We start from the raw sequence: 69,083 nt of genomic DNA, 5'->3' as shown, positions 1-69,083 counted from the left end.
GAAGGCTCTAGGTGTTATTTCAGCGCAACACCTAGAAGGGAGTGTTGGTGTATAGGTGTAGCTGCTGTGATGGAATTAGAATAAGAAGGTTCTATTCTTGTTAGAAAGGCTGCCCTGGATCATAGTCCAAGTGTACAGCAGGAATGTAATAGCATTCTGCCACTTGTCATTATCTTATAGGGTTATGATTGATTGGTTAGATTGTGTGTTGTTATAGGGAATATATTCTTTGTAACGGTTTTGGTCAGCAAGAGAATATATGCATGTTTTTGGTGCTGAGCTGAGACAGCTAGCATTCTTCTTCAAGCTCTCTCTCTCTCACACACAAATCTGACCTTTCTCTACTCTAAAGCTCTCTGCATTTTCATTAAGATTGATTACATGCTTTGAATGAATCTATATGCATGATAATGTTCTGCATATGCTAACAGAGCAAGCACCCAATGTTTCTGAACCAGCAATAGTTCAAGCAGTTCCCACACCTTCCCTAGAGCCTCGAAGCATGTCAACAAGACCCATTTGGGAAGCTCCCCTACACACAAAGAAAATGCCAGCCTTGAAGAAATTTAGACTGAGCAAAGAACTGGTTCAGGAAAGAGTGAAGGATAACGTCATTATTGTGACCTTTGGGAACTATGCATTCATGGATTTTATCCTGACTTGGGTTAAACACTTGACTGATCTGGGGCTTTCTAACCTTCTCATTGGTAAGCTACCCCCCATTCTGGATTGTGCACTTTTATGTCTTTTTGGCCTTTCCAATTTCTTTACATATCTATTCCATTTCCTTGTAAGGAAACATATGTTTTTGTATTTCTATTTATGTCTGCACTTATGAGTTTGAAATTGATGGCTTAGGTGCAATGGACACCAAACTGTTGGAGGCTTTGTACTGGAAAGGTGTTCCAGTATTTGATATGGGCAGCCATATGAGCACAATAGATGTTGGATGGGGATCACCAACATTCCACAAGATGGGGAGAGAAAAAGTTATACTGATAGACTCAATCCTCCCTTATGGCTATGAGCTCTTGATGTGCGATACCGACATGGTTTGGTTAAAGGTAGTTTTTCAGCTAGTACTTTAATTCTTAATATTTTTTTGTCAAGAATGCTTACTTGTTTGGTTTTTTCGTCTGACGATTATGAGTTATCATATATCTTTTTTCGTGGAACAGGACCCACTTCCATATCTTGCTCGCTATCCTGAAGCAGATGTCTTGACTTCCAGTGATCAAGTTGTACCAACAGTCACTGATGACAGGTTGGACATTTGGCAACAAGGTGAAGATTTTGTGTAAAAATACTTCTTTTTTCATCTCCACTATCCTATACGTGCATAAAATGTTTGCAGCTATTCCATGTGCTGGATCTCTGTATCTGGTGACATGAATTTGTGTCCAGCCACAAATTATAACTATGCTAATACTTTGGGAGGGGTCTACCCCTTGGGGATACTAATATAGGATCCGTAACTTTCCCTGTTTCTGTGGATACCTTCATTATGTTAAAGTTATTGCTTTGGTTATTTTGCTGATTTCTTCCCTCTAGCAGTTGGTGCTGCCTACAATATTGGAATTTTCCAGTGGCGGCCAACAGATGCTGCTAAAAGATTGGCCAAGGAATGGAAAGATATGCTTCTAGCTGATGAAAAGATATGGGATCAGAATGGGTTTAATGATCTCGTAAGGAAACAGTTAGGACCACCTGTTGATGGAGAGAGTGGACTTGTGTATGCTTTTGATGGAAATCTGAAGCTGGGAGTTTTGCCTGCAAGCATATTTTGTAGCGGGCATACATATTTTGCCACGTCATTTGAATTTCAATCCAAAGAATTTAAGGTTGACACATCACTTTTAAAACCAGAACTCAAATTTTCCATAATTAAAAAAACAAAATAGATTTCCTAATTAAACCATCAAATTTGTGTAAATATTGTCAGAGATAAAAACTACATTTGTCACATAGTGGCATGTAACGAAGAAATTGACTTGGAATGTAACAAATTTAATATTTCCAAAAAGGTTAAAAAATGGAAACATTTTAAAGATTGAGACTTAGCTCAAATAGGATCCATAATCTATCATAAATGTTTTTTCATGAGTTGATTTTATTATCTTCTTACCAATCAGACCAAATAAGGGTTAAATTTTTGAAAGTTCTTTAATGCCCCTGAGAAATAAATGTACTAAATCAGATGATTCTTTAATATACAAGGGCAAAATGGTAAACACAAAATAATAAAATAAAACTTGAAGGAAAATTTTTTTATTTTCGTTGTCCTTTATTCTTGTGGAGTCGCAATTGCCCAAAGCCATGAAATTTCCTCAAAACCATTTAACGTTCCAGTGCGTACCCAATAAGAGAAAAAAACAACCCAAAGCAAAAGAGGCTGAAGCAGCCAAATCAACGGAGTTCAAATATTAGAATTAAACATGTAAATCAAGAAAAATCAAACTCGAATGGATAAGAAAATGGAGAAAAAGAAGCTACCTTGCAACAGCAGACAGATAGGGGAGTTGAAACCATGATGGAGAAAGCAAATAAGAGAGAGAGAGAGAGAGAGAGAGAGAGATTCATAAAAGGGAAGCTTGCTCAAACTAGAGACGAAAGCAAAGGAGGCTGAGGGAGAGAAAAGCCCACGTCGAAGACAGCCCACCAAACAGGCCTTAAGGGATTGAGAATGGGAGTAGGAAACTAAGCATGGGCACATGATTTTTGGCATGATTCCCTGAAAATGGGTGCTGAATAGATGATATGACCCTTGTTTCTTTAATTCTTAATCTCAGGTGCAACCAAACCGTGTGTAAACTTTATGTTCCCATGATGGGTCACAGATCCTTTTTCTTTTGTTTTGAAAATAGTAGTGATAGGCAAAGAAGATGATATTAAAAGCAGAAAATAATTAGTTTGTTACAACTGTATTTGACAGCGCATTGTTGTATTTTAATGTAAGAGAAATGCTAGCAATTTTTTCTTTAATCTTCTCTGTTGGACCTTCTCCCTTCTCTTCATGACAAGTGTCATTTTCCTTACATTTAAAACAATGTCATTAATGCATCACACAAGTTAGTTTTTGTTTTCTAAGTTTACCCTTATAGAAAATATTCTTACTTTGTTGGTTTGTAGCAGGGAAGAAACTTCGTTGCATCCAATCCCGGAGTATTATGCACCTGCAAATATACCATTTCTCGATAATTAGGAGGTAGAGGTACCAATTTAAATACGATTTGAAGTAAATGATTTCCAAAACATTCATACATATATATACATACCTAACCTAATTGGGAATTACCTAATCAAATTGGGGGTTACTTGATCCCCAATTTAATTAGGGATTTGGTTAATCAATAATTCCTAAATGCACCAACCCCACCAACCACATCAACTCCACCAACCACACCAACCTCACCAACCACACCAACTCCACCAACCTCTGAAACCCTAGCCTCCGAGACCTCTATAAAAGCATAGCCACACACAATGGTTGAGGTACGTCAGAATTCCTACTCAAACTCTGCATAAGTTATTTCTTAAAACCCCTAGCAACCTCCTCTCTTTCTCTCTCTCACACAAGGCTCCGGCCACCACACACGGCTCCGGCCACTCGGTTTTCCTTGAATTACCCTACCTAACTTAGGCATCGGAGGGCCTTTGGCCAACACCCCCCGGGTGTGGTCTTTTACTCCGATCTGTTTTGCAGGGAGAAAGAGAGGCAGAGAAGACGAAGGAATCTTTGGCCGATATTCTTTTGGGGGAAATTTACTCCCACAAATTGGTGCTTTCATTGAGAGTGCGAGATATATTCAAAGCGTGCTCCAAATCCATCTTTCACACATTTTTTTCAAACAACCATGGTTGATACAAGACGTACGACAAGTAACGCCACCACGATGGGCCCATCTCATGGTTTCGTGGTGGAAACCTCAATGCAACAGCACGGAATCGTAGCTGCCAACGCCTTGCAGTCATCCTCTAGTGCTTTGCAGCCGCCCTCAGCTGCCGGAATTGCAGAACAGCCGCCACATGACCCTGGGACCTCCACAGCCTTGCAGTTGCCAGCGCCGATTACCGGAGCTGCTCTGCCTCGCTTTCCTGCCATCGGAGCACCGCAGCAGCCACACCATTCAACTACTGGATTTGCTGCGCAGCCCCATGGCTACTCCGACGTCGTCCCAGTCTTGGAGCAGATCCATTCTCTCCCTCCTCTGCGATCACACTTGGCATATGCACCTGTGTACGCCTCTAATGGAGCCCTAGCCCATATGCCGTTGGGCCCGATGCACAACACTCTACTTGACCCGCGCAGTCAGGTGGACCTTAACTCACGGGTCGATCAACTCACACAGAAGGACGATGATCAGAACAACCTGATCGGCCAGCTACTCAGGCAGATCAACTTGAATCAAGGCCCAAACCTTGGACCCAGGGACGAGGAGAGAAGGGCACACCAGCACGCCGGCGAGCAGTTCGAGAGGTCCCAGGCTGGTCAGACAAGAGCAAACCGGCAGAGGAGAGATCGAGATCGAGCAGGTGAGATGCAGACAGCCGCGAGCCGTACTCTGAGCCGTTCGGGGCTCGGACCAAGGACCAATGTTCTCGAGAGGCTAGGCCGACGGTCTAATGTCCACGCCCGCTTGGGCCCACAAGGAGCTCGAGTTCGTGAGCAGTCGCGCGACGAGAGCAACGACCGACGCCCACCGACCCGCTCGAGGGCCAACGCACGCTGGCAAGCTGTAGAAGAATCCTCACAAGCTCAATCTCCTAACCTGCCCCATGGGCAGGGCACCCAAGGGGATCGACCCTTGGGAACCGAGGAAGGAGTTAGCCAGTCACGCTCGAGACACCAAAGACGTCGACCTGAGCGACCCTCCTTGCAGGCAGAAGATGATGATCGACGCCCACCAACCCGCTCGAGGACCAACACGAGGCGCCAAGATGTAGAGGAATCCTCACAAGCTCAATCTCCTAATCTACCCCACGGGCGGAACACCCAAGGGGATCGACCCTTGGGAACCGAGGAAGAAGTCAGCCAGTCACGCTCGAGACGCCGAAGACGTCAGCCCGAGACTCCAGTCCTGCGAGCAGAGGACGTCGAGAAGCTAGTGAATGACCGACTCCAAGCTCTCCAACTTAAAGGAAGCACGGAAGAAGCCCTGCACAAGGAAATTGATCGAGTTGACTGCTCTCCTTTTACCGACAAAGTGGAACGAGCTCCTCCGCCGAAGCGGTTCACAACGCCATCCATCACTCCATTCAAGGGAGACTCTGACCCTGAGAGCCATTTGAGGCACTTCAAGAGCGCCATGATCCTGTACAAGGCAGACGATACCCTGATGTGCAAAGTGTTCGCGATGACCCTGCGAGGAGCAGCTCAAGATTGGTTCCACACTCTACCGTCCGCGTCGATAGGAAACTTCAAGGAGTTGGCCCTCATCTTCACAAAGGAGTACACCTCCTACAAGACGGTCAGAAAGCATGCGGACCATCTATTCAACCTGCGCAAGAAGCTAGATGAGTCTCTACAAGACTACCTAAGACGGTTTAAGGCTGAAAAGGCTAACATCATAGGATGCAATGACCAAGTTGCATCCTCAGCTTTCAAGAAGGGCTTGCCAACCGAGCACGAGTTATACCGGGAGCTGGCCATAACACCAAGTCAAACCTTGGTAGAAGTGTTCGCGACGGCAGAACGCTACGCACTTTGGGACGATGATCGAATCGCCGCAAAGAAAGCCAGCAAGCAAGTTGATCACCCGACGAAGCAGGCAAGCCAAAAGAGCAACCAGTTCGAGCAAAGAGCCCGAGATAAGCGCAGATCGCGGCCCCGAGAGGGAAGCTCAGAAATAGGGACCTTCACTGAGTTCGCTATCCCAATTCATCAGATCCTGGCTCAAGTGAAGGACAAGCCGTGGGTGAGGAGACCGCCACCCATGAAGGGAGACCCCTCTAAGAGGGACACCAGTAAATACTGTGCATTCCACGGGGAGCACGGACATTACACCAACAACTGCAATGCTTGGAAAAGGCATCTTGAGGAGCTGGTCAGAGAAGGTCATTGCACAGAATTCGTCGCAAAGAAGGCCATTCAGCAGATCGAGGATCGTGATGCGGCTGCCAAGGATCCTCCCCAAAAGGTCATTCGAATCAACACCATTCTAGCTGACTCCCGGGAGTCCGGGCTGACTACCAAGGAGCGCAAGAGGAAGATCGCGCAGGCAACTTATGTCTCCCAAGTCACAACAGGAGTTCCAGTCATTGTGGATACACCCATCATTGGTTTCCAGAAGAAGGACTTGATCGGGCTTGACCTACCGCATAATGACGCGCTAGTCATCTGCATTCAGATTGAACAAGCTGAGATCGAGCGAATTCATGTGGATGAGGGCAGCGCAACTAACATCCTGCAACTATCTGTCATCCAACAGATGGGATTGGAGCCCAAGATTAGCAAACTTGCCAGGTCGCTTACCGGCTTCAATGGGGCCACATCAATCACTGTCGGAACGATCGACCTTGACGTCCACTCACCCCCAGTGCTCTGCTCGCAAACCTTCATGGTCATCAACGAGATCTCCCCATACAATGGAATCTTGGGCCGACCGTGGATCAGCAAGATCGAGGCCATCACATCTGCTCTACACCAGAAGATTCGATATCCCATCCCTGGAGGCGGAATCGGGCAGATCAATAGTGACCAAGCCATGGCAAGAAGATGCACAGCCCAAGGGCTCAAGAAGAGCAAGCAGTTGCAGTTCACACCAGTAATGCAAGCTGCTAACAAAGCACGGAGCGTTCCCAGCAAACAAGCAAGCTCGAGCGAGAAGGGAGCTGTTACCCCACAATAGCAATTAATGAGCCAGGATCAAGGCGAGGGAATCCGCCCGGAAGACTTCCCTGAAAAGGGTTGGAAGCCTGAGGATGACGTCGAGTTAGTACCCCCTGATCTTGGCCAAGAAGCGCAGATCGGCTCGTGCCAGAATCCAAACAAGAAGGATCGAGAAGAGGGAATCCGCCCGGAAGGCTCCCTTGAAGAAGGTTGGAAGCCTGAGGAAGACGTTGAGTTAGTACCCCTCGATCTTAACCAGCCAGACAAGAAAGCGAGGATCGGCTCGCGCCTAAGCCCAGACGAGAAGGTGGAGTTGACCATCTTCCTCCAAAACAACAAAGACATGTTCGCGTGGTCACCATCTGACATGCCCGGCATCGATCCAGACATCATCTGCCACCGCCTCCATGTCAACCCCACTAGCAAGCCCGTGGTGCAGAAGAGATGCAACTTCGCTCCCGAGCGAGTCACGATCATTGAAGCCGAGATCGACAAGCTTCTAGCCGCCGGATTTATTGAAGAAGTCTCCTACTCAGAATGGCTGGCCAACGTCGTTTTGGTGGCAAAACAAGAAAAGGGCAAATGGAGAGTGTGCGTCGATTATACCGACCTCAACAAGGCATGCCCTAAAGACAACTTCCCATTGCCAAGAATCGACCAGCTCGTGGATTCAACTTCCGGCAACCAGCTGCTCAGCTTCATGGATGCCTACTCCGACTATAATCAAATTATGATGTACGACGATGACAAGGCGAAGACCTCTTTCATCATCGAGAGAGGGACCTACTGCTACAAGGTCATGCCCTTTGGGTTGAAGAACGCTGGAGCAACGTACCAAAGGCTCGTGAATAAGATTTTCAAGGAGCAGATCGGCAGAACCATGGAAGTCTACGTGGATGATATGCTGGTCAAAGCCCCCAAGCGTGGAGACCACCTCAAAAACCTCACCGAGGCATTCAGCCTGCTCCGCCAATACCGCATGAAGCTGAATCCAAGTAAATGCACGTTCGGTGTATCATCCAGCCGATTCCTGGGGTACTTAGTCACACAACGAGGTATCGAGGCACACCCACGCCAAATTAAAGCCATCCTCGAGATGAAGTCACCTTCCACAGTGAAAGAAATACAAAGTCTGACGGGCAGAGCAGCAGCTCTCAACCGATTCCTCTCGAAGTCTACCGACAAGTGCAGACCATTCTTCAAAGCTTTGAAGAAGGGGCAAAAAGACAAGTGGGACGAGGAGAGCGAAGTAGCTTTCCAGAGTCTAAAGACCTACCTTACTTCACCTCCCCTGCTCTCGAAACCAGTTCCTGGTAAAGGCTTGTTCGTGTACCTGGCAGTGTCCAACTCGGCCACCAGCTCAGCTCTCATCCGAGAAGAACTTGGGGCCCAACATCCGATATTCTATACGTCAAAAGCTCTCCTCGATGCAGAGACTCGATACCCAAAATTGGAGAAGCTCATTTTGGCCCTTGTCGTTTTCGCGAGAAAGCTGCGGCCTTATTACCAAGCTCACTGAGTCATCGTTATGACTGACTTTCCTTTGAGATCAATCCTCCACAGCCCTGATGCTTCTCAGCGGCTCATGAAGTGGGCAATAGAACTAAGCCAATACGACCTCCTTTACTGGGCAAAAACGGCAATAAAAGCCTAGGCCTTCGTAGACTTTGTTGCAGAGTTCACACCATCAGCCGAAGAAGAGAAGCTGGTCAGCAAAAAGAAGGAAAGTCCAAGAGCAGACAAGACCTCCGCGGAACCTGGCCAACCCAAAGACATGTGGCAGCTACGCGTAGATGGAGTGTCGAACCAGAAAGGAGCTGAAGCAGGCGTCGTCATCGTCACCCCGGATGGAACCCTGTTAAAGCAAGCTATCACACTTAGCTTCCCAGCTTCAAATAACGAGGTAGAGTACGAGGCATTGCTCGCTGCCTTGCGCTTGGCAAGAGAGCTATCAATCAAGAAGCTGGCCATCTACTCGGATTCCTAGCTGATCACAAGTCAAGCCTCAGGAGAATACATGGCGAAGCACCCAAGGATGATCTTGTACCTTGACAAAGTCCAAGAGTTGTTGAAGGCGTATCCCACCTTCACCATCCAGCAGGGGCCCCGAGCAGAGAACGCACACGCAGATGCACTGGCAAGCTTAGGATCAGCACTGGATACCCAATTCAGACGCTCCATCCCGGTCGAACACCTTGACCAGCCTAGCATAAAAGAGGTAGAACAACTGGACCTGATGCAGATCGACGAGGATCCTAGCTGGCAAGAACCTATCATTGACTACCGAGTGAATGAAAACTTGCCTCAGGACAAGTCCGAGGCCAGGAAAATCGAGCAGAAGGCTACAAGATATTACATGAAAGGCGACACGCTTATCCGCAGATCATACTACGGGCCTCATCACACTTGCATCAAGTACAGACAAACGCTTGAGGTTCTCTGCAAAATACACGACGACGAATGTGGAAATCACGTTAGAGGCAAGTCGCTTGCTCAGAAGGCTCTCAGTATCGGCTATTTCTGGCCTACCATGCGTAAAGACTTCACGGAGTCTGCTTGAAGATGTGATCGATGCCAACGGTACAAGCCGATCCCTGCCTTGCTAGCTGAGGAATACCATCCGCAGATCAGTCCATGGCCGTTCATGCAGTGGGCCATTGACTTTGTGGGACCTATGCCGACAGCACCTGCCAATAAGGAGATAATGATCGTTGCCATTGATTACTTCACCAAATGGATCGAGGCCGAGCCTTTATCTTCTACCAAGGAAGCTGACGTTGAACGGTTCATCTGGAAGAACATCATTTGCGGATTCGGTTGCCCGCAATCGATAGTTATCGACAATGGTACACTGTTCGTGGACAGGCAACTCACTGCATTAGTATGGCATCAAGCAACACCTGTCAACTCCCAGATACCCGCAAGGCAATGGCCAAGCAGAAGCATCCAACAAGATCGTGCTGGATTGCCTAAAGAAAAGACTGCAAGGCGCAGAAGGAAAATGGGTCGACGAGCTGCCAGGAGTTCTACGGGCTTATCGCACAACCAAAAGGAGATTGACCGAAGAGACACCGTTTTCCTTGGCCTATGGGACGGAGGCAATCATTCCCCCGTACATCACAGTCCCTTCCATGAGCATTGAGGTGGGCAGTCTTGACCAAAACTGCAGGCAAATAAGAATTAACCTTGACCTGCTCGAAAAAGAACGAGAAAAGGCCATTGTTCAAGTTGCCGCCTACCAGCAACAGTTGACATCTTACTCCAATAAGAAGGCCAAGATCAAACAGTTTCGAGCTGGAGACCTTGTCTCAGAAAAACTTTCATCACGTTACCGAGGCAAGGGTCAAAGAAGATGAAGCCAAATTGGGAAGGCCCTTACATGATCAGCCGATCTGGGGGCAGAGGAAGTTACACTCTCGACACTCTAGAAGGGAAGGAAATTCCAAGACAATGGAATGCCCACCACCTTCGGAGATACTATCCGTGAAGCTCTTCGCTTACCAGCTCGACTCCTAGCAGACGACGACCTCCCGTACTTCCATTGAAGACAAACTGCTTTCGATGTTACCTATGTTATTAATTTTCTTTATTCGATAAAGCGATGTATTCACACCAACATCAATACAAGAGCAAGCTTTTCAATGAAGTACTTTTTCGAGCTTTATGTCCCACAAACATATACATGCAGGCAACAAGCCTTATCTCCATTGCAGACAAGCTGCTCCTCGGAGCACAAACTCAATGGAGCCCTTTTTTAAGCGCTATGTCCCTGACATACGAACATAGGCAACAAGCCTTACCTCCATTGCAGACAAGCTGCTCCTCGGAGCACAAACTCAATGAAGTCTATTTCAAGCGCTGTCCTCGACATACGCTCACAGGCGACAAGCCTTACCTCAATTGCAGACAAGCTGCTCCTCGGAGCACAAACTCAATGGAGTCTTTTTCAAGAGTTATATCCCCGACATACACTCACAGGCGACAAGTCTTACCTCCATTGCAGACAAGTTGCTCCTCGAAGCACAAACTCAATAGAGTCTTTTTCAAGAGCTATGTCCCCGACATACGCTCACAGGCGACAAGCTTACCTCCATTGCAAACAAGCTGCTCCTTGGAGCACAAACTCAATGGAGTCTTTTTCAAGCGCGATGTTCCAGACATACGCCTACAAGCGACAAGCCTTACCTCCATTGCAGACAAGCTGCTCCTCGGAGCACAAACTCAATGGAGTCATTTTCATGCGTTATGTCCCCGGCATACACACACAAGGGACGAGCCTTCTCTCCATTGCAGGCAAGCTACTTCACAAGTACAAACTCAATGGAGTCTCCTTCAAGTGCTATGTCTCCGGACGCACACTTACAAGATACAATGAGAATTGAAGTTTGAAAGACAACTGAAAATTCAATAACAAAGCGGCCAATCAGCCAAGTTCAACAAGAAGTAAGATGGTCAACCAAAAATCACTTATTGAACGAAAATAACAAAGTTCAAAAATAGCAAAAATGGACTACAACTACTAGGGAACTTCAGCAGGTGACCCTTAGCCAATCACATCCACAACTGCGCTGGCAACAGCCTCATTCTGCCCAACTGGCACAACTTGCTCAACCGCTTCGGCTGCCTGCTCCTTCGCATCCGCCTTAGCCTCCTCAGTTGACCCACCTTGGCGTTTATCTTCCTCAATTACCGCTGCTTCTGCATCCACAACATCCACCTGCTCACTCTGAGCGGGGGGCAGGTCAAGACCAGTCTGCTCACCGTCATCATCTTCGAGAGGGCACCAAGGAGAAGCACCACTCTGGCAATCCAGGTATCCCAGCTTGTACGCGTTAGCAACAATCTCCAGTTTGGATGCCTCCGTGGCTTCCACATGGGTGTCAAACTTGACCAGCAGTTTGTCACGATCCTGGGCCAAAGCAGCATGCTTGTGTTCGAGGCAGAAGTAGGCTTCCTTACGTTCGAGCAGGGTAGCCGCAAGAGACTTGAGTTCACCATCCTTTTGGCCAACAGAACTCTTGAGCACGGACAAACTCTCCTTCATCTCGGAAATCATCGCATCATGGCGAATCCGCTCGTTCGAGAGCTTGCCAGTCAAGTCGGCATTCTTCTTCACCAGCTCGTCAAGCAGGGCAGAAGAGGGGGCAACATCACGCGAATTCCGCATGGCCCCAACAGCAAAAACCATTCCTTTTTGAAGATGATACATTGCAGCTTCTTCTTGCTTACCCAAAGGAAGGTTCGAGAAAGCACAAAGGTCACCGGCTCGATACACGTGATCAGCTAGCTTAGCGCAAGCAGATGGGCTTGACAGAAAGCCTGTTTTCAGCAGATCAGACACGGGCTCCCCCCCAGCAGAGCTATCACCAATTCCCGGACCAGCAGTTCGCGCGATTGGAGGACTCTTCGCTCGAGCAGACGACTCTTTAGCTCTTTTGGCTGCAACTTGCAACATTGAGTCAGCCCCGCGCTTGACTGCTTGTGGCCCCACAGATGAGTCATGGTTGCAAGGCAGAGGTACGGTCCTCTCAGCTGGATTCCCAGATCGGCACAGACGACCCAAACCTTGCTTCCCAGCAGTTTCCTTGCATGGCAGATCACAGGTCTTAGGCGGTACGGGCAAGGACTTGAGCAGAATTTCCCGAACCTCCTGCATGCCATTGGCCTTCTTGCTGTCCTTGCTGACGAGGCGCTTGATCCCGGCAGATGGAGCAGGAGCAATTCCCATATGGGCTTTCTGAGCAGGCGAGACCTCCCTTGTGGAAGACTTGTTCGTGGCAAGAGAAAATCTCAGCTGCTGTCGCTGTGGAGATGTATCTGCTGATCGTGAAACTGCAACTTTATCTCGAGCAGAGCTGCTGCACGCTTTCCCACCCTCGGGGGACTCAGTCGATGACTCCTCCTGCTCAACTGGCAAGTCACTTAGTTTCAAGCAGCGCGACTTCCACCTTTCAATATCTTCAGCAGGGGGCAGGCCATTGACTTTCTTCCGGTGTTCGCTTAGCAGCCAGCGCCATTCACGAAACTTGGCAGGGATGCTCAAAGCTTGTCGAACCTTCGTCATGTCTGGGTCGAGAACGAGCTTCTTTCGAATGGCATCATCTGCAAGCATAAGACAAAAGTTAGTCAGACACACTAAAGAATCCCATGGAAAATAGTAGTAGATCAGAGGGATGCAACTTACCATCACAGTAGGTGAGAGGAACGAGCGGACCGTCGCCAACCTCTCCTTCCCATCTGCCACTGACCTCTAGCACATCCTTGCTCCACACATGATCGCCCTGACTCAGACTATCAAACAACTTGGGTTCGCATACGCGGAGTTGGGCATATTTCTCGAAGCGTCTCACCTCGAAGAAGTAGAAGAACTCCTTCACGGTCAAATCCAACTTGAAGAAGCAGCTCAAATTTTCAAAGCAGATGACCGCCCGATAAACATTCGGAGTACACTGGCTCGGGGCACATTCCATGGCGCAGAACACCTCCCTGAAAAATTTCGACAACGGAAACGTGAAACCCAGCGAGAAATAAAAGGGGCGGAACGTGATAATCCTGGCGCCTGGATTGTTCGGGTCCACACGAGGTATACTATCAGATGAGGGCTCTGCTAACTTGACATGCACATCCTTGGGTATAGCAGAGTCGAAAAGGGCACGCCACGTTTTGAACTGGGCCTCGGTGGTAACACGGTGCAAATTGGCCACAAACTTCTCTTTGGGAACTTGAGAACCGCCCCACAGGTACAAAGGTACTCTTGAGCTTGGTGATCGGCTCTTTCCTTCAGAAGACATGGTCGCTGAGCAGCTGCAAAAAGGAAAAAATTCTACATGTTAGAATGCGAAAAAAAAAGAAGAAAAAAAAAGAGGAACAGCAGCAGCCAAAACAAAAAACAAAAACAAAAAGGCAGCCCAAGCTCGCAGCCCAGCAGGCGTGGCCCATCGCCTCCAGCCCAAACGACCAGCTCCAGCTCGCGCGAGGCCCAACTCGATCGAAGCCCACACGCGTGGCCCGTCACCTCCAGCCCAGATCGCGCAGACCAGCTCAGCTCGCGCCTTGGCCCAATTTGGTCGAAGCCCAGCCCAGGTGGCCCGTCGCCTCCTGCCGAGCAGCGCCTCCAGGCCACTGCTCGAAGCCCAGCGCCTTGGGCTTTCAGCGCGCAGCCCACATCTTGAGCCAGCACTTCCTTGCCTCAGCTGCAGCAGGTTTGCTCCAGCAAGAACCCATAGCCCTTGGACCTCCATGCTCGAGCCCAAACTGTGCAGCCCCAACCTGCTGAACTGCCAACACCTCCAGCCATGCTCCAAGGCATAGACATGCATCCCATTCGACTACCCACATCGGCTAGAAGCATGATCCAAGTTGCCAAAAATTGGAACAAAGGAATATATATATATATATATATATATGTATATATATATAAATATATATATATAACTCAAATCTAAATTACCTTGGGTGTGCGATGAAGACAAGAGCTCAAGAAGAAGGGAAAATTCTCCAAAGCTTACTCTCTCTCACTAATGAAATCGGAATGGATTTTGGATGTGAAGATTAAATTGGAGGAGCCCTACATTTATAACAATAAAAATTCCTTGACCTACAAGGAATCGCAAATTCTTGCCAACCTGGGAGTTCATAAAATTGGCAAGTCAATCACCTCCTCTACGCAGGAGCCCAAGTCCACGAAGGAATCCCAGTTACAGCTGGACAGCCCAACGGATAATTTACATCTCCTACATGCCACCACGTGCCATGCAGAAGCTGGGGGGCATTTGTGGGAACCTAATTAAATCAAAACCCTAGGTCAATTAATTAGGCCAATCAATTTGGGAATTATTTGACCTAATTAGGAGTTACCTAACCTAATTGGGAATTACCTAATCAAATTGGGGGTTACTTGATCCCCAATTTAATTAGGGATTTGGTTAATCAATAATTCCTAAATGCACCAACCCCACCAACCACACCAACTCCACCAACCACACCAACCTCACCAACCACACCAACTCCACCAACCTCTGAAACCCTAGCCTCCGAGACCTCTATAAAAGCATAGCCACACACAATGGTTGAGGTACGTCAGAATTCCTACTCAAACTCTGCATAAGTTATTTCTTAAAAACCCTAGCAACCTCCTCTCTTTCTCTCTCTCACACAAGGCTCCGGCCACCACACACGGCTCCGGCCACCCGGTTTTCCTTGAATTACCCTACCTAACTTAAGCATCGGAGGGCCTTTGGCCAACACCCCCCGGGTGTGGTCTTTTACTCCGATCTGTTTTGCAGGGAGAAAGAGAGGCGGAGAAGACGAAGGAATCTTTTGGCGAATATTCTTTTGGGGCAAATTTACTCCCACAGTTAGCACTGGAAATTGTATTTTCATTGTCTTTTATTCTTGTGGAGTTGCAATTGTGCTCTTGTTTATACAGGATCCATTTCACTCTTCCCGCCACATCTCTAACTAATGACAACCTCTAACTTATATCGCTAAGTGATCTAACTGATTCGACTGTGACAACATAAGCTCATTTAGAAACTAAACTAAACTTTATTCTTGTCCTGTGATCAAACGTATGACTTTTGGTTGAAAAAAGTGGATCAACTTTGTGGTTCTTGTTTGTTGTTACACACCAAAGTTTCCAGCTTTAAACATTGTGGCACCTTTGTATATCATTTCTTCATATTTTCATTTCCTCATATTAGCATTCTGGAGTTTGCATAAGAGTTGATTGAGCTATTGGCAGACCCCAATATGAAAGTTAAAAAAAAGGCCAGAGATTATTCATTCATATGTTGTTGTATTGCATCAAAGAACACAACTTATTCAAAAATAATAAAAATAAAGAAGCATGAATATTTAAAGATGGTGATCATGATTCATGACAACAAATTAAGTTAAGAGTGAAAGGTTTAATACCATTGACCCAATGGGAATAGCAACTGCATCAAACTCATATATGGTTACTGCAACATTAGTGACTCAGCAGCCCAATAAAGTAAACCAAGGCTGGATAATAAAAATTAGCAAGTCCATTAACATGTTGGGTAGACTTTTATCAGGTAACTCAGATGAAGCATGGACATTCATATCATTAAGGCTAGATAATAGGAATTAGCAATGATCTGAATAAACTCAATGGAGCTACCAGCACATTCCCAACAATTTCCTTCCCAAAATTAAATCCATACGGCACTGGTTCACTATAGGCAATTAAAAAACAGCTTAATTGGTACACAGAAGGTGATACACAAACACAATTGATGCATATATAAAAGCAAAAGACCTAACTGCACAAGACTTGGAAAGAGCCTCAAATGCATAAGACTCAGCCTCCCTATACAATCAAACTCTCCCAGAAGGCCCAATTGCCTGGAAGTACATGATGGTTAGTCTTGGAAAGAGCCATGAAATGGAGAAAAAGAAGCTACCTTGCAACAGTGGCTAAAATCACAGCAGACGCATAGGGGCGTTGAGACCATGGTGGAGAAAGCAAATAGGATAAAGGGATTTAGAAAAGAGAAGCTCGCTCAAACTAGAGACGAAAGCAAAGGAGGCCGAGGGAGATAAAAGCCCACGTCGAAGCCAGCGCACCCAACAGGCCTTAAGGGATTGAGAATCGGAGTAGGAAAGGCAATGAAATGGAATCTCGATCGTTTCTTTTATCCTTTTAAATGTTGATAAAGCAGCTCTAATTATCCCATAAGCTAAAATATTAATTGAAAACCAAAAAACCCCTTCATAATCCACAGCCAAATCAGACGTGCATTTCCAAAAACCGCGATGAAAAACTTGAGGAGCTGATGCACAAAATAATAATAATACTAATCAAACAACACCTTAAATTATACCCCAAAATTAAACCTGAGAAATAAAATGTTGATTTAAAACATCTGCAACTAAAAGAAGATTAGACGATTACCTGGGCTCAGTGAATCTCTGAGGCTTATAAGAAGCAGAATTGAAATTAGAAAATGAGAAGAACTAGGAGAGTCAACGGCACCACGGGACAGAGAAGGGTGGAGAACAGAAAATTATAGACGCACCCATTGATATATTCAGTGCACCCATTAAATTCTAAAAAACCCAACTTTACAGTGGACTGAAAAGCCGGCCAGCCATGGCGGCACCACAAATCGAAACCAGTTGGTCAAAACACTCTCTTCTTCTGCTCCTGTGTCCCTCTGAATTGGGCTCCACAAAGATGAATTGCAGCTCTCTGAATTCTCATATGGGACTGCAAGCTTGGTTTTCTTCTGTGGAAAAGGAGGGGACCGTGTGGGCCACCTGGGAAAGTGAAAGATAAACCGTGTGGGCCACCTGGGAAGAGCTTTTCCACCACACTGCGATTTTCCAAGAAGCTCTCTCCTTTCCGTTATTGCCTTTACACTAATCCCATAACACTATAGCATCTTCTTCTCATTGTTTTCAGTTTGGGAGGGATGGAAATCAGATAATTAAAGAAAAAAAAGCAGAGGATCCGTCTTGGAAAGTTCCTTTCTTTTTCTATGTAAATTCCTCAGTTTTCTCAGTAACCAAGCAGAGGTGTTTATGTCTCAAAGAAAAGCACTTGCTTATTAGCTGTGGAAATTGAGAGAGCAACAACTGGTTTCCTGGTTTGCAAATACTCGTCGTGGAGATCAGTCTTCTTCTGACCCATCTTTAACACCTAGTAGTAATCATTACAGACCCTCCTTGAGTTCCTGGGATGAGGCCCACTTCAGAATCAGCAAAGTGGATATTTTTAGCTACTAACCTTGGCCTAGAGATGTTGTCAGCTGCTTGTGATCAGGCTTCCTCCCCAAGAAGACCCCACTTTGCACTATTTGGGATGCTGTTGGCTATTGCAGCTGTGCTTATTTCCATTGGTGAGCTAATTTACAGAGGTCAACAGGAAAACGTTGAGTTCAGGAGCCGGGGAATGCGCTCGTGGTTTTATCATCCACCAATTCCTCCATATACGCCTTTTGGTACTCTTCCTGACATTTATGGAGTAGTTGCTGGCATCTCACAGTGCATTTGCTCTATAGTTCAGTATGTTTACTGCCTTCGGCATGCTGATAGTCCTTTGAAAGCATCCCTTTTGCCTGCCATATTTCTTATCTGTTTAGTTGGTGCAAGACTAAGTAATAAGCGAATGAACGCCAACATAGAGCAGCAGGAGCAGGAGCAGCTGTGGCAGCGGCAGCTTGGGGAGCCGGAGGAGCAGGAGCGGTTGCTGCCGCGAATGAACGCCAATACTTCAAAGTAAACACGAATTACACTGCTCATATGCTGCTTAATTTGCATATTAAATCTTTTTGCAGCTTTTTAGTCTGAGATAATACAAAAGGAAGGCTTCTTCTTATTTATTTATTTTTGGATGGAGACGAGATGGAAATTTTAAGAAATAATTAAGGGAGATTTTATTGGATATCATATCTAGGGGTGGGCATCAATCCGGCCGATCCGACCAAACCGGCCGAACCAAACCGTATTTTCCGGTTTGGTTCGGTTTTGACTTTAAAAAAGTCAACAGTTTTTAAATCTGAACCAAACCGGAGTAATTTGGTTCAGCTGCAGTTTTAAGTTTTAAAAAACCGTGCTAATCCGAAGCGAACCGTTTAAATATTAATTAATTATATTTATATATTTATATATATTAATTTACATGTGTCAATAGTCCAATTGGGTTCTTCTCTAAGCAGTGTTCTGTTTATTTTTCAGACCCATTTATGTTTCATGCTTTTTTCAAATCTTGTGGCTTTAGCTAGAGAAAGAGAGATAAATCTCAAATAGAGAACGATTAATTCTAAGATATTTGGCCGTCACATTCATCCTTCAATGATGCAAATGCTCTTCGGCCGCTTATATATGTTTGAATTATATCACATTGAAGCTAGTCTGTTGACCAAACAACCTACTACTATTTTTCACTATATACTGATGATTTTTTCCCTTAAAAGATAACTGTGTACGCATAGCAACAGATAGATTGATGTATTACCTGCATTTCATGGATGATGGATGTAAGGGAGTTCTGTGGGTTTCAGATGCATTGACTCGTGCAAGCAAAGCTGCAGCTGATTTGGGTTCTCATACCAGTAAATAACCAACGTTCACATTTGTCTTGTCTATTTTATGTCCTAGAAATTTTCTTTGCAAATCAATAGGCTTTGAATTAAATTGTGATCTAATAGATGGCCTTTCAAAATGGTTTAGAAACAATCTTGCTGGTTTTTCTTTTGACCATGTTATCTGCTTTGACCATATCATCTCATTGACCAGTCTTGGAAGGCAAGCATTCCCTGGATGATCAGCAACTATGGCTTGACTCTCATTTGAACAACCAGAATGTTAATCTTTCAACCATAAAACAAAGACTATGGTTGTTACTTTCATAATTAAGGTTTAGGCTTCACATAATGGACAACCTTTGAATAAATGGAATGATGTTGTATTAGTCTTTGATGGAATGGAATGGAATGATATAATGGCAAAATGTTAGCATTATAATGTAAGAGCAGGTTGAAAAATGCATGGTTTTGTGTTAGGCACAAACCGGCCGAACCAATCCGAACCAAACCGATTACAAGTGGTTTGGATTGGTTCGGTTTCCATTATGATTTTAGGCTAATCCGAACCAAACCGGACCGTTATTTTCTTATTGGTTCAGCTGTGGTTTGAGAGTAAAACCGAACCAATCCGGACCGTGCCCACCCCTAATCATATCACATGAGAATTCTACTTTATTTCAATAAGCGCAAAATGTAAAGATTAAAGTGCGAGCGGATAGAGAGAGAGTGGCTAATTAAGCTAGCTCTCTATCTTTAATAAACAAGACAGTTGTAAAAGATTGCTTTCTTTTATCTGTTTGCTTTTTTATCTGTATGCACTGATAGAAAATATTCTCTCAATCTGTTGGTTTGTAGCACGGAAGAAACTTTGTTGCATCCAAACCCGGAGAATAATGCACCTGCAAATACACCATCTCCCGATAATCAGGAAGTAGAGGTACTAATTTAATTACGATTTAAAGTAAATTATTTCTTCCAAAACATTCATCCATACATATATATATATATATATATATATACACACACACACCCACATATATAACCTTGAAATATTAATTTAAAAGTTGTCATTTGTATATATATCATGGGAATAACTGAACAAAATAAAAGAAATAATTTTCTTTAAAAAAAAAAAAAACAAACCATTGACTATTAATATAAATATTGCGTAATTGATAAAATACCACAAAAACAAGATTGGTGAAGTGGTTTGTGAACGAGACTTTCCTCCTTTGAGGGTCAAGGTTTGAGTCTCTTCATGCACACTAAATTTCTTACCTTTTTAGGAGCAGGAGCAGGAGCAGGAGCAGCCGCCGCTGTGGGTGCGGGAGCGGCTGCAGGAGCGGCCGCAGTGGCGGCTGCGGCAGCAGGAGCAGCCGCCGCTGTGGGTGCGGGAGCGGCTGCAGGAGCGACTGCAGAAGCAGCCGCCGCTGTGGGTGCGGGAGCGGCTGCAGGAGCGGCCGCATTGGAGGCTGCGGCAGCAGGAGCGGCTACAGGAGCGGCTGCGGCCACTCCTGCAGTGGCTGCATGAGCAGGAGCAGCCGCCGCTGTGGGTGCTGGAGCAGCCGCGGCTGCTGGAGCGGCTGCGACAGCTGCATGAGCAGGAGTAGGGGCGGCTGTTGTGGCTTAGGGAGCAACTTTGAGATAGAATTTAAAGTTAGAATTTATGATTTCCAAATTCTATATTTTTTTCCCCACGCGAAATTTTTTAATTTCTATATTTTTTATTATCTAAACACGGGAATTGGTCCAAACGACCGTAAGCTAAAATAGGATTCTTCACACGAGGGCAAAATAGTAAACGTAAAATATTGAAATAAAATTTGAAGGACGAGTACATTCACCAACCAAATACAAGACAGAATAATCAACATTTTAACTAGTCAATTATTTCATAATCAACTGTTCAATCAATTATGTCAGAATCTTCCCTTCGCATATGGAAAATTTTAAAGTAAATAATATATATTAATTTTTTGCCACGGATTACAGATTCACATTAAACCAAACCAAACCTTCTCTTATTACTGGTGAAAAATAGGCAAAGAGAGTAAAGAATGAGAAATAAAGGAGACAAACATGGAGGCTCAGCCTGGAGTTGACCTTTACCAGTTGGGAGCCTGAGAGCTGAGAGAGAAATAAGTGAAATAAACCTCTCAGATTCAGATTGGTTCCATTTGGATTTAGGGTTTTCTTTCTTCTTCTTCCCCAGAAGAAAGAAGAAAGAAGAAAGAAGAAAGAAGATGATGTTAATGGCGTGGGAAGGATAATCAAACAAGCAAACAAATCCCAAAACCGAAACAATGGGGTGGAGGAATGCGTTTGACAATGCGAAGCCAGTGTTCGTGACTATATACGCCACTGTAATAATTGGGATCATCTTCTCGTCTTTGTATGTGATATCGGCCATTTACTCTGGCAAGTCTGCTGCAGATTCCACCACCTCCTAGCTTTCCCGTCAGTTTCTCTCTCTGCTTTTTACTTTTGGGTTTCCTAGCCCATTGATTTTGTTATTGTTTCTTACGCTTATCCTTCAATTTCTATCACTTTCATCACATATTGGAAATGGGTTTTTGAGATTTTAGTTGCCCGTTGAATAATTCAACGCTTATGTGCTTAGCACTGGAAATTGTATTTTCATTGTCTTTTATTCTTGTGGAGTCGCAATGGTGCTCTTGTTTATACAGGATCCATTTCACTCTTCCCGCCACATATCTAACCAATGGCAACTACTAACTTATATCGCTAAGTGATTTAACTGATTCGACTGTGACAGCATAAGCTCATTTAGAAACTCAACTCAACTTTGCTCTTGTCCTGTGATCAAACGTCTGACTTTTGGTGCTTTAGTTTAGGTTTTTTGTGTTTTTTCTTGGGTTGAAAAAAGTGGATCAACTTTGTGGTTCTTGTTTGTTGTTACACACCAAAAGTTTCAAGCTTTAAACATTGTGGCACCTTTGTATATCATATTTTCACTTTATTAATGATTACACCGCATGCGGTTCCTACATAGTAAAGTAGTAAATTTAATTTTCCATGGTGCCATCAGTAATATTGTAGAACTCAAGCCATTTGCTTCTTGTCAATGCACCCTTTCTTGCAATATTTGGTGTTCATTCAGTAAGCTTTCTGTCTATGATTTCAGTCATCTCCCTCTCCCTGCATATCTTTAATTTTTGTGAATTCACAAATTGCTACAGATGTAGGTTCTCCTCCTGTAGAGCAAGCACCCAATGTTTCTGAACCAGCAATAGTTCAAGCAGTTCCCACACCTTCCCTAGAGCCTCGAAGCATGTCAACAAGACCCATTTGGGAAGCTCCCCTACACACAAAGAAAATGCCAGCCTTGAAGAAATTTAGACTGAGCAAAGAACTGGTTCAGGAAAGAGTGAAGGATAACGTCATTATTGTGACCTTTGGGAACTATGCATTCATGGATTTTATCCTGACTTGGGTTAAACACTTGACTGATCTGGGGCTTTCTAACCTTCTCATTGGTAAGCTACCCCCCATTCTGGATTGTGCACTTTTATGTCTTTTTGGCCTTTCCAATTTCTTTACATATCTATTCCATTTCCTTGTAAGGAAACATATGTTTTTGTATTTCTATTTATGTCTGCACTTATGAGTTTGAAATTGATGGCTTAGGTGCAATGGACACCAAACTGTTGGAGGCTTTGTACTGGAAAGGTGTTCCAGTATTTGATATGGGCAGCCATATGAGCACAATAGATGTTGGATGGGGATCACCAACATTCCACAAGATGGGGAGAGAAAAAGTTATACTGATAGACTCAATCCTCCCTTATGGCTATGAGCTCTTGATGTGCGATACCGACATGGTTTGGTTAAAGGTAGTTTTTCAGCTAGTACTTTAATTCTTAATATTTTTTTGTCAAGAATGCTTACTTGTTTGGTTTTTTCGTCTGACGATTATGAGTTATCATATATCTTTTTTCGTGGAACAGGACCCACTTCCATATCTTGCTCGCTATCCTGAAGCAGATGTCTTGACTTCCAGTGATCAAGTTGTACCAACAGTCACTGATGACAGGTTGGACATTTGGCAACAAGGTGAAGATTTTGTGTAAAAATACTTCTTTTTTCATCTCCACTATCCTATACGTGCATAAAATGTTTGCAGCTATTCCATGTGCTGGATCTCTGTATCTGGTGACATGAATTTGTGTCCAGCCACAAATTATAACTATGCTAATACTTTGGGAGGGGTCTACCCCTTGGGGATACTAGTATAGGATCCGTAACTTTCCCTGTTTCTGTGGATACCTTCATTACTGTTCTTCAATTTTGACTCCAGCCTAGTCTCTGTTGTTACCCTTGTTGATTGTTTATGTTAAAGTTATTGCTTTGGTTATTTTGCTGATTTCTTCCCTCTAGCAGTTGGTGCTGCCTACAATATTGGAATTTTCCACTGGCGGCCAACAGATGCTGCTAAAAGATTGGCCAAGGAATGGAAAGATATGCTTCTAGCTGATGAAAAGATATGGGATCAGAATGGGTTTAATGATCTCGTAAGGAAGCAGTTAGGACCACCTGTTGATGGAGAGAGTGGACTTGTGTATGCTTTTGATGGAAATCTGAAGCTGGGAGTTTTGCCTGCAAGCATATTTTGTAGCGGGCATACATATTTTGTCCAGGTAAGGTTGTATAGTTTTTCTTTGGTAGTTTGGACATTGTATCTTCATAGTTAATCTCGGCATGGATTTATAGTTTTCTTCCATCTTTTCCTCAATTGCACCCTCAAACTTAGGTTTCTTGCGTGAACGTAGTTCATATAAGCTATAAAAGGTTGTGTATCGCACAAGTCCTAAGCTTTTTAATGGTTTAATGGCAGGCCATGTATCAGCAATTGAGGTTGGAGCCATACGCAGTGCATACCACATTCCAGTATGCGGGTACTGAAGGAAAGCGCCACCGACTACGTGAAGGCATGGTTTTCTATGACCCACCAGAATACTATGATGCACCAGGTACTAACATAAAATATCACCAATATTTGTGCCATGCATTGCACATCTTCTCGATCTTCTTAGGATGCATTTTTCTTGCACTTGCTTCTGTGAAGGTGAATGTGTATCATTTTCTTTGCATCTTCTCAGTTAAGTTTCCTCCCATCTCATGGAGCTTGATCTTTCATGCTCATTTACATTTCTGAAATTTGCTCTTGTACTAAAGAAACTAAGGTACTCTTTGATTGGTAGATTTAACCATTAGAACATAATGGAATTAGAATTAGAATAGAATGCTGAGAGCTGGAGAGTAAAGTAGGAAGAATTAAAAATTGGTATCATTTTGGGGAAGTGGACATTTTATAGGAATGCCAGTCCGTTCCTCTGTTCATTCCAATAACCAAACCACTGCCTAAGTCTGAATTTTCTTCAAAACTTGCCACCTCATCAGCAATAAAAAAGTTTGCATAGAACTGAAAATTTGACCACTTGAATATCTGGATTCGCTACTCTGGCATTTGTTCATGTTGTACTGATGACTGTTCTCATGCTAATGCCGCTTGACATCTTTGGAAATTTATGCAGGAGGGTTTTTGTCATTTAAGCCATCTATTCCGAAGAGCTTGTTACTAGATGGGGAGCATAATGTTAAATCACATTTTTCTCTTATTAATTACCAAGTATGTATGTACTAACCTGCTTCCATTAACTTTTAGCAATGATCTGGATATTACAGTGTTGCATCATATAATTTATATCCGAAATGGCTTTGTTCAGATAAAGCAGATAAGGATGGCACTTGCTATTTCTTCCTTGTTGAATCGCACCTTGGTGAGAAAATATCTATCATTTTGTTTTATTTCACTGCACATTTTTGTTGGACTGGAATGTTTCAGTGATAAATGAGTGAATGAATTTTAGTGTGGGATTATTGAAGGAATTTGTGTTTGTTTTATTTATAAATATCTGGGTGATATTGCAAATTTTGATTCACCGTTGTCACAATCAATTGTTACTATTTTAGTGTATTTAGCTTCTCTTCACCTGAAAATGCTTCGCATGACACTGATAGCTGTTAATAGAATTATATAGGGATGGAAATTGTGGACTTATTCAACAGGTTCTATCATGCATGTCTCATTTACTATCACATACAAGGTTTAGTGTAAATTTTGTAGGGTCCTGCAAGTTTGACATGTAGCAAGATCCTAACTATCATAATCATAAGTAAATAGTTGTTTCTTCTATGAGAATATAGAAATTGCACATGAGGCACTCTATGCCTTGCATCTCGATGCACAAAATAATGTGCTTCTCCACTATAGCCACTTTGGTTGGATGCTCCAACTTCAACATGGTATCAGAGTGGGCAATTTATCCATGTTTTAGGCCCAATTGGCCTCACATGCTCCATGTCATCCTACATAATTAATCTATCAGTTTGGCTTAGTCCATCCACACATGAGCAGGGTGTTATACAAACTCTTAGGCCTCTCCACTAGTAGTGTCTTAGGTTGGATGCATCAGCTTTAACAAAGTGCAATCAAATTGGTCACTTACATCAAATTGGTCTTAGCCTATATACCGTGCTGTTTTGCTTATTGGTTTGGTTATAAGGATAAGGCTCTAGAATCTGTCCGCTAAAATAATCAATCAACATTGTGCCAATATTACGTACCTGGTTTGAAATCCATAATTGTTGCTGAACTAATGCATATGGAGTTCATATTCTTCATATTTTGTATTTGTGATTTTCAGGTCATGCCTCCACTGTGGTGCAGGTTGGATAGGCTGTGGTTTCCCCACCCTGGTGTTCTTGAGGGATCTATCACTCGACAACCTTTTATTTGCCCTCTTGACCATGTATTTGAGGTATGTCCTGTTTGTCGGAGCTAATTTTATATACTTTTGTTTTCTTTGCTTCCTCAATAGACAAGATTGCTCAGAAAATTTCCATTGTTAGAGGTTGACATCCATTGGGACAAGTTTCTATTAAAGCAGCCGTTGTACTTAAACAGCAGGATATCAGTTACATTCTCGACGTCAACACAGCTGACAGACAAATTCATGGCTTTTGCCACTAGAGTTTAGTTTTTGAAGTAGTGAGTGAATTATAACGTCATTGGAGAAAAATAATGATCATAATATTAACTTGGTCATCCTTGCTATGGTCTAAATTAGAAATTTAGCCTTCCTCCTCTATTTAAATTTCTGATGCAGTCTGTTGACCAGTGTTTGTGCTGATTATTTAGATGTCACTACCATGGTTGAAAACCTATAAGGATTACTAGAAATGTCAGTTAAATTTTCTGATTGAAATTGATTATGATCTTCTATTCGCCATTCTTGAGCATGATTAGTTGCAAAGGGGGTTTTCCTAGAGGGTATGGATTCTGGAAGTGCCTTTTCCTTGTGATTTGTGTCTTGTTGGATGTAGTCCGGCACCATCATGATGGTTTAGGGGTTATGCTTCCCTTGGATTTTCCTCAATTACACAAAATTTGACTCGATAGGAAACTAAGCCTGGCCGCATGATTTTTGGTATGATTCCCTGAAAATATGTGCTGAATAGATGATGTGACCCTTGTTTCTTTCATTCTTAATCTCCACTTTTTATGGAGGAAACCACAATATGAGGGATGTATGGTATTTTTCACAAATTATTTTTCATGGAAACCTAAAAAATCATCGTGCTGCATGCAAATGCTTCATCTTCTCTAAAAATTAATGAGTTTTTGTTACTGAGGAAACCACATAAAAGAAAGAATAAGTGTCATGAAGCAAACCCCAAGGACGATACGAATTTTACAATCTAACCACAAGGATTGTGTGCATAATTTTATTTTTCTTTTCTTTCTCTATCCTATCTGTGGACCCTTTGTTATAATCATTTAAAATGTTTTCATTGTAGATAAAGCTGAAATACAAAATATACTGGAAAAAGGTTTGCCGAGAGAAAAAGAGGCAGTAAGAAGAGGATGTCGGTTATAATGTTTTCCCTACAGCTACCTCAGAACAGTCGATTTTCTCTTTTTTGCTTTTGTTTTACCTCTTTTTCTTTAATCCATACCAAGCTCTCTCTGAAATTAGTCTGGACCAGTTTCTTCCTGCCCAACTTTTATTTATCTGGAGTAGTAGTTAATATTTATTTCTAAAAATTGTTGTTTACTTTATAGCTATTTTCCATCATTTTTCAAAGCTTACATTTCGTTTAAACCGAATTGAAATCCGTTGTTCATAATAATGGGTCTGTTTGTACTGAGTGAAGCTTCCTACGAGTTGAACAAATAAATCATAGGAATATTAAGGGATCTCAAAGTCACATTTTACTCTGGTTTTCCTATTCTGAGTCTCCTCTGGAAGCTAATGAAAGACTACTGTGAATGCAGGTAAATGTCATGCTCAAGGAATTGCCAGAGGAGATATTTGGGCCCCAGATCAATATAAGAGAATACTCATTTTTTGACAATCCATTGATGCCAAAACAGGTAAATGAGTATCAGTGAAACTTAACACTTAAACTCAAAAGTAGCACTTTTCTTCTATAACACACCACCAACCACAACCCCACCCCCCCTCCCTCCCTCCTTCCCTCCCTTAGAGTACCATTTATACATTTATGAATCTTTTTTTCAGGTGAAAGAATCATGGCTTGAGGTCCAGCTTTGTCAAGAAGGAACCCGAGACTGCGTTGCTTCAAATACTACCAGCCCATCAGGAGTGCTGAGATTTCCAAAGAGAAGCGATGAAGAAACGGTATTCTGAATGTGTGCGTGTGTGTACGCACTTATTTTCTTGAAAAGACTCTATACATCTATTAATATATACATATACGGTTTAGTGAAAGGCTATCTCTCATTTTTGGCACTCTATATACAGAGCTTTAGTTGAGGGATCCCTCAAATAACTTATTTGAGGGACACCCTTGTAGGGTTGGCATCTATAATGATCTCTAATTTATTATGAAGCTGAAACTGGGCCAGTTTGTTCAAACATTATCAGTTAATCAAACTATATTCATCATTGGCTCATGAAATGGTCAGAGTTTAAGTGGCCTTTAAAGGGGATAAGTACTGTGACAAGATATAGGTGGCCAGGACTCAGACCGACTTTTGAGACATAATATTCTAGAATGTTTTTTTTTCTTTTTCCCTCTAACTCTGTCTAGCAATGTTTCTATTAACTCTAATATTCTTACCACATTGTATTTCACTTGTATATGCAGTTCAAGACAATATTCTCCTCATTCAAGGATGTAAAAGTAATTCAGTTTTCTTCTATGCAAGATGCCTTCCCAGGTTTCACTGACAAGGCAAGTCTTTTCGATATTTTTTTTTTCTTTGGTCTCATATTAATGGTTGAACCGTTCGTACATGCTTATTTATCATGTTCTGATGATATATGAATTTATGCTCAGGCAAGGGAAGAGAAATTCAGGAACCGCGTGAAGCGGTACGTTGGTATATGGTGTTGTGTGGCGGAACACACTCCTGGTCACATATACTATGACATGTACTGGGATGAGAAACCAGGTTGGAAACCTATCCCACCTCAAACACCAGAGGATGATCACCCGCCACCATAAAACCCTAGCTACACGCATGTATGTTTGTCAACACACAAGCAGAGCATGGGAGAAATACGGAAAGAAATATCTCACACAAATTAGTTCCTAACTTATAATTATATCCAACGGAGAGGACTGCATCCACATTTGTACATGGAGAGGCTGTGTCCATCTTAAGAATGTAATTTGATGCTGAAATGCCGTCATCTTGTGTATCAGTAAAGAATTCTTTTTTGACGTGTATCAATATCTCCATAGCTCAAATAAAAGAAAAACGGAAACTTTTTATTTACACGTTTCTTATTTATTTTGTAAGATTTTGAAATGGAACCCTTTTTTTTTTTTTTGGAAATATAGGTTTTTTCTGTTATCAATAAATTAAGAGTAATGCTACACTTACCACATTTTTATCCCACATTTCTATACCACATGATGTGGCATGTCTATATCATATGTCACATTAATTAAAATCAATGAACTGCATTTTAATAAAGAAAGTTTTAATAACATTTTTTTTTTAAAAAGTGTTAATCAATCATAAAAGAAAAGAAAATATTAAATACTTTTAATTGATGTGGCTGTTCACCTCATCTGCCACATAAGGTGGTATGAGAATGTGATATACAAATGTGGTAAGAGTAGCATTATTCATAAGGTAATTAGAATTATTTTTTTCTTTTTTTCTATGTGACAACATTATATTTATTTTGCTGAAAAAAAAAAACCTTAGTAGGATCGCCCCATAACGTGATCTACTACAATAGTGTCTTTCTACGCACTATGTTCGGCATGTTACTTCCATTCTAGATTATTGTAACGTTCACTTGCATTTTGGGGTCCAAAGGGTGGGGATAGATGGGGATTGGTAATGGTTCATGAGAAATTGAGCATGTGGATGGGTTCTTCGGTTTGGTTTTCTCTGCCTTTTGTTGGGGACTTATGCTTATGTTCTTTGATTTTACTTTATTTTTGTCAAAGTTTGGGAGGGGAGGGGAGGGGAGGAGAGGTGACATTGGATTTCGAATATGAGACTAACGATTTGCAGATAAATGCCGAGTTAAGGATTCGGCTGGCTGCTTATGTTCTTTGATTAATGAGTGGTTTTGTTGGTGTAAAATATTGTACGTACCTTGGTTGGCCAATTACCTGTACAACGTAAGTAAATCATTGAAAGGTAAAATATAGTCAACATTTTTATACCTGTTTACAATGAACTACTCGCTCAGGTAACTTACTAGTGGGTAGTAGATAGAATTTTTTACATTGACACCTTGTAAAGATTGTTAGTATTTTTACTAAACTCCTGAGATTTCAAAAATTACACTAATATTCTTTAAAATTTCAAATTATTTTTACAAAATTCATTCCATTAAAAACCTCATAAGTTTTGTGAAAATATGAAGAAGAAAAATTTCGATGAGTATCAATGTAAATAAATTGAAAACAAAGAGGAGGTTAATTTAATGCAATTTTAAAAACTTCACGAGTTTTTGTGAAAATACAAAAAATTCAGTAAACGCACAACATGGAATGGAAGTTGTTGGATCAAAAAAGTACCCTCCTGCATAGGTCGATGGGCCCAATCTACGTAACGTGGGTCCCGCCTATATTTTAAACCCAGTTTAAACCTCTCCGCCTCCTTTGGAGCCAAATTTCATTTTTTGAACACTCCCTCCCTCACCCTCAGATCCATTCCAAACACTTGCAGATCGCCCCAACTCCAATTCCAACTCCAACTCCAAACTCCAAACGGTAATTCTTTCTCCACTCTATGAATCTCTGCTGTTTATCTATTACAAATTTGAGCATCGCACCCTCTCTCTCTCTCTCTCTCTCTCTCTCTCTCTCTCTCTCTCTCTCTCTCTTACACGCACGCACAAATATTTATTATATAATTGAATCTTGTTCAAATTAATTTCCTTTGGCTCTTGAAGTTCTTCCTCATAGGGTTTATGAATAGTAGCAGCTCCATTTAGACTGCAACTTTTGTCTGCAAAACAGTTGATGAGTACCCACCATAGATTTGTACTGATACTCTCAGTTTAGAGCAGAGTTGAATAATTTTCTTCGTTTTCTAATTTTTTTTTTTGCAAATGGGTTTTGAAAAAGGCGGGCGATGTTTATATGTTGCTGAAATTGGACTCATGGGCTCGTCAAATTTGTTTTTCTTGTTACCAAATGTTGAGACTGGATGGTTGAAATATTTCCCCACTATGTGATTTGATAAAGAGACCAGCTTTAAACACTCTCTAGGTGGGTCTTTTAAATTTGAGATTGCTTTCAGGATCGAGGGCATTTTCAGAAACTGGCAAAGTGCTCTTATTTTCTTGAGTAATTGAACTTTATCTCCCTATGATAACATGCCATTTATGGTGACTCCATGTTAAAATGACTAAATTTTCGACATAGATAGTTAAATCACCTCAAGTTGTGTAGCAGGAGGAGTTAAATTTTTGTTTATTTTGTGTGATACTTTTCGTTCAAGTAGGGCAGCAGGAAGAAAATGTTTGTTATATCCGCTATTCGTTTAAGCTAAATGTGTTTTAGCATGATAGTTATATTGGGGCTGTTGTTTTCACTCAAGGATATCTTTATTGATTTTATCTTTCTTTTTCTGCTAATGCCTCTGCAGCCAGGACCTTAGGATCTTCTTAGCCAAGTTAGTTGTTCTGATCCCTCAAATGGTGAGCTCTAACCTCAACAACAATGCACTGGGAAACAGTGTGGTTGGTTCATCTGTGTGCCGTAAGCAATCAACATTACCGATGAAAAAGATAGCATTGAGAGATGTACAGAATGATAATAGGAACTTTATGCCAAATTATCCTGAGAATTGTTTTCTAGGACGACCAGTCGCGGATCCCATTAAGGTTTTGGGAACTAAGATACTCAACCCTGAGTTGCCACGGAGCCCACCTTGTCACCAATTCACGAGCATCAGCAGTGCAAGTGATCAGCTCATGCATGGCGGTGGTGGGAGGAAGTTAGAGTCAGCACTAGGCAAGCGAAGAGTTCAAGGTGTGACAGAACAAAATACTTACTCTCTCAATTTCAAACGATATTGTTCGCAAAAGCAGCAAGACCTACCTAGAGACAGAACCAAGAATCAGGAACATGAGATATCTGTGTTTGCACCAATGCCTTCGGCTTCTCCGGTTAAATTTTCACCTGGTAAACCACCAGTTCCAATTTTTCTTGGAAAGCCCAGTAATGGTTTGCCAGCTGCTCATTCCAGGCACCTTAGATTCACTCCTGAATCTGTGGTTCCTCACTTGGTTGGTTCTGAGAAGAACCATGATGAGCAAAGGACAGAAGGGTTTCTACATTTGCAGAACCTCTTGAAGCAATTTGATGATTCTGATCAGAGAGAATACATCCAGAGTAGGTCATTGTATTATGGCATTGCTGTTTCAATTTAAAAAATTTCATACGAATTTCTGCCCTACACTGAAAATGCTCTGAAAATGCTCTTTGTTCATAATGTTATCAGCGCTTCGTTATTTATCGCCATCTGAGCTTAGCAGACATGCCGTTGAGCTAGAGAAAAGATCAATGCAGCTATCAGTTGAGGAAGGTAAGCTTTATGCAAAAAATCTAACTACTCAAAGAATAAATATTTATTAATATAGTCATTGAAAATATCACCTTTTTCACAAACCCTGTGTTCATTTTATGGCTCTGTCATTGATTTGTTTAACTCTAGTGATCAATGCATCATGCAGCAAAAGAGATCCAAAGGATGATGGCTCTAAATATATTGGGGAAGTCTTCAATGACAAGCAATTTTTTATAGGCAATTTGAGCGTGTTCAGTGCAACAAGTGGAAAGCGATTGAAGATTCAAAATACATTGATATGCTGGTTTTGGTGATGGCCAGCAGAATGAACTCTCCCAAATACCTTGAGCTTACTTTACAGCTCGGGAATTGTTAGCTGTGAAGTTGATGCTGACTCTTCTTCTACTGTAATATGCCCCTCATTGCTTTTTCCCTTCCAACAAGAGCAACAGGAGGTAGTCTACTCTTACCAGTATAATTTGTTATCTCTCTCTTTTTTTATTCTTCTTTTATGTTTTGTGTGTTTTTTCCACGGCAGAAGATGTTGTAATGTAATTGCTTTAATTTTGGTGAGACCAGTTATTTTAGACAAACCATTTTGTTTACAATTAATAAAACTAGAGGAAGATTCAAACTTCAGTATAACGAGGGTACATACTGTCCTCATCAAGTGGCCTATGCAACCATTTTTATCCCTTATAACAGATGTTGGTAACGTACTCAAAGAACAAATATTTATTATATAATTGCAACCCTTCTAATTGTTGTTACACCAACATTATTATGGTAACGTGTTTACTTCCAAATGTTTGTACTCGTTCCTACGCTTCCACATTAAAATTTACAATTGAAATTATTTGCTACTTTTCCTACATACATGAAGCTAATGCTAAAGTTCTTATTGCATCAAGGCCTAGTTACGTTTTTTTTAATTTTTTTTTTATAGATGATCACTATAATGATTAGATGTCAAGTCTTGAACATGTTTTATGCATGAAGAACAAGAAGTATGGTCATATGAGTATAACTCGAAGCTTCCTTGATCTCATGGTTCCCTTGGACATAGAGGTTCTCTAACATCAAGTAATTACCATGACAATCACCTTCAAAATTTGTTCTGTGGAGCTCCGTTAAAAAATAAAAATTGTTAGTTGTTGTAAAATGATCGGGATATGTTAGAATATTGAGTTGCGTGTAAAGTAAATGAAATAATATTTAAAGAGATTCGGCCTTCTCTACGTCTTCAAAGAGCAGCAATATAAAAGAATAAGACTACAATTTTAATGTTTATAATATATGTGGCTTCTCTCTTGGGAGATATCTCTCTGCTCTCATTTTCTCTCCACTCATTCACCCTCTTTCTTTTCTTCCTTTCTTTATTCTTTATATGGGCTCTCATTTCTTCTCAGTCGGTATGTCTGTTGAAGGAAGGGGGAAAGCCTTGCTTGTAGTCAGAATTCTGTGGCTGCTGACTCATATTTTTTTGACTTCACTTGAGTGTTGGCAGACAAGCTTTACCATTATTCATCTTCAATCAATTAGGTTCTATTATTTTTGGGCTCCACATTCTTTACTCTACAATATCAGTATTGACGAGTAACAAAGAAGAAATCCTGTAGAAAAAGACATTGAGCGAGCCCAGAGTTCGTTGATTTTTCTTCTTCGTTTTTTATGTATCCAAATTTGAAGTGGACTCAGAGAGTGGCACTCTTTGTGCCTAATCTGAGCTGGGGCCCATTCTAACCTTATCAGCATATTTCCTGTTTTCAGCAGCCTTAACACAAACGACACCGAAAAATAGCCTCTTCCAGTTTTTTATTTATTTATTTTGTCTGTTTTTATGAACTTCAAGCATATCCACTGCCATAAGTGATTGCGCCTAAGTGTTAGCAAAGCTCCAAGATCTGGATAAGGACTGATGAATGCATCCCGTTCTCAATTATTTTCAATTTTGGAATTCCCACCATGATTATTATAATTGCCGTAAAGAGTGAACATGTGATGTGAAGCCCACTTACTATTTGTGTGGGGACTTTGGTGCATTAGTTTATTGCACACTGGGTGTCATTCTTGCTTGCCAAGGCTACCCACTTGTGCAAATGGGTGAGACAACCAATCATCTGAGAAGAAGAGAGAGCCCATGCTGAGAGGAAAGGAAGAAAACAAAGAAGAGGAGGAAAGAAAGCGGGTAAGTGAGTGGAGAGAAAAGAGAACAAGGAGAAATTTTTAAAAGAGAAAGATTAGCGGGTCACATATATTGTAAATATTAAAGTTGTAGCTTTATTATTTTACATAGTAGAAAAATTACTGTTGCTGCTCTCTGAGTACGTAAGTAAGGCTGAACCTCGTTAAATATTGTGTCTCATTTATGCAGATTAACATTCTCGCACATATTCCAATTATTTTATAACAATAATAATAATTTTCTAGGCCTATTTTTTTGTTTATTATTATTTTTTTTTTTTTTTGTCGTTGAAGTTTTTGTCAATAAAAATAAGAAAAATGTTAGAGAGACCAGCTTTAGATACTAACTTGTATATCATCTCTCTAATAGATTGTGGGATCCATTTTATTAGTGGGCTCTATCTCTATTAGAGAGATGACACACAAGTTGATATCTAAAGTTAACCTCCCTAATATGACCCTAAAAATTTATGACATAATTCTTTGTTGGTCCCATCATTCAGCCTTCCTGCATGAATATATTATATGGGCGAGGTTTTCAATATATCAAATATCTTCACGATATATTGTGCTTGTTCAATGTATGGATGAACATCATTTTATCCTCATGTTTAGATGCAATTTTTGTGAAGAAATATAATTTTAGTTTAATATTCTGGATTTTCAATCATAAAGTGATATTTATGGCATATGAATTTTGAATTTCTATATTTAGAATCTGTGCATTTATTTGCATTTCGTAATATTTAAACTAAATATCTAACCACTTATATGACACATCATTAATCTTTAAGTTAAAGTCTTTTTTTTTCTTTCCAAAAATTGATGTTAACATTAAAGTAAACGTGCTTGAGGTTTTTTTTTTAATTCATCGTAATATATGTTATTTCTTAATTACATAATTTGCTCGATTTTTGTGACTAGAAAATCAAAGTTCTGAAGTTCACTTTGTGCTTAGGGTTCGATCTATAAACTGGAGGTAAATAGCAATAAATTAATTTTATTTACAGTTTTTTCAAGGAGGAAGCATGATGAAAAAAATATCTCCCTCAAGCATGTTACCTTTAAAGTTAACAAAAAAATCTTAGGTTAAAGATTGATGATGTGTCCTATATTAAATGGTTAGATTATTTGAGCGGAATTTCACAAAATGTGATTAAATGCACAGATCCTAAATATAGAGGTTCGGAATTTGTTGTTAAATTGGTTGTCTTGAATCCAGTTCAATGATAATGTGAGATATACGAATGACTCTTTTTTTTTTTTTTTTCTTAAGTGAAATAAAAGATTAACAAAAAATTAATAATTCAATTAAGAATGTTAGCGTTAAAACTAAACAGATAGTTATAGCGCTAACTTACAAGTGATATGGATGGTTTGGACCGGAGGGGCCTTTGGACCATGGCGTTCTTCCTTGGATCATGATGCTGGAATCAAGCTGAAGAGAGAAACGGCAGGTGAGGTCTTGAGCACCGGTGTGGTCTCGGCCGAAGACCCTCTGATGCCAAAGTTAGCGACTAAGAGCTAAGTACTAAATGTGGGAGCACAGTTCAAGTAGAAAGTTTTACCCTATGGCTGGGGCCAGAGGCCTTATTTATTCAGGTTGTTGGGTGATCACTTAGCACTTAGTTTCGATGTAGGACTTGTGAGAGTGTCTTTAATGGTTGACACACGTCTCGACATGCTTTAGCAGGAGCTCCGAGGTTGTCTTGTATGATTGGCCAGTCGTGCTGATGGCGCTCTTGAGGTCATTCAACATCAGGTACGTACCGAAGGTTTGTTTAAGGGGGCAGTGGAGAGCACTTACCAATTGAAGAACATGTATGAATCGGTGATGTATGCCGATTCATGTCGGATTGGCCTACTTCACAGGGTTGGTCTTGACCTCGTTTGCTTTCCACGTGTCATTATGTGAGTGGAGGGTCATATATGGTACAAACAAAGAACAATAGTCAAATTAATAATTTGCATTTTGCCCTGCCATTGTTGTTCGCCGTGAAATGTTTTTAATTGTTTCAATCAAATCTCTATAGTTAGAGCATCCACAATGATGCTCTCTATTTTTTAGCTAAAATTTAGGTAAGAATACAAAAAAGCTATTTTAGAAGCTCTTTAAAAAATTTCAACTCCAACCATACTCTCTAATTTAGAGAGTCATAAATGCTTTAGTTTTTTTTAAAAAAAAATTGGTCCATTTATATTAAAAAAATAATATAAAAAATAGTTAGCATTAATTACAAGTTTGAAATACTCATTAGATAAAACAACATTATATTTAAATCAATTTTTGTGTTCATTATTTAGCGATAATATGTTCACAAAATTTGAAAAATAAAAAGATGATTCCATAAATTTTATAATTACACAGTCAATTATGGTGTTTCTACTCCTTTTTACTCATTTTTACTTTTCAATTGAAAGGTTTGGCGGGAATCGTTCTGACTCGCGACGCTATATTGGCAAAGATATGTTTTCTCTTCTCTTGACCTTCCACTGAGTTTGGATAAAGATAACCAGCTGAGATTGGTAATTTGCACATAAGCGCGAGGGGCCTTCCACGACCCCCAAGTGTTTATAAATTCCCCTATTTCACATGTCACTCTTCAGTTCTCATTTGCCAGAGGACCCTCCTTTTGAGTGGCTTATCTCTGCTCTCTCACCTTCTTATCAAACTCCCTTCTTCTTCTCCCCATCTCTCTCTCCATGGATCCTTACAAGGTACTCATTTCCCTGTCCTAATCTCAATATTTCTTGATTTGTTTAAGTTTGATTTCTTGTTGAATTAATCTTCTTGATCAATCAGATTGGTCATATTTAAGCGTAGCTCGAAACTTTGTGTTTGTTGTTCTTTTAGCTCATCATGGTCTTGTTTCATTTTCGTTGTGTATGTTGCAGCACCGCCCTTCAAGTGCTTTTGATTCCCCATACTGGACCACAAACGCCGGTGCTCCAGTTTGGAACAACGACTCTTCTTTGACTGTTGGACCAAGAGGTAATTCATCACAACTCTTCGTTGATTGATCCTGGGCTTTCAATTGCAACCCAGTTTTTTTTTTTTATATATATTTTTAGTTGCACTTCATCATCTATCTATCTTATGATGCTGTTCACTATTTGTGTGCATATATTTATCTTTGTTATCATAGGTTCTTCGCTTACCTGGGTTTGAATTTTTGTGATGGTTTTCTCAACTTTTTTGAACAAGATTTTGATATTCATGTGATTATGAGATGTAAACTGCTTTTTGAATGTTATTCCCGCCCACTACCAGGTTGAGGATGATTAATCTTTGGAAACGCTTGTGGGATTTAAGATATGTATATATATACTTATATATCTTGTATTTGAAGCTGATCCTTTTCGATTAACCCCCTATCTGTTATTTATTTATTTATATATATATATAGAAAATTAAAAATATTAACTTCTCTTTTTGGCTAATTTTCGACTGCGGTCTACATCTCAACATTTCATCCAATTTTCTATTAAATTATTGAAAAAAATTGGAAAAAGAAGAAAAAGATAACACAAAATAAAACCTTATCTCATCAGTTTTTTTTTTCTTCCCCCTCCCCTCTGGTTTTTTTCTCCCTCTCCTCATCTGCCCGATGCTTCTCGCGAGGTCAACCAGCCCCACCCCCGACTCACCTCCTCCTGCCTCTTTTTCTCTCTCTCTCTTGTCGCCCTATTCTCTTAGGCTTTAGGGTTTTGATCTTCTTTTTTGTTTTTCGTCCTTTCGTTATCTACAAAGTGTGTCTCCCTCCCTCTCTTCTCTCTTCCCCCACCCTTCACCCTCCCCCTCCTCCTTATGTCTCCCTCGTTCTTCAACATCCATAACCTCACCTCCCAAAAAACTCAAACAATCACCCAAAAAATTTCAAGATCTTTATTATTAACCTCACCTTACTCCCCAGGAAACCCAAACAGCCAAATAGCCACCAAATAAAAAAAATTCAAGATCAAAATCCTAAACAGCCACCCAAAACATCTCAAGATGTTTATTATTAAATTTTGTTTTCCTCTCTGTAACCTTGGCATGGGGAGAGAGAGACGCAAAAAGAGAGTGGGAGGGAGAAGGAGGAGGGGGTGATGTTGGTGCATGTTGAAGAGAAGGGGGAAAGAGATCGAAGAGAGGGTGTGATGTTGGTGGCTGTCAAACATAGGGTGAATATATCGTTATTATTTCAATTTTTAATTTTTTTAATTTTTATTTCTATATTTATTATTTTTAATGTTTAAAATGACCAATATGCCCTCATATTTAAAAGCAAATTAGATGAAATATTGATGATTTAGGGGGGAAATTGGCCCAAAAATAAGAAGTTCTTATCCTTAATTTTCTAAAAAAAAGAATAGGAGGCTAATTGAAAGTGAGCTACAAGTTCAAGGGGTATTTCAGTAGTAAACCCTTTATTTTAAAAATTTCTTCTTACTTTAGTTGAAAAATGATTGTTCCGCTCTGTTGGTTCTCGTTTAATTCCTCCAGCCTCCTTTTGGGTTGTCAAGATAAGCTGGTTGGCTGAAACCTTACCTTCTAAATGTAAATAAAAATTACAAATATTTGCAACCGAGCAACAGTCATCTTTATTTTATGTTCTGGAATGCATAACAATCAATTTCATTTTTATGCTATTTTTGCATGTAATCTAGATGATTAAATATGATGAGTTGAGTCGGTGCAGTTCCGAATTAAATTTCTGTTTCTATTTTTCAGGTCCAGTTCTCCTTGAGGACTATCATCTGGTGGAGAAACTTGCCACCTTTGATAGAGAACGAATCCCAGAGCGTGTTGTCCATGCTAGGGGAGCCAGTGCGAAGGGATTCTTTGAGGTCACTCATGATATTTCTCAGCTAACATGTGCCGACTTCCTTCGAGCCCCTGGTGTTCAGACACCTGTCATTGTGCGTTTCTCCACTGTTATCCATGAGCGTGGCAGCCCTGAAACCCTGAGGGATCCTCGTGGTTTTGCAGTGAAGTTTTACACCAGAGAGGTGAGGTTTTTACCTACATATTATCAATGTTTTATTTATTTTCTCAATAGCGTAGGCATATTTAATGGATTTGTATTGGTGTCTGTAATAGATTGCTCATGTAGCATTATTCACCATATACGAATTTATTCGGCTTTATTTTGCTGTGTGGTAATTACTCATGTGGTGACTTTGTTCTTCTTAAACGCAGGGTAATTTTGACCTGGTTGGAAACAATTTCCCCGTCTTTTTTGTCCGTGATGCAATGAAATTCCCGGACGCGATCCGTGCTTTCAAACCGAACCCCAAGTCGCACATCCAAGAGACTTGGAGGATCCTTGACTTCTTCTCCCACCTTCCAGAAAGCCTGCACACGTTCGCCTTCTTTTATGATGATCTGGGAGTTCCACAAGATTACAGGCACATGGAAGGCTCTAGTGTTCACGCCTATACCCTCATCAGTAAGGCAGGGAAAGTACACTATGTGAAATTTCATTGGAAACCTACTTGTGGAGTGAAGTGTTTGTTGGAGGATGAAGCTATTAAGGTTGGAGGAGCTAATCACAGCCATGCTACCAAGGACCTCTATGATTCCATTGCAGCTGGCAACTACCCTGAGTGGAAACTTTATATTCAGACAATGGATCCTGATCAAGAGGACAGATTTGACTTTGACCCTCTTGACTTAACTAAGACCTGGCCTGAAGATATCCTTCCCCTGCAGCCAGTTGGCCGTTTGGTTCTGAATAAAAACATCGATAACTTCTTTGCAGAGAATGAACAACTTGCGTTTAACCCTGCCCATGTTGTCCCTGGTATCTACTATTCAGATGATAAGATGCTCCAAACTCGAATCTTCGCATATTCGGATACTCAGAGGCACCGTCTTGGCCCGAACTATCTGCAGCTCCCAGTGAATGCTCCCAAGTGTCCTCATCATAACAATCATCATGAGGGATTCATGAATTTCATGCACAGGGATGAGGAGGTATTATTATTGTATTCAATTGTTATGTCTCATATGGAATCCCTTTGGCCCTTGTATACTTCGATTGCTCAATATTCTGGGAGGACAACTCCATTTGTATGCATGTTTATTCATTTGAGTTTTCTCTGATGAGTTGCTATACTGTTATCTTCAGGTTAATTACTTCCCTTCAAGGTATGATCCTGTTCGTCATGCTGAGCGCTTCCCCATTCCTTCTAATATCCTTTCTGGAAAGCGTGAGAAGGTCAGTTTCTATCAATTGAGGAATATTGCTTTAAATAATATACCTTAGTTTCCCCGTCTCGTCTGTACATCATCTTTTCTTCCAGCTGTGTCCCTTTTTCTGTCACCTGGGCACGTACACTAGTGTAGGTGTGTGCGTATACATATGTACCGATTGCATTTCTGGATTTTCCTTGTTTTCTGCACATAATAATTCATATGGGAACTTTGTTTTGGTTATTCAGTGCGTCATTGAGAAGGAGAACAACTTTAAGCAACCTGGAGAGAGATACAGATCTTGGGCGCCAGACAGGTATCTGGAGGCAACCCTATGATGTCTCTGTATGAAAATAATTGTATTTAAACATTGTTCTTAATCTTGCATCTTCATGCAGGCAAGATCGATTCATCCGCCGATGGGTGGATGCCCTATCAGACCCGCGTGTCACCCATGAGATTCGCAGCATTTGGATCTCATACTGGTCTCAGGTGAGACTATTTATAAATTATTGCATTTGTGAATTTGTAGAGTTAAGCAACTTGATGATGTGATACTGGAATATGAAGGGTTAGTTTTAGAATAAGCCATGTTGTTCTGATGTTATGTGCTTGTATTGGCAATGCAGGCAGATAAGTCTCTGGGTCAAAAGCTTTTATCCCGTCTCAATGTGAGGCCAAGCATTTGAGGGTTATGCCAAGTCAAATGTTTGAATTCCTAGCAGTGTTATACTAAATTTGGTATGTAATGTGAACTGTAGTTCCAATGTAATAAGCGCCGGTTGTATTTTCTTGTTTCTATACAAGATATTATGCAGTCGTTCTTGCAGTTCACATGCATGAGTGTCCTGTCTTAGTGTGTATGCTTGTGTTTGTGGACTTGGATTGTCATGTTTAGATGAGTCATGTGGCAAAAGCTCGTAGGGTATGTTTGGTACATGGTATTAGACTATGGATATGAGTAAATAGTGAATGTCATTTGTTTGATGTCAACTTGTATTACTTAATTACTGAATTATATTAAACGGAAGTTTTTAATACTCTCATTACCCGACTAATACAACTCACATGCCCCGATTTAGAAAACACACGCTTAATTATAAGATTAGGAATAAAAAAAACACGCCCCACATTTCTTCTTTGCTATCTTCTCCTCGGATATCTCTCTCTCTCTCTCTCTCTCTCTCTCTCTCTCGGGTTGATTAGCAGCTAATGACTACTCCGATGGACCTCTAACCCTAACAAGAATGTTTTTCTAGGACGACCAGTCGCGGATCCCATTAAGGTTTTGGGAACTAAGATACTCAACCCTGAGTTGCCACGGAGCTCCCCTTGTCACCAATTCACGAGCATCAGCAGTGCAAGTGATCAGCTCATGCATGGTGGTAGTGCGAGGAAGTTAGATTCAGCACTAGGCAAGCGAAGAGTTAAAGGTGTGAGAACAAAATACTTACTCTCAATTTCAAACGATATTGTTTGCAAAAGCAGCAAGACCTACCTAGAGACAGAACCAAGAAGCAGGAACATGAGACATCTGCGTTCGCACCAATGCCCTTGGCTTCTCCGGTAGATTTTTCACCTGGTAAACCACCTGTTCCAATGGATTGCCAGCTGCTCATTCCAGGCAACTTAGATTCACTCCTGAATCTCTGGTTCCTCGCTTGGTTGGTTCTGAGAAGAACCATGATGAGCAAAGGACAGAAGGGTTTCTACATTTGCAGAACCTCTTGAAGCAATTTGATGATTCTGATCAGAGAGAATACATCCAGAGTAGGTCATTTTATTATGGCACTGCTCTTTCAATTTAAAAAATTTCATACGAATTTTTCTGCCTTTAGTTTTGCCAGCACTGAAAATGCTCTTCGTTCATCATGTTGCCAGCGCTTCGTCAATTATCGCCATCTGAGCTTAGCAGACATGCCGTTGAGCTAGAGAAAAGATCAATGCAGCTATCAGTTGAGGAAGGTAAGCTTTATGCAAAAATCTAACTACTCAAAGAATAAAGATTTATTAATATAGCCATTGAAAATATCACATTTTTCACAAACCCTGTGTTCATTTTATGCTGTCATTGATTTATTTAACCCAACCCAATTAACAAACGTGTCAAGAATGCTCAACTCGAATCTAACCCATTTAATAAACGTGTCTTGTTGGGTTCGGGTCGTCTTTTTTCTGTGTGAGTTTCGAGTCTTGTAATGGGTTCATAAATACAATAACATGCATGTTACAAAACTCACAATTGAAAAAATTTAAATAAAAAAACAGAGAGAGGAGAGAATATATAAGGGAGAGAGAGAGAGAGAAGAGAGAGAGAAAGAAAAAAAGAGAGGTAGGGGTGAGCACGGTCCGATTTGGACTGGTTTCTTAAAAAAATGGAACCTTGAACCGAAAATGAAGTCCCATGAATGATTTTATAAATAAATTAAAAAAAGAAACTTAAACATTTTATAATCCAACTAAACAAAACAAAACACATTATACAATCCAACTAAACATTATCAAGTTGATTTTTTAAATATAAATATAGTCCCATGGATGTTTTTAAATTTTTTATGTCATATGGGATAGATACCTGGTCACTGTTTCTAGGGCTGCCATTTTATTTTAATCAACCCTAAATCAATTTGAACCACAAATCCAATGCCCACCCTTAGAGAGAGGAGACACGTGTCGACGCACAGAGGTACGACAAATCCACAAGCGGAATTACGGGGTGCCATGGAGAGTAGGGACGACGTTGCACAAGTCGTGACAAAATTGTAGACGATGGAAAGCGCGAAGGCTGTGGAGCTCAAGGAATGCGGAAAAATTAGACGGTGTAATGGTGCTAGGGTTCATATATTAAAGGAAACGAAGGAAAAAGAAGAATTACAACCACGCAGAAGAGAGAAAAGAAAGAAAGAAAAGAGAAAGGAAAGAAGAAAGAGAAAAGAGAGAAAAAGAAAGAAAAAGAAAGCAGTAAGAAAATGTCGTATCCCTTCCCATCTTCTTTGGATCTTAACCTAGCTCCGCCAACACATACATAGGGGCAAGCAGTTGCACCGGTCTGGATGCCCTACTTTGCTTCTTCACGAGGACCAGTGACAAAAAGCGACTCGTTACTCCTTGACAACGAAGTTGCCATGGGAGTTGCGAGGAGTTTGGTGACTCCTAGGGATGTACGCATACTAGGAACGGGGGATGACAATCGGTTAGTGAGCGATGTTGTGGCACTGTGCTTGCAAAATGCGACAACTATCACAAGTGTGGGGCATCGCCTCATTGCAAAATCTTATGAGGTGCAAGTACTAAAAGCTTAGTTGTGGCAGATCAGAATTTGGTTGATGAATATCGGCATGACATCAAAAGATTGAAAAGAAAAAAAAGAAGAAGGAAGAAACAGCAGAGGAGAATCAACGCCAGCTTCAAATATTACAGGCAGAAAATGAAAAGTGATCAAAGATGGTAACTTTTTATTATAAAGAGATGCAAAAACAGCTGGAGGCCTTGGAGATCCTAGGGAAACGCAAACGAGATCACGATGGAAGTTTTGCTGAAGCTAAGAGAGTGATCTTTGGGAGCTCAAGTGATAAGCCCCAAGAAGTGGTGCGTAAAGACCTAAAAGAGGACATCCAGAGGGCCAAACTAAAATCTCCTATGGTGGATTCAGGAAGCGCGACAACAAGATGATGAAGAAGAATTTTTTTAGGTTTGCCTCAATGCACTCTTAAAGGGTGAAATTCTTAGAGAGTGCTTTGATTTTCTTTGATGATTTGAAGTTTTAACCGATACGGGAATAATTACAGTAAATCAAGTACAATTTTAGCTTATACCGACATACTAATAGTGGCGAAAGAGCAATTCAACCGATATTGGGACTCACTACTGGCGAAGTAAAGTGATTTGTAACTACTAAATGATACTAGCGAAGTCTTAAGTTATTACAAATTTTACTAGTAAATCACTGCGCCAGTCCCTTCAAGTGCGGGAAGCGAAAATATTAAGCGCCTGCAATGAGATAGGCTAGTTGGTGCCCCAAATTTGGACTTGGGAGCTTGAACTTTAATCAAAAGACAGTCTTGCACCTCTTGGAGGCTAGCAAGCCTATCTAATTGCAACCCTTCTAATTGTTGCTTTATTTTATTTGATGAACTTTCATTAAAAAGACCAAAGAGAGGTCAAAGAACCACTGAGACAAAACAACCAGTCAAACGGCATTAACAAGAAAAGAAACCAAAGCAACCCTTCTAATTGTTGTTACACCAACATTATTACACTAACATGTGTTTACTTCGAAATGCCTGTCTCATTCCTACACTTCCACATTAATTTTACAATTGAAATTATTTGCTACTTTTCCTACATACATGAAGCTAATGCTTAAGTTCTTATTGCACCAAGGCTCAGTTGCATAGTTTTTATTATATTTTTATAATAGATGATCAATATTATATAATGATTAGATGTCAAGCCTTGAACATGCAACTTGAATATGCTTATGCATAAAGAACAATAAAGTAGGGTCACATGAGCATACCTCAAAGCTTCCTTGAACTCGTAGTTCCCCTAGGCATAGAGGTTCTCTAACTAACATCAAGTAATTACCTTCAAAATTTGTTCATTGTCGAGCTCCATTAAAAAAAAAAAAAATGTTAAAATATTGATAAATAAAAAAGAAAATCCCCAACAAAAAGTGGGCCCAGAGAGGAACAGTCTTTGTGGCTAATCTGAGCTCGCGGCCCATTCTAACCTTATCAGCATATTTGCTGTTTTGGCAGCTTTCACACAAACAACACCAAAAATAGCCTCTTGTTTGTTTCTTTTTTCCTTCTGTTTTGTTCATAAATTTCAAGCATATCCCCCCAGAGAGAGAATCTCTCTGCTATTTTCTAAGAGCACACGTTTCAAGGTACGCTTTGGTGGTCGTGGCGTCTTGTGAGTGGACCACGTCACCCATACCCGCCACTGCCTTAAGTGGTTGCGCCTAGGTGTTAGCAAAGCTCCAAGACCTGGATAAGGAACGATGAATGCATGACGTTCTCAATTATTTATAATTTTGAATTCCCACCACGATTATGATAATAATAATTTTCCAGGCCTCTTTTTTTGTTGTTGTTGTTCAAGTTTTTGTCATAAAAAAATCGTTTAGCCTTCCTACATGAATATCGGCGAGGTTTTCAATATATCGAATATCTTCACGATATATTGTGCTTGTTCAATGTACGGATGAACATCAATTTATCCTCATCTTTAGATGCAATTTTTGTGAAGAAATATAATTTTAGTTTAGTATTCTGGATTTTCACTCTTAAAGTGATATTTATGGCATATGAATACCAAATTTCTACATTTAGAATCTGTGTATTTATTTATATTTCGTAAAATTTAAACCAAATAATCTAACTACTCATATGACATATCATCAATCTTTAAATTAAGGTCTTTTTTGTTCTTTTCAAAAACTGATGCTAACGTTGAGAGTTTTTTTTAGTTCATCGTAAAACTTGTTATTTCTTAACACATCACGATGATTTTAGAATGAGAGTGAATAATCTTGTGAAAAAGTTAAGACATACTTTGCTCAAGTTTGTGTGGCAAAAAAATTGAAGTTTTGAAGTTCGCTTTATGCTTTAGGGTTCAATATATAAGCTGGAAATAAGTAGCAATTAATTAATTTTATTCACAGTTTTCTCAAGGAGGAAGCATGATGAAAAAAAAAACCCCTCAAGCACGTTAACTTTAAAATTAACTTCAATTTTTTTTTAAAAAAAATCTTAGGTTAAAAATTGATGATGTGTCATGTTAAATGGTTTGATTATTTGAGCAGCTTAAGTTTCATAAAATGTAGATAAATGCATGAATCCTAAATATAGAGGTTCGGAATTTGTTGTTAAATTATTCGTCTTGAAACCAATTCATAATAATAAACAACTTGCATTCTTGACCTTGTTGTCGTGGTGAAATGTTTTAATTGTTTCAATCAAATCTCTATAGTTAGCTATTATTAATTGCAATCAACACCAACATTATATTTAAATCAATTTTTGTGTTCATTATTTAGGGATAATATGTTCACAAAATTTGAAAAATAAAAAAACGATTCCATATATTTTATAATTACGCAGTCAATTATGGTGTTTCTAGTCTCTTTTACTCATTTTAATCTCTTTTACTTTTAAATTGAACTCTCAATTTCTTCAATATTTCTTTTGTTTTTGGACAATAATTTCCATTTAAAAAAAAAAATCTGAATCCCCTTTGTTTTTTTGTTGCATACCATCTCCTCATAAAATTGTATAATTTTGTATTTTTTTTGTAAAAAAAAAACCCTCCTCATAAAATTGGTTGTAAAAGATTTGAAGTGAGTGAAGGACGTTTTGCCACAATTGTGCATACAAGAATGCTTCGTTGACAGGTTTGGCGAGAATCGTTCTGACTCGCGACGCTAAATTGGCAAAGATATGTCTTCTCTTCTCTTGACCTCCCACTCTGTGTGTGGATAAAGATAACCTGCTGCGATTGGTAATTTGCGCAGAAGCGCGAGCCACGCCACGACCCGCAAGTGTTTATAAATTCCCCAATTTCACATTTCGCTCTTCGATTGTCATTTGCCACACGACCCTCCCTTTGGGTGGCTTTGCTCTGCTCTCTCATCTTCTTATCAAACTCCTTCCCCCTCTTTCTCCATGGATCCTTACAAGGTACTCATTTACCTGTTATAATATCTCTTGATTTGTTTAAGTTTGATTTCTTGATGAATTAATCTTCTTGATCAATCAGATTGGTCATTTAAGCGTAGCTCGAAATTTTGTGTTTGTTGTTCTTTTAGCTCATCATGGTCTTGTTTCGTTTTCGTTGTGTATGTTGCAGTACCGCCCTTCAAGTGCTTTTGATTCCCCATTCTGGACCACAAACTCCGGTGCTCCTGTTTGGAACAACAACTCTTCTTTGACTGTTGGATCTAGAGGTAATTCATCACAACTCTTCGTTGATTGATGCTGGCTTTTCAATTGCAACACAGTTTATATATATATATTTTTTAGTTGCGCTTCATCATCAATCTATCTTATGATGCTATTCACTATTTGTGTGTATATATTCATCTTTGTTATCATTGGTTCTTCGCTTACCTGGGTTTTGAATTTTTGTGATGGTTTTCTCAACTTTTCTGAACAAGATTTTGATATTCATGTGATTATGAGCTGTAAACTGCTTTTTGGATGTTATTCCCACCCACTACCATTACCATGTTGAGGATGATTAATCTTTGGAAACGCTTGTGGGATTTAAGATATGTATATATATACTTATATATACTTATATATCTTGTATTTGAAGCTGATCCCTTTCCTATTGACATTTATTTTAAAATTTTATGCTTACTTTAGTTGAAAAATGATTCTCCCGCACTGTTGGTTCTCTTTTAATTCCTCCAGCCTCCTTTTGGGTTGTCAAGATGGATTTTTTGATCATCTGGTTGTCTGAAAACCTCCCTTCTAAATGTAAATAAAAATTACGAATATTTGCAACAGAGCAGCAATCATCTTTATTTGATTTTCTGGAATGTATAACAACTAATTTCATTTTTATCCTATTTTTGCATGTAATCTAGATGCTTAAATATGGTGAGTTGAGTCGGTGCAGTTCCGAATTAAATTTCTGTATCTATTTGTCAGGCCCAATTCTCCTTGAGGACTATCATCTGGTGGAGAAAATTGCCAACTTTGATAGAGAACGAATCCCAGAGCGTGTTGTCCATGCTAGGGGAGCCAGTGCGAAGGGATTCTTTGAGGTCACTCATGATATTTCTCAGCTTACATGTGCCGACTTCCTTCGAGCCCCTGGTGTTCAGACACCTGTCATTGTGCGTTTCTCCACTGTTATCCATGAGCGTGGCAGCCCTGAAACCCTGAGGGATCCTCGTGGTTTTGCAGTGAAGTTTTACACCAGGGAGGTGAGGTTTTTACCTTTATATTATCAATGTTTAATTTATTTTTTTTTTCCAATAGCATAGGCATATTTAGTGGATATGTATTGGTGTCGGTAGTGGCAGCTGAGGTGGCTGTGGTGACAAAATATGAAGTACTCATTTCATATTTGACTAATTATAGTTGTTGGAAATTATGCAGTCTTGTGACTTTGATGAAAGATTGCATTCATTCCTTTCTTTTCTTTGCCTTTTCATTTTCGTTTAATAATGGGGGTAGTCGCCTGGCTGTAAAAGATTGCTCATGTAGCATACCATTTTGCTCATGTAGCATACCATCTGTAATCTAGATGCTTATACAGATGGTTGATTTCTTGGTAACATTATTATTCACTATATACGACTTTATTCAGGTTTATTTTGCTGTGTAGTGAGTACTCATGTGGCGACTTTGTTCTTCTTAAACACAGGGTAATTTTGACCTGGTTGGAAACAATTTCCCTGTCTTTTTTGTTCGTGATGGAATGAAATTCCCGGACATGGTCCATGCTCTCAAACCGAACCCCAAGTCGCACATTCAAGAGCCTTGGAGGATCCTTGACTTCTTCTCCCACCACCCAGAAAGCCTGCACATGTTTACCTTCCTATTTGATGATCTGGGAGTTCCACAAGATTACAGGCACATGGAAGGCTCTGGTGTTAACACCTATACCCTTATCAATAAGGCAGGGAAAGCACAGTATGTGAAATTTCATTGGAAACCTACGTGTGGAGTCAAGTGTTTGTTGGAGGATGAAGCTATTAAGGTTGGAGGAGCTAATCACAGCCATGCTACCAAGGATCTCTATGATTCCATTGCAGCTGGCAACTACCCTGAGTGGAAACTTTATATTCAGACAATTGATCCTGATCATGAGGACAGATTTGACTTTGACCCACTTGATGTAACTAAGACCTGGCCTGAAGATATTCTTCCTCTGCAGCCAGTTGGCCGTCTGGTTCTGAATAAAAACATTGATAACTTCTTTGCAGAGAATGAACAACTTGCATTTTGCCCTGCCATTGTTGTCCCTGGTGTCTACTATTCAGATGATAAGTTGCTCCAAACTCGAATCTTCTCCTATTCTGATACTCAGAGGCACCGTCTTGGCCCGAACTATCTGCAGCTCCCAGTGAATGCTCCCAAGTGTTCTCATCATAACAATCATCATGAGGGATTCATGAATTTCATGCACAGGGATGAGGAGGTATTATTATTTTACTCAATTGTTATGTCTCATATGGAATCCCTTTGGCCCTTGTATACTTAGATTGCTCAATATTCTGGGAGGACAACTCCATTTGTATGCATGTTTATTCATTTGAGTTTTCTCTGATGAGTTGCTATAATCTTCAGGTTAATTACTTCCCTTCAAGGTATGATCCTGTTCGTCATGCTGAGCGCTTCCCCAGTCCTCCTAATATCCTTTCTGGAAAGCGTGAGAAGGTCAGTTTCTATCAATTGAGGAATATTGCTTTGAATATACCTTAGTTTCCCCATCTCTTCTGTACATCTTTTCTTCCAGCTCTCCCTTTTTTTAGTCACCCGGGCACATACACTAGTGTAGGTCTATACATATGTACCGATTGCATTTCTGGATTTTCCTAGGTTGCTGCACATAATAATTCCTATGGCAACTTTTTGTATATTTTGAGTATGTTGGTTTTTTTTGGTTTTTCAGTGCATCATTGAGAAGGAGAACAACTTTAAGCAACCTGGAGAGAGATACAGATCTTGGGCGCCAGACAGGTACCTGGCAACCCTATGATGTCTCTATATGAAAATAATTGTATTCAAACATCATACTTGTCTGCCCCAAAAAAAAAACATCATACTTGTTCTTAATCGTGTATCTTCATGCAGGCAAGAGCGATTCATCCACCGATGGGTGGATGCCCTATCAGATCCACGTGTCACCCATGAGATTCGCAGCGTTTGGATCTCATACTGGTCTCAGGTGAGTCTATTTATAATTTATTGCATTTGTGAATTTGTACAGTTAAGTAACTTTATACTGTTATACTGGAATATGAAGGGTTAGTATTAGAATAAAGCAGCCATGTTGTTCTGATGTTTTATTCTTTGTATTGGCAATGCAGGCAGATAAATCTCTGGGTCAAAAGCTCGCATCCCGTCTCAATGTGAGGCCAAGCATTTGAGGGTTATGCCAAGTCAGATGTTTGAGTTCCCAGCAGTGGGCAAGACATAGTAAAAGGACAATATGGGAGGATGAATCACATGTTAAATTGTTTATCCTTTGAAAGTGTTATGCTAAATTTCACATGTAATGTGACCTGTAGCTCCAATGTAATAAGTGCCGGTTGTACGTGCCGATTTTCTTTTGTTTCTATACAAGATATTATGCAATTGTACTTATACTTGCATATTAATGTCCTGTCGTAGTTCCTGGACTCGGATTGTCATTTGGGATTATGGTTTAAGTATTAATGTAAGTATTAATATTAGATTCTTATCCAACTCAGGTGAGTCATGTGGCAAAGCCTTGACGTCTAAACGTTTTCTATTGCCTTCATACAATCTCCTTTAAACGCCTGGATCAGTCAGCTCTATTGGCATCTACACATCCATGGAGCTACGGAGATAAGTTTTGCATATTTTCAAGTTTTGAGGGGTTCAATGAGGGTATTAAATCAAAATAAAAGGTTGCCAACAGGGTCTTTGCCCAGTACATGTTTTGAAGTTTTGAGGGGGTTCAATAAGAGTATTAAATCAAAATAAAGGTTGCCAATAGGGTCTTAGTCCAGTAGAAAAAGCACTTGATTTGCAGACTAGTGGTCTTAGGCTCGGACTCGAATAAGGAGGCTAGTGATTTTAGGCTCGAATTCGAATAAGGAGGTTAAGTTCTATACTGCATTTCATTGAATATATTAAACATAATCATATATTGTGAATAATTTCACCATTTTTCGAAAGGAAAAGGGAGATTGCTCGCAAATTTTTTTAAAAAAGAAAAAAACTGGATCCCAAGGAGAAGTTGGCATTGCGTCCTCTATTGAAATCCAAAGAATCGTAAGTGGCTGAAGAAGTGACAAATCCACATGGAATAACGACTCATGCACTCTAGACCTATTCCACGATTTTCCTTAAAGTTTTCCTTGTTTATACTATATTTGACCAGCCAATCATTTCACGACACGTGAAACATGGGATCCATAAAATGAGCCAACAGAGCCTAATAAAAACATTGAGGCCCATAAACAACCATCGGAAGTAGGTGAGCCTTCGACAACCTATCCTTCAATTTGGTTACATAAGGCGCCTCAAGGGCTCTCTCTTGCATAGGCACGTGGTAGCCTCTCAGGCAATGTCCACAATCCCACATCGAAAAACAACTCGAAGTGCTCACCCTCAAAGGTCTATAAATAGGGGCACAAGTCCCCAAAAGGGAGGTAACAATAACATTCCACTACTTAGCCCTTACTCTGTCTAAATTACTATTCACTCTATCCTTAAGCTAATTTAAGCATCGTAGAGCCTTTGGCCGGTGTTACACTAGCACATAAGGTTTTACCGTTGCTCTTTGCCTTGCATATCATCCATGTATGCGGAAGGGCCCACAAGGCCAAAGGCATCACATTTATAAGTTGGGTCCATAAGTGGTCATCTAGTTTTGGGCATCAACAGTTTGGCGCCATATGTGGGAAACAAAAATATGCATTAAACAAACACACACACACACACACACCAGCATAACTCCTACACTATCGAACGGCACCTAGCACCTACTGACTATTTGGAAGGTTATGGGGATGTGAAACTGAACCGGCTTATTAGTTTCAGACTCCCAATGCATGGAGCACGCCGATTCCTCCACGACTTTTGGGAGGTCGGTACTCCCCTCACAAAATGTCCTCGGGCCTTCGCCTACCGACAATTAGCCTGCACCCAGCCTCATGGCATTTTCTCTTCGCCCTCATCACATTGTAAAGTTGCAAAAACTCCTCATAGGTGGGCTCCCCTTCTTCAACATGGGCGAAGGCAGTTATGGTTCCCAAACGAGCAATCCAAAAATTCAGATTAAACTGCTCCAAAATCCTTTGAATAGAAGACTTCAATGGCAATTGAAGCCATGCTTGAAGACATCGGTAAAAAATACAGCCTCACTGTTTGATGGATTGCTCAGCTATTCCATCTCCTTAGGAATCCGCATAATTACCGAATCTGGAACCCGATAATCTGCACAAAGTTTTGTCAACTCCCGTGTCGTCATCTTGCTCAGATCCAAATAGTTCATACCGAACAAAGGCCCTTAAGGTATTCTCCGGTTACAGCTTGCAACCTCAATCGGAACCAATGATGATTCGTAAGCCACGTCATCACGACCGAAAGTAGAAGCCTCTGATTGGTAACTTGCATGTATAAACTCACAATAATGGCAAGCGTTGGTGACCCCACCAAAGAAAAGATTAATATCCAAGAGCCCAACTCCTTCGATATATAAAGAGTTTGTCTTACCCTATTCAGTAGGTTTCTAGGATGATCCTCATACATAATCTTAAGATCGGCACCTTCATTATCGTTTTTATCATAATCGGTATCCTCATTCTCGGTAGCTTGCTCATCGTCCGATGATTCCCCATCTAACGTTGGAGGACTTCTCATATTCTGATTCTCTCTATGACATCTGCAAACAAAAATAAAGGGAAACTAAATTCCATGCTTGAATCAAACTAAGGTTTCCTGCGGCTTCTGATGCATATCCTCTTATCCCACCTTGTTTTCCTAAGGATAATACATTTTTATACTTAAAATTCGAACCATACAAGGCATTTAATCCGAGAAGGCAAGGAAAAAAGATGCATACCATGTTTCACATGGCTTAGAGAGTCACTGAAAATTGCATTGCCCTGTACTCCACCATAAATCGTTTTCACAAGAGGAATCGCTCATTGGAAATCACCTAACACAAATCTCAAATTTTGCTTTCTTAACGCTAAGTGATTTCTCAAACGCGAACCATTCCCTTCTATACGGAAAGCTTGTGAGGACTGCCTAGGTTAACTAACATGCGCCATCATTATTGCACCCAAGTGTGGCCTAGGCTTTGATATATGGACCACCATTTGCATTTAAAGGTTCACCCATGCACGCACAGAAGACGAAGCCACATGTTATGCCACTCTCCTCAGAGCAACTCTCCTCAAAAAAGACAAGTGCATCACGATTGGCATGTATACAACTATATCAAACAACAATGGGCATTTCACGGGCCAACATAATGCATACTCATGTGATCATCAAATGCTACCCTCGCTTTACCGTTCGGCAAGGTTCTACCCATGGTTCCTTGATACATTAATAGACACCCCTACCATTCGGCACCTGTGCTCCAAGCACCCTTTCTCGAAGAATTCCTTGATCAGAGACTTAGGGGGACTAGGGAATTGCCATCGACAAGAAAGCAAAGGACATGCTCATCATCTTTGTGAAATCACGCCTGGTTAGAATGTTGAAGACAAATGCATGTCCCCAACCAAGAAGTCTCTTCTCAATTGAGAACTTGGGAGACTCTTGTTTATACCATATATTACCAGCCAATCATTCTGCGACACGTGGAACATAGGATACACGAAGGGAGCCCACAGAGCCTAGTAAAAACAATGAGGCCCATGAACAACCATCGTCAGTAGGTGATCCTTTGGCAACCTATCATGCTGATTCGGCTAAAGAATGCGCCTCACATGCAACCTCTTACATATACATGTGGTAGCCTCTCAAGAAATGTCCATAGTCTCACATCAAAACACATCTTGAAGTGGTCACCCCTAAAGGTCTATAAATAGGGGCAAAAGTCCCCAAAAGTGAGGTAACAGTAACATTCGGCTACTTAGCCCTTACTTCGTCCAAACTACTATTCATTCCGTACTTAGCCCTTACTTTGTTTTGCAAATCATCCACGTCTGCCGAAGGACCCACAAGATCAAAGGCATTGCATCTCTAAGTTGGGTCCATAAGTGGTCAATCATTTTTGGGCATCAACATTCCTAAAAGAGAAAAATCACATAAAATGGCTTAGGTATTACTCTTCGAAAAATCGCATTGCTTTCTTATTAATAACCTTCAATGGAAGAATGACTATGTGCTAGAATTAAGTTCCTACGACGTTAAGTGCATAATGGGAGTTCCAAACCGAGGACAACATGTTGAACTCATTGGTTGAAGAAAAGAAAATCAAATGAAGGCATTGTGGAATGGAAAAAAAATTTGATCAATGGAATTATTGAGAACCTCGAATAGTCCTAAACTAATCAACTAGCATTTGGTCTAGTAGTATTTGTTTTCACTTGGTTGGAGGAAGTCTTAGATTTAACTCACATGGATGACGATGATAATATGTGTGTGTGTGTGTGTGTGTGTGTGTGTGATGAGTTTGATATCTATTTGTGTTTAGCACTGTTTTGGTGGTAAAACTTAGTTGTGAGTTTGTTAGCGCGTTGTAAACAAGGCCGTCCCTGAGATTTTGAGGGCCCCCGTGCGAAACTTAAATTGGGACCTCACATAATTTAATACGAAAAAACTATAAATACAAATTTGCCATAACTTAATGTCATAAACAATTTTTTTATAACTAAAAGTCACCATCAATAAACATGTAATGACAATCAAAAATCAAATTCATAAAAATTTAAATGTTTCCATTTGATAAAGTTAAATATTAGTATGTTTGGTACAAAAATAAGCTCCTTGTGCCCTATAAGGTCCCTTTCTACCTCTCATAAGCAATCTGTGTTTAATAGGAAAAAAAAATTGGCAATCTGTGTAGCATGTGATTCTTTAACAATGAATCTATCAAGATTCAAGAGCTCCTCTTTGGGATTGAGTCAATTCCTCAATTTTTCTTTTTCTAAGTCTTTTTTATGAATGAAGATGATTACTTATTAGAAAATTAGAGTTTAAGAGAAAGAAGAAGCCATGAAGTTTTTTTATATTTTGAATGAAGAAAGTACTTTTTTTGGAGGAGTGCTTTATAAAGTACCTATACATATATATATATATATTAAATGTGTGCTTTTGTTTTCGTTTTTTTTTTAAATTTTAAAATTATGTAAAGTTTGTTGTTAACTTGTTAACATAAAAAATAATAAATAAGAAGGCAAATAGATTGGCATTAATGAGAATCAAACTCATGCCCCTTTGTTAAGTGGAGATGCGCTAGAAAGCCAACTCTACCACACACACTTTTGTGCAAATATTTAGCACGCTATAGTATATATACACTTCCTATAATATTAATACATATATATATAATACAAAAGAATTTTTTTTTCCAGGGCCCTCATGAATCGGGGGCCCTGTTCGGTGGCGCCACTTGCACCACCCCAAGGCCGCCTCTGGTTGTAAATATAGTTTCGAAATATCCTAATGTTTGTCACACACAAAAAAAAAAAAAAACGAAAGAAAAAAAAAAGGTCCAAAAAAACTTAGACATGGACTTAGCCGTGTTGGTTAGAGAGGATGTGCTCCACTCTGCACCCAAGTTCGAATCCCTTCCCCGTAGTTTAGATTAATTTAAAATAAATTATTGCTTGTATTAAAAAAAAAAAAAACACACACACACACACACACAAGAAAGAGGTCCAAAACAATAGACAATAAATTCAGATTTTTTGAGTTGTTGCCCTAGGTACCATCTTTTGCCCAACATCTGCACCAACCATGAGTGCAAAGTTCTTGGTTGCACCAAGGAGGCCGGATACATAAAAATCACACAAATATGTCAATAATGTCATAAACCTTGAGAGAGAGGTCGAAACAAATCCTTAAAAAATTCAATCTTTGCTAGAATTGAAACCACGACGAATTATGAAGAAAATGTAGAGATTAGCAGGGCGACTACATGCATTGAATAGGTTCATCGCATGAGCAATAAACAAGTGCCTCCTTTTCCTTAAGGATTAAAAAGGAAGGAAGACAAATATCGTGTAGGCGAATGTGTGTGAAGAACTATTTGCGAACCTAAAAGCCAATATGGGGAAACCACCTCTACATTCCAAACCTAATAAGGGAGGTAGATCAACCTAAATTTCAAGTTTATTACACTAGTCGAGCACTTATTCGAGAAGTAGTTGGTTAGCTTCCAACTTATTTCTCCCATTTGAAATAACACAAATATTAGCACGTGCATGTCCACTTTTAACTTACTTAATCAATCTCCTTGCCTTCCTCCCATTCCCTCATGTGACTACATGGTGCAACTAATCTATACGCACTCAAAAAGTATGGGAAACTCACTCTCCCAACTTTTATTTATTTCTCAACCCTCCTACTCTATTTATAGAGGTATTGTGGATAACATCCCTATATGTTAGGCACTTTTTTCTCACATTCGTTTGACAACCCCAACTACTAGGCTTACTTGACACATTTTGGAAGTGCCACCTTGTTGTAACCGCTTCTTATTTTATCCCACTACTTACTAATTACGAGTAACTTCCAACTCACCCATTAACTTGGAAGTTATGCGTCCTTATATATTCTGGTAATCACCCATTACCTCGGGTAGTCATCTCTCACAACCTTGAGTAATAACCGTCACTCTCAAGGTAATTATTCTCCATTATCTCTTGTGGCAACTGTCCACATTCTCTTATGAAATAGAAATTAAAAAGAACATAAAAATAAGTGAACTTAAAATGGATAAGAATAAAACATTGGCACAATGCACATTATCACCTACATGGATATGTGTGTTTTTATTAGTCAAAATAAATTTTGTATTTCATTAGAACATCCTCCTTTTACATGCCTTTTTTATATATATCAAAATATCATTCTCTACATTTGGATTTGGAAGCCCAGAACGAACTACCCTATGCTTACACAACCTACGAACTACCCCCTCTCTCTCTCTCTCTCTCTCTCTCCCTCTCTCGTGTTTTCCTCTTTTCCTTCTTTTTTTTCTTCATCCTCCCCATTTGCGTACTTATTAGCATCAACTTGCTGGATCTCTTTGTTCTCAATAACCCATCACCATCTTTTTCTCTCAGTCAAAAGAAATGGTGTGTGTAACAAAACCTTCCTCCCACTTGCCCTTTTGATCTCCCACTTGCCTTTTTGAGCAAGTTGGAAGATGCAGGTGAGATCATCTTCAAGGAAATGAAGAACTTCTTGCATTATAGCTATGCTTGCATGGGCCTCATTGAGGTTCCCTTTAGCAATCAATTGTTCAATTTTTGCCTCTCTGTAATTTGGGAGGAAAATCTTTTTTCTTTTTTTTTCCTGGGTAAAGGGTTGGTGAGAGGGCTAGCTAAGGCTTTGGGGTTGGGGTGGGTTTGCTTGTTGCGTGCTTTGCTTTAGTCTACTCGATATTTGTGTTTTATGGCATTCATATGCTTGTGTTTTCAAGAAAGACAAAGAATTGTTCAAAAATTTCGTATTTAAAAAACTAAAATGTTCAAAAAAATTTGTGGCCAATTTCAAAATGTTCCCAATGCCATAGAAATGAACAGTAAACAATTCAAACAAGATGGAAGTAGAACCAACTAACCCAAAACTAATTTCCTACAAGGGAAATTGTTCAAGTACTATTTTTTACAATAGAAACCTTTCACCACCCACTAAGCAACCATAAAGAAAGAATAGTTTGATTATGATATACCCAACCTTGGAAATCCCAATTCTATAAATATACTCTTAATTTATAGCACTCAATCTACCATCCATAAATCAAAGTAATTGTGAAATTGACTGGTCATGAAATCATTGAGTGGCTATGAGTGTCAAATCCTTGTTGGATTCGTCACGCACTACTGAATTGACCTCTTTGTCACTCACTACTGAATTGACCTCTGAGAAAGAAGAAGCATCCAAATTCTTGTTGGATTCATCACTCGCTCATAAACGGTCTCTGGGAGTGAAGAAGTTTTTCTTGACAGAACTATTCAACTCGCTCAGATCGCCAAATCTTGGAGGTTCCGAAAGAAGAGAGAGAAGAGTGATACTTTATTTTATATATATATATATATTTTTATGCAAGAGCGATATTATATATTTCGATACTTACGAGAGATAGTACACGAGGTTTATACTTGATGAAATTTTTTTAGGGAAATTGTGAAATTTTTTTAGGAGAGTTGACCTAGGTAAAATGCATCGTTCCTTAAAACTTTTACTTTTAAAAAAAACTGAAAGATATATGACATCAGTTTTAATATGGCCCATTACCATGGGTCATTATCTCGCACAAACTTGACTAATAACCATCCATTCTCAATGTAGTTATTCTATATTATCTTTTGTGGTAACCGCCCAAATTTTCTTATGAACTAGAAATTAAAAAGCATAGAAAAAGTTCAACTTAAAATGGATAAGAATTATGGGTGGGCTCGGTCTGGTCTGGTTTGGACCTTACACCGAAATTGGTACTATAAAATCGATTTGGTCCAATCCAGTTTTTGAGAAAATTAGAAGGAAACCCGCACCAAGCCAAACTATTATTCCCGGTGCGGTTTTCAGGTTTAGACCGGTTTCTTTTTTTTTTTTTTTTTTCCTTTTTTCTTTTTAAGTTCTCTTTGTTTTTGTTGGACTTTAGTAGTATATACGGCCCTGTTTCACATTTGTATAACAATTGGCCCTAAACTTTAATAATTTCAACATGCCATGCAATCTAATTCAATCTAATTTTACATTTCAATCAGGCCTAAACTTTAATTAAAGCCTATCTTTCACATTCAATACAATCCAACAGAGCAAACAACATATACATGATACATGCATATGCATTTTAACTTCCAAACGCAAAACACGCATGCTGCCATGTGCTATCCAATCTAAACATACAATCTATCAATTTCCACCACTTAAAAATATCAAAGTTGGGAATCACTTTTTCAATTGGGTCGGTTCAATACCTATCAATTTCATGCTCCAGTATCACAGTGTTACTTGCTTGAGATCCTTTTATCCGACTTTCCTCCATTTTCCAAAGGTGTTACTCTCCTCTTTATTTAGTTAGAACTTGTCATAGTGGTACTAATAGTAGAACTAATATCACTATAGGGACTACTACTTTGAGTAGTAGAAGGTGATGGAATAACATACTCCTCATAAAGCTTCATTAAAAGCTTTTTCACTTCATTCTTCTTCTTAGTAGCATCTTGCGAGTTTTCAAACCTCCTCTTTAATACAAACCCCAAGTTCCCTAACTTGTACCGAGGATCAAGAACAAATGCTACCATCAAAAGTTGGTTCACTTTATCAAGGTCACCCCAATATTTCTCAAATTTCATCTTCATGCTACATGCCATATCATTCAAAACCATGGAGGTGTGAGTTTGAATTGGTAATTGCTGTCCAAAAAATAAATCACCAATTTATCCCCCATTGCAATCAAATTATGAAAGGTGGTGTGGGAGTGGGATGCAAAGAAACACTCATCTTCAATGTCACATCATAAAAGACCTTTAAAAAATTGAAAAAAGTAAGAGCATTGCTCCAATCTTCCTTAGTTGGTGGCCCTATCTTCTTTTTAGGCCTAGATGCAACCACCCCCTTATCTTCCCTAACCGGTTCATCTTCTCCAAACCAAGATGCAAATGGGGCATCATCATCTTCTCACATTCTTACAAAGGCTTTTTCAAACTTCAAAGCAGCATCCAACATCATATATGTTGAATTCTACCTAGTTGGAACATCCAACACCACAAATCCTTTGCATTCAATTTACTCCTTCAAAACACAAGTTTTAAATTCTTCTAATCTTTGTGGAGAGGATCTTACATACCTAACCGCATTCCTCCTTGACAATATGTTTTTTCTTAGTTTTTTCAAGCCATCTCGAACAATCAAATTGACAATATGAGCACAACACCTCACATGCATGGACTTTCCTTCCAACACAAGACTACCATTCTTCCAATGACCTATCTTCGACTTCAAGTAATCTATTACCTTCGTGTTTGAAGAAGCATTATCGGCTGTGATTGCAGGTATCTTCTTCGAATCCCAATGAAGCAAACAAGTCTTAAGGAGTTTACAAATTGAGTTCCCCTTGTGGTTAGCAATAACACAAAAGTTCAAACGCTATCTATAAAGTGTTCCGTGATCACCATGTAAATTATGTTTTGAACACTTGTCCAAGTGTTCGTTGTGAGGCACACTCTATGTGATGCTAATTCTCCTTTCAACTTTTGTTTCATCTCATCATACATAACCATAAAATGCCTTACAAGTGTTCTACGAGATGGCACTTGGAAATGAGAGTTCAATGATTCACAAAATCTCCTAAACCATTTACCTTCAACCACGTTAAAAGGTTACTCATCCATCACTACCATTTCTACACAAGACCTTAACCAATCTTCCTTAATATGCCCGGTTGTTGAAAGACCACCAAGTGCTTGGTCAAAAGACAAGGTCTTTTGTCTTTTATCATTGCCAACCCTCCCAGAGTATTTCTTACATAGAGACTCAATATGTTTCCTCAAACTTGACGTCTTATTCAAATTGGGGTCCGCGGCATAAGTAATAAAGCAATACTTGTACCTAACTCTCTTTTTACATTTCAAAGATTTGCTCCCATCCTTCTTCACACTCTCAACCACGTCATCATATTTTTCAAAGTGATCTAATACCTTCGATTTTTCTCTTGATGACTTTCTAGTCTCGGAACGAGGTAATGGTGAAAGACCACTTAGTTGAGAAGGTGTTTGGGCTTGAGATTGGGTTACTGGTAGACTAGGTGATGGTGATGATGCGAATGCAGAAGAAGAGCATACTTCGTTACTATTACTAGGCAATTGTTCAAATTGGTTCAACCCTCCTTTAATAAGAACCTAATATCAAAACAAAACCAACATAGCAGCAACATACCCAATTAATAATTATGCAAGACTTGTAAAACCTAAAAAGCAATTAACAAAAATCATAACCTAATTTAACAATCCAAAAAACCAAAAATCAGAACCAAAAATTAGATGTAGAACACAGAAATATACTAATTTACACAACCTACTTTAAAAAAAATAAATTTCTTAAGAACAAAAACCAAACTAACACAAACAAATTTCAATTACAATTCAGCAAAAACAAAAACAAAATTTAGTATCAAACAAATTCAAATCATCATCAATTAATCAACATCATTATATAAAGAAATCTATTAAAACAAATTTCATTATCAAACAAATTCAAATCATCAAGGTTCTCATCAATTCATTTGTCAATTCTCATCCATTCAAATAATCAATTCTCAATTTATCAGTTCATCATCATCATCATCATTTCTTGCCATCTTATTTCATCATGATAAAACAAATTTGATTTAGACTCAATCCAAATCATCATGAATTCATGAATTCTCAATTCAAATCATCACATTATGATATCAATCCATCAAACCATCATCAGATTAAGATATCAACATCAGCAACACAAACATGCTAATCAATTGCAAAAAAGATAATATACATTTGGGAACAACAAAACGAACAACTGCAAGCCTAATTCCAAGCAACGTCAACAACAATTCGAAGCCCTTGTCACAAATGGAACATATATTAGAATCAACATGCCTGAATTGAAACCGTAAAGAACAAATCCATAAATTGTTACCTTAACCCAAAACTCAACTGAAAGCCCAAATTGAAATCTGTCATTCAATTCAAACCCTTGATTGTAAACCCTAATTGAAACCCATAATCTGAAATAATTAAAACAAACTAAAAATCTAATAATATTATCTCATCCAGACCAACGAAGACGAAGGTGATGCTTACCAGAGAGAAACTAGCGAAGTCGGACGGAGGAGTTCCAAAGGAGAAATCGCAATTCAATGGCAGATAGTAGAAATTGGGATTAGAGAAATATTCCAGTTCAAAAAATGGAGAAGAATGAGATAAAGAAGTTCTTACCTCAACTGTGTCGTCGTCGATGGCAAAGGAGAAAAGATGGAGTGAGGAGCTGTGTCATCGGTATCGTTGTCCTGCCTTTGTTTGTGTGTTCACTGTGCTGCGCTTCATATCAACGAGGAAGATGAACAGAAGAGGCAGAGAGAAATGAAAAAAAAAAAAAAAAACCTAAGTCGACTTAGGCTTAGCCGCCGAGCTTGGGGGGAAATGTTACATGCGGCCAGTTCTATTGTAGCCAAAATAATATATTAATATTTATTATATGTAATATATATATATGCAATAAAATAAAAATATATATTAAATATAGTAACCGGTCTTGTTTGCTTTAGTGCTATGAGTTGTGAAATTGGGACCAAGACCGATTGAAATTGGTCTGGTTCGGTTTGGTTGCAATTTGTTAACTTCTTAGTCAATTCAGTTTTTAACGATTTCCCCATTTGGTTTTCTAGTTTTGCCATATCGATGCCTACCCCTAATAAAAATTAAGACATGTGCACAATGCACATTATCAACTATATGGATATGTGTGCTTTATGGCGTTCATATGATTGTGTTTATAAGAAAGAAAAAGCGTTTAATTTTCTTATTTAAAAACTTAAAATGTTTAAAAAATTTGTGGCCGATTTCAAAATTTTCCCAAACAAAGAAAATAATGGCCATAAATACAAAAGTTGAGATGTACAATTTTTGTTCGTATTGTCTAATGCAATCACCAAACTTGGAATTCTCCAGTTGCAAAAGTGCTGACATCATCTCATCCTTCTGGGTCCTTGTCCGATTGTCAATAATCGTTGACCTCCTCCATAACACTAGGATCATCTTCACTCAAACACATAAATGTCATATTGGGCCCTTGGCTTCTCTAACTAAGACCTCCACTTTACTCGTTGTTACCGAGCCTACTTTATGATTCGCATCAACATACTTCTTCACTACATCATACCTCAAATTAGTTACTGTCTTTGTATTGAAGCACACTCATACAAACTCTATGCACTACCATTAGAGCTGTGCAGTTGGATTGCAAATACAGAAAACTGCCAGTTTTCGACTAATATTTTCAATTGGCAAACCGTTGACTTTTTCGGTCAACCACCAATTGAGGTTGGACGACCTAGGCGAAATGCTGTGATTGCGGATGTGGTTGTAGGATACCAAATAGTTGGCAACAGCAACTGACCGAGATAGAGACAGAGAGATGATGAGAGAGAGAGACAAAGAGACAGAGAGATGAGAGACGGAGGAGGAGAGCGAGAGATACAAAGAGATGAGACGACAGAGGATAGCAAGAGAGACGGGAGATGAGAGACCGAGGAGGAGACAGAGAGATGATACAGAAAAGCTTGTGTGGCACTTACGCGAGGAAGAAGAAGAAGAAGCTGGGCTTCTCTTCTTTTTATAAACACCCAGGGCAAAATGACGTCGTTTTGCCTAAAGGAAAGTTTAAAATGACTTGGCCCAAACAACGTTTTTCTTGTCCAGGTCTTTTAAAAAAACAAAAAAACATCTCAGCTTCTTCTTCCTTGCCTAGGCGCCGTTGCCAGAGAGATGAGAGATGGCTACAAACTCCTCTCTCTTTTCTTCTTCTTCTTCTTCCTTTCTTCTCTTTTCCGCGGCCACAAACTCGTCTCTCTCTCTCTCTCTCTCTCTCTCTCTCTCTCTCTATATATATATATATATATATATATATATATCTTTCTCTCTCATTTGTTTGTGCTTAACCGACGACCGATCGTCACCGAATAGAACGGTCGTAACCGAAATAGCCGGTAACCTGTTATCGGCGGTGCAGTGGGGGTTCCCATTTTCGTCATACTGCAGCCTCTCAAATGGTTGTCGGTTGATTGTTTCGTTGCTGTCACCGGATCAAAAACAGCCCTAACTACCATTGCACAGTAGTGTGTTTCGCTTATTAAAGACTCATGCAATACAAGCAACTCATCAAGTACAAGAACCTCACTCTCCCAACCTTTATTTCTCTCTTAACCAATGAATACATAAAGTGATTGGAAAGCCACACTCGTCCCTATGTTTGTGGCCCAAGATGTTTGTGCATGTGGATTTTACCACTTGTTTACCACTTTCTGATAGCTCTGAATGTTATGATGTAATTATTGGTCAATATGTGGCTTTGTAGATACAATTAGAATGAACGATGAGGGTACTATGTGTGACAACATGTATGTAAATGAGATTGTAGACTTCATTGACTATTGTAATAAAGATATGATGTCTATGTTTTAAGTTGGGAGCATGGTTAAAGAGTTAGGATATGATGGCCATAATATTACATTACTATGCTAGCGGACGATGATGTGATAAAAATGTGTGCCAACAGTGATGAAAATTGATATTTATGTGACACACTTATCTAATGAACCTTATATAGCAAGGCCATTTACATGAGCTGCTACAACAACCTCATCGGATCTATTAATGGACCACAACTATGGGAGAAAACAAACCAGTTGATAGTGAAGCCATAACATACACTAGACAACTTGGCAAGCTTAGAAAGATAAGAATGGAAGGACCTGAAGAGAAAACTAATAAGAGTAGCCAAAAAATGGATTGGGAAACAAGAAATTCCATATTAGGTGTACTAATTGTTGCTCATAAGGTCATAGGAAAACCACTCACCATACGTATTTGCCTGAAAGGGAAAACCCACCATCAAGGTGTATATAAAGTCCAAGAAATATTGCAAATCAATAGGGTGATGCTACTGTGAATTTTAATTTTCTCTCAGTTCTCTATTATTAGTTTGCTGATTTTAAATGTTGCTTATTACCAATTGGTTTGTTAAATGTAGGTGAAAGAGCTTCATCATTTGCACAATGCTCCAAAAGAAAGGTTGCTAGTACAAAGAGAAAGGCTTCCCAGCCAAGCAAAGCTTCAACAGTTTCTATTCCACAAGTGAAATAAGTATTAGCAAATGAAATGAGAGCAGCAATGACAAAGAGAACGTAGAGCTTAAGTTTTAGTTTATACCTTTTTGCACACTATTTTGAAATCCATTGCAAATTTGGTAGTCTTTTTTGTTGCCTTTTGGGACATTTTTTGGAATGTGTATTACGTAATGATAGTATTTGTTCATCATGTCTTTTAGTGTTTGTGTTAAACAACAAAATCATGACTTGACTATGTTTATTTTGGAAATGGAATTATGTTGCCTTTTGAGACAATTTTAGTTTATGACTTTTGGCACACTTTGCATATTTATTTCAGCTCCAAATACAAATAACAAAATTCTCCCCATTTTCATTATTGACTAGTTTTCGTAGTACATAAACCAATCATAAAATGCAATTCCCCAATAGCATAATGATACTACTCTAGGAACCAAGTAGAGAAGCTCGCAGACTCCTCTTAGTTTTCAAAGAACTCTAACCTCCAATTTTTTTTTTCTATCTTCCTCCTTCCTTAATCTTTTCAAAACAACTCTAACCTTCATTTCCATATTCCCAAATTTTGGTACAGATATCTCATGACACTTACCCCATAATAGGTGCAGCCTCAAAATCTTCTCGTATGGTTATTGTTGGTCCACAACATCCTCAAACGAGAGTCATTGCCGCATCAACATTTGGGTGCATCCAATTCCATTCTCTGACTTGCAGACATCGTGTTAAGTTGTGGATGTTGGGACTTAGGTAAGGATGGTAAGAGGTAGGTATGTCATTCCCATTCCCATTCCCATTAAGCATTTTCTCCCCATCCCTTTCTTCATACCTAGAATATTCAATTCGGGGATTTCCCATCCCCCCGCCCCACCCCATTACAAAAATTCAAAAATAAAAAATAAAAAGGCTACTTTTTAAACTGGAAAGATGCACTATGTATACACCATATTTACGTTTATAGTACCAGTAAGGTTGGAGAGATTCCCCTAAATATATATATATATATATATATATATATATATATATATATATATGGGCTAGGATCGGGGGACATACAAAAACCAAAAATTTATACACATTTTCAACCATTCGATCATTCACCATCTAATGGCTCAAAATGCATTTGTCATTAGTGTGTGTTCTTTTAAAGAATTAATACTCTTTTATTACTTTTTGAAAACATAACAACAATTATTGTTTTTAAAATTTACACTTAAATATTCCATCCAATAAAATATTGATAGCTGACATTCAATTTGACTTCCAAATTAATTATTTTCAGTCCGTACAAAATATGCAACTTTGTTCTTCTTCTTCTATTTCCGACGTTACTCTCTCTCCTCCATTCTTCTTTCTCTCTCAGTCAAATCTTCATCACTCATACACCATGTATTGATTTATTTATTTAAATTCAAATTGAAGATGGAACAAGGATAATACTTTGTGATAATGGAATGATAGAATGAGGAGAGTGATTTTTCAGAGTTGGAGGTGAGAGAGTGGTGCTCAAATTTTTTGTCCCTCTCTTTGAACCTTCACTGTTCCCAAATAGAACCGAAGCTAACCCAATCTCTCTATGCTACAATGATTCCAAAATTTTCAAAATTCCTTGATAAATAACTGAGTAAAATTTGGAAGGAAAAAAGGAAAGAGATTCCCCATACATGGAGGAGTGATTGCAGAGTAGGTGACAGTTGTGTTTGCTGACGATGGAGGAGTTGGTAAAAAGTTACAAAGTTTCTTTTACACAAAATCACAATTTAATAGTCTTTAACTACCAAAAAAATAATAAATATCAAAGTCTAATAGCTAGCTTCAAGTACCATTATCTATGAGTCATAATCATAAGACCAATTCAAAATAACAAAGAGGCAAGTTTGTCAATAGTTTTGAAGCCCATTTGAAACCCATCTTAAGTTTGGTAAATCAAGTTTATTAATAGTTGTGAAACCTATTTGAAAATTTCAGAAGAGTTTTTTAAATTTTGATATTTTTCTAATGAAGTTTTTGAGGAAGGGAATGAGGTAGGAGGAGAAATGGTGAGAGATAGAGAGAGATAAAGGAGAAGAAGACGGAGTTAGTGATCGAATGAAGAAGAGAGCTAGGAGGGGAGAGAAATGAATAGGTAGTAGTATTGAGGAAGAGAAACCTCATATACCGTGTGGAGTTATGTTTCCCAAAATCAATAAATGAATACTTTATTTCCATTTTGATTATAACAATAAAAAAAATAAAAAAATTATTTCCATTTAAAAAAAAAAAAAACATATCAAATGCATTTCTAACCCTTAGATGACTCATCATCTAGTGGTTGAGAAAGTGTGTCAAAATATGTGGTTTTATGTGTGTCCACCGATCCTAACTTATTTGAGGGATACCCTTCTCAGGCCCAAATATGCTTATTTGAGGGATACCCTTCTTGGGCCCATATAAGGGTTTAAATCAAGGGAGCTTTAGTTTTCACACATAAAATACTTTACTAATTTGAAAGATAGATATACAATTTTACTTAATTAATATAAGACCAAGGACAACCTACTTTTACTAAAATAACATTGAAGAGCACTAAAATTACTACATGTGCCATTGTGCTTTATTGTCAAATATAGATATTTAGTTTTTACCCACTCAAAACTGACAGTCCAAACGACATAACCAAGACTCAAAAAACGACACTACTCAAATTGAATCAGTTCCAAAAACCCTTTCGCGCGACCTTTCATCTTCAACTACAGCAACTCAGCCGATAGTTCCACACTGAGCAGCGACGACGACGAGCAGCAACGACGACGAGCAACGACCACCACCAACAACGACAACCACTGACGACGAGCAACGACGACGACGAGCAACGAAGACCAGCAACGACGACGAGCAACGACCACCACCAACAACGACAACCACTGACGACGATAGTAGCGATTTTCACTCTCTTGGGAAAAAAAAGGTAAGAAAATGACCCTCTAACACAGATTTGTCTTCGATTTTAGGGATTACACATTTTTGCTGTTGTTCTTTATGCAATGCAGTTTTTGGAAAAATGGATGAATCGTTGGATTCAAAACTACTCTTCGTTTAGGTTTTGCTTCGTTTATAGGGATTAACCATTCAAAATCGTTGGATTCAAAATTTCTGGTTGTTTGTAGCAGATTTTGAACCAGAAACTGCTGCAGTTTCTGGTTCCATAATTCACTTTCAGAGTGCTTTTTGCTAGGGTTTATGGGAATGTTATAACTGATCATGAAGTCAAACGTGTTTTGATATTCAGTACTTTCTTTGCATTTTGATTTCTGGTTGTTTGTAGCAAATTTTGAACCAGAAACTGCAAACTGCAATGCAGTTTCTGGTTCCATAATTCAATTTCAGAGAGCTTTTTGCTAGGGTTTATGGGAATATTATAACTGCTCGTGAAGTCAAACGTGTTTTGATATTCAGTACTGTATTTACATTTTGATTTCTGGCTGTTTGTAGCAAATTTTGAACCAGAAACTGCAATGCAGTTTCTGGTTCCATAATTCAATTTCAGAGTGCTTTTTGCTAGGGTTTATGGGAATGTTATAACTGCTCATGAAGTCAAACGTGTTTTGATATTCAGTACTGTCTTTGCATTTTGATTTCTGGTTGTTTGTAGCAGATTTTGAACCAGAAACTGCAATGCAGTTTCTGGTTCCATAATTCAATTTCAGAGAGCTTTTTGCTAGGGTTTATGGGAATATTATAACTGCTCGTGAAGTCAAACGTGTTTTGATATTCAGTACTGTATTTGCATTTTGATTTCTGGCTGTTTGTAGCAAATTTTGATTTCAGGTTGTTTGTAGCAGATTTTGAACCAGAAACTGCAATGCAGTTTCTGGTTCCATAATTCAATTTCAGAGTGCTTTTTGCTAGGGTTTATGGGAATATTATAACTGCTCATGAAGTCAAACGTGTTTTGATATTAGTTTCAGTGCTGTCTTTGCATTTTGGTTTGATTTCACATCAAATTTTGAGCAGCAGTTTCTGGTTGTTTGTTGCAGATTTTGA

At 39.6% G+C, this 69,083-nt stretch overlaps 5 protein-coding genes across 12 annotated transcripts; all 5 read left to right on the top strand.

The window, feature by feature from the left end:
- The first annotated feature begins 400 nt into the window (after nt 1–400).
- Nucleotides 401–1,901, top strand: LOC117627503 (arabinosyltransferase XEG113-like). Its single transcript, XM_034359621.1, has 4 exons — nt 401–707; nt 859–1,064; nt 1,179–1,284; nt 1,600–1,901. Exons 1-4 carry the CDS (start codon nt 401–403, stop codon nt 1,899–1,901), a joined length of 921 nt encoding a protein of 306 aa, XP_034215512.1.
- Nucleotides 1,902–20,849: 18,948 nt separating this feature from the next.
- Nucleotides 20,850–28,713, top strand: LOC117627992 (arabinosyltransferase XEG113). Of its 2 annotated transcripts, none has more exons than XM_034360326.1 (13): nt 20,850–21,339; nt 22,083–22,379; nt 22,531–22,736; nt 22,851–22,956; nt 23,284–23,540; nt 23,738–23,873; nt 24,438–24,532; nt 24,630–24,683; nt 25,611–25,724; nt 27,242–27,340; nt 27,489–27,608; nt 28,078–28,164; nt 28,270–28,713. In XM_034360326.1, the coding sequence occupies exons 2-13, from the start codon at nt 22,175–22,177 to the stop codon at nt 28,435–28,437; spliced, it is 1,647 nt and encodes a 548-aa protein (XP_034216217.1). In that variant the 5' UTR covers nt 20,850–21,339; nt 22,083–22,174; the 3' UTR covers nt 28,438–28,713. The 2 variants fall into 2 exon arrangements, with proteins under 2 accessions (XP_034216217.1, XP_034216216.1); XM_034360325.1 differs by having other exon boundaries at nt 20,920–21,339; nt 23,281–23,540.
- Nucleotides 28,714–30,073: 1,360 nt separating this feature from the next.
- Nucleotides 30,074–32,563, top strand: LOC117627571. Its single transcript, XM_034359712.1, has 4 exons — nt 30,074–30,171; nt 31,052–31,800; nt 31,910–31,993; nt 32,142–32,563. Exons 2-4 carry the CDS (start codon nt 31,101–31,103, stop codon nt 32,210–32,212), a joined length of 855 nt encoding a protein of 284 aa, XP_034215603.1. The 5' UTR covers nt 30,074–30,171; nt 31,052–31,100; the 3' UTR covers nt 32,213–32,563.
- Nucleotides 32,564–36,688: 4,125 nt separating this feature from the next.
- LOC117627569 (catalase isozyme 1-like) lies at nt 36,689–44,149 on the top strand. 7 transcript variants are annotated; one of them, XR_004585785.1, is made up of 10 exons: nt 36,689–36,877; nt 37,055–37,151; nt 38,874–39,151; nt 39,342–40,118; nt 40,273–40,362; nt 40,586–40,653; nt 40,736–40,829; nt 41,597–42,107; nt 42,219–42,302; nt 42,995–44,149. XR_004585785.1 is itself a non-coding variant. In XM_034359708.1 (8 exons), exons 1-8 carry the CDS (start codon nt 36,863–36,865, stop codon nt 41,738–41,740), a joined length of 1,563 nt encoding a protein of 520 aa, XP_034215599.1. In that variant the 5' UTR covers nt 36,689–36,862; the 3' UTR covers nt 41,741–42,384. The 7 variants fall into 7 exon arrangements, 2 of the variants coding, with proteins under 2 accessions (XP_034215599.1, XP_034215601.1); XR_004585786.1 differs by having other exon boundaries at nt 41,597–42,111; XR_004585782.1 differs by lacking the exon at nt 42,995–44,149 and having other exon boundaries at nt 42,219–42,384.
- Nucleotides 44,150–46,671: 2,522 nt separating this feature from the next.
- On the top strand, nt 46,672–50,764 carry LOC117627570 (catalase isozyme 1). Its single transcript, XM_034359711.1, has 8 exons — nt 46,672–47,020; nt 47,190–47,286; nt 47,996–48,273; nt 48,717–49,493; nt 49,643–49,732; nt 49,968–50,035; nt 50,150–50,243; nt 50,386–50,764. The coding sequence occupies exons 1-8, from the start codon at nt 47,006–47,008 to the stop codon at nt 50,443–50,445; spliced, it is 1,479 nt and encodes a 492-aa protein (XP_034215602.1). The 5' UTR covers nt 46,672–47,005; the 3' UTR covers nt 50,446–50,764.
- The last annotated feature ends 18,319 nt before the right edge of the window (nt 50,765–69,083 follow it).

This window comes from Prunus dulcis, chromosome 5 (genome assembly GCF_902201215.1).
Source record: "Prunus dulcis chromosome 5, ALMONDv2, whole genome shotgun sequence".
NCBI lineage: Eukaryota > Viridiplantae > Streptophyta > Magnoliopsida > Rosales > Rosaceae > Prunus > Prunus dulcis.
The sequence above is the reverse complement of the archived record's forward strand: the minus strand, read 5'-3'. Positions and strand labels throughout refer to the sequence as shown.

Bases quoted from the DNA above. Each gene is read 5' to 3' on its own strand.
- LOC117627503 (XM_034359621.1), top strand. From the start codon at position 401: ATGCATGATAATGTTCTGCATATGCTAACAGAGCAAGCACCCAATGTT. The intron at 1,065-1,178 runs GTAGTTTTTCAG...TTCGTGGAACAG, and splicing joins CCGACATGGTTTGGTTAAAG to GACCCACTTCCATATCTTGC. The intron at 1,285-1,599 runs GTGAAGATTTTG...GGCGGCCAACAG, and splicing joins GTTGGACATTTGGCAACAAG to ATGCTGCTAAAAGATTGGCC.
- LOC117627992 (XM_034360325.1), top strand. From the start codon at position 22,175: ATGTCAACAAGACCCATTTGGGAAGCTCCCCTACACACAAAGAAAATG. The intron at 22,957-23,280 runs GTGAAGATTTTG...TCTTCCCTCTAG, and splicing joins GTTGGACATTTGGCAACAAG to CAGTTGGTGCTGCCTACAAT. The intron at 25,725-27,241 runs GTATGTCCTGTT...CTGTGAATGCAG, and splicing joins CTCTTGACCATGTATTTGAG to GTAAATGTCATGCTCAAGGA.
- LOC117627571 (XM_034359712.1), top strand. From the start codon at position 31,101: ATGGTGAGCTCTAACCTCAACAACAATGCACTGGGAAACAGTGTGGTT. The intron at 31,801-31,909 runs GTAGGTCATTGT...TAATGTTATCAG, and splicing joins TCAGAGAGAATACATCCAGA to CGCTTCGTTATTTATCGCCA. The intron at 31,994-32,141 runs GTAAGCTTTATG...TGCATCATGCAG, and splicing joins GCAGCTATCAGTTGAGGAAG to CAAAAGAGATCCAAAGGATG.
- LOC117627569 (XM_034359708.1), top strand. The intron at 40,363-40,585 runs GTCAGTTTCTAT...TTGGTTATTCAG, and splicing joins TTTCTGGAAAGCGTGAGAAG to TGCGTCATTGAGAAGGAGAA. The intron at 40,830-41,596 runs GTGAGACTATTT...ATGTTTTTCTAG, and splicing joins GGATCTCATACTGGTCTCAG to GACGACCAGTCGCGGATCCC.
- LOC117627570 (XM_034359711.1), top strand. The intron at 50,036-50,149 runs GTACCTGGCAAC...ATCTTCATGCAG, and splicing joins AGATCTTGGGCGCCAGACAG to GCAAGAGCGATTCATCCACC. The intron at 50,244-50,385 runs GTGAGTCTATTT...TTGGCAATGCAG, and splicing joins GGATCTCATACTGGTCTCAG to GCAGATAAATCTCTGGGTCA.